This window comes from Haplochromis burtoni, unplaced genomic scaffold (assembly GCF_018398535.1).
Source record: "Haplochromis burtoni strain Fernald_Lab_line unplaced genomic scaffold, NCSU_Asbu1 Contig_172, whole genome shotgun sequence".
Lineage (NCBI taxonomy): Eukaryota > Metazoa > Chordata > Actinopteri > Cichliformes > Cichlidae > Haplochromis > Haplochromis burtoni.
The window spans coordinates 993,409-1,062,326 of NW_024582533.1; the positions used below are offsets into that span (position 1 = coordinate 993,409).

Here is a 68,918-nt window from a genome sequence, read left to right on the forward strand (position 1 = left end):
GACTCAAACATCTCCCACCGACGCAGCTGTCGCTGTGTTTTTCCTCTCAGGTTCATAAAAGGCTTCTATTCACGTTGCCTCCATCTTTACGATCTGAGGAGGCGTGCTTGACACTTTCAACACTTTCTTGGTGGAGGCAGTCATTCATACTCCCTCCCTTCTTCTTAATGCCTGCGTCTGCCTTGCTCTCAGTGCTCTCTTCCTCCCACCTGCTCCCTCGCTCTATACCTGTTTGTTTTCCCTTAAAGCATAATAATACCCACCGCCAGCAATTAGCGGAGATTAAAGCTGTGTGTGCGTGCTTCAGTGTGCTTGCACTTGCGGGGGTGTTTGTACCCTCTTCTGTTTCACTGTGTGTGTGTCTGCGTGTGAGAGAGCAAAGTGATAGTGAGGTCAGAGCTGAAGGAGATGAGGCGGTGTTACCTTTAGTGGGAGTGAGATATTTTGTAGACAACAAATACATGTAGCTAGAGGCAGCGTGGCTGGCTGAGGTCACCAAGCCAAGGGAGGAAGAGAATTCTGACACTGAAGGCCGCAGAGTGAAGATGGACTGCACAGCCACATTCAAATAACAAACCATATGGGATTTTTATGTGTGCTGCTTTAGTTTGCAGATGTCAGTCTCCTTGTTTTGTTAATCTGTATCTTTGAATTGCTCTAACCCCTCCACCAGTCAAGCATTGGAATATGCAGGCACTTCATACAAGCTATAAAGTCAATTTATTTGTGACTTTAAATTTGAATTAAAACAGGTGTCAAACCATGTTCTCACAGGTGAAAGCCCAGTTCTGTTAAAGACCAGTTTCATTAGTTTTCATATTACCTGACAGATGATCAGGTCTGAATGGCCCCAGAATCAGCTAAAGTCACAGGCTGATTTATTTATTTTTTTTAAAGTCTGAAAATAGACCAAGGGGGTGGTGCCGAGACCTGGTATCCTCTCAGACCACTTCAATATCAACATAGTATAAACTTCCACCGAGGCTGAAACTCCCTGCACAGCATTTATGAAATGAGTCACTGGATTTAGGAAGGACATCCAGATTAATCTCAGACATGTTGTTGTTTTTTTTTTGGAGATATTACCACAAAATCTCCCATTTTTCTTGTTTCAATTTGTTATGCTTTTTTGAAAACATGATGCAAAATGTTCATTCTTGTCCTATGGGTGAACCCAGGCAAGGATACCCGTAGAAGTTGATCACCTCTTACCTGGAACAGTGAGAAAAACATTATTTGCAGCGGAAAATTTCATTCATTCATCATAACAAATGATATAAAACTGTTGACGCGATACAGATCAGTTGGATTGCTTTTCTGTTATGTCTTATTAATCCGTTAAGTTTGTTTTATGTTTCTAAAATTCCCACAACATAGAAATTAACTGTTTGTGTGATTTAATTCCAGTGTAAAGTCTATAGCAGTGCCTTACGATGTGGAAGAAAAGAAGCTAGCTTCCATAATATATTAGGCCTGTGGATAATGCACTGTGATATAAAGCAATGTGCTCGTAAAAGCTATGTTTACTATCACATTTAATTGAATGAGTGACAATCCAATTACAAAGAAAACGTCATTGGGCACCATTAAAATGACATAGTGGTGTTTTGCTGCAACCTTCCGACACTGATTTTTCAGCTAGTGGAGCATCAGTAGAGCTCAGCGCTGATGCTGGACATGATTGGCTTTCCAGTCACTCCCAAATGTGCCAGATGGTGTTGATGTCAGGCTTGTGCAACACAGACAGTCCCTTAACTGTGGAGAGCACAGTAGTATTTACAACCTCGCTGCAGGAAGAAGCACCAGAAGACTTTTCTAACTGCCATTAAAACTGTCTTAAACATTGAACAGAATTGATTCTGCTTGTTTGAAAGTTTCCTTTTTTCCAGCTTGTACACTTTTACCTGAAAAAATGACAAGAGTCTCCTTTAAGCTCAAGTTGTGTGTTTGTATTTGTGTATGCGTGTGTCTGTGTGTGCATAGCCAATGGGCAACGTGGGAAGTTAGAAAGACGAGCCTGCTCGTTCTCCTCTTCATACTGCACATCAGCTGATGGTAAGCGAAGGGCTTTTTCCCGGGAGCAGGTCACTGTTCACAGTAAGCGAGTCGCACACATGTACCATCCTTTTTGTATTTCCCTTTGGCTCTGCCCCGCATTTCATTCCTCTGGATTTCCTTTTAAACTCCAACTTCAATCCACACCTGGGTCTGTTTGCACTAAATTCTTGGCTTCTATTTTTCCTCCACTTGGGATTCGACTTTGTTGTGTCACTCTGAAGTATTTCCATTTCAGTTCATCCTCTTGTGACTCGTGAAGAATGCATGTAAGTCTGGATGTCCCTGTTCTCTACCCTCCACAAATGCTGCTCTAACCATACATCAAAGTATTTGATATGTAAGTGCAATAGAACAGTTCTAGATCAGTAATAGATCAAATATGGTGCTAGTGAAGACTTCCAAAGACGAGCATGGTTAGGTTCATTGGCGACTGTAAACTGACTATATGTGAATGGGAGTCCTGCAACAGACCGATGACTTCTCCGGGGTATACCCTGCCTCTGGCCCTATGACAGCTCATGGCCAGAGGCTTTCTTTTGGAAACAGAATACAATTATGCTTTAACACTGCTTTTAGCTTCCTGTCTAATGTTACTGTTATTTTGAAGAAGGTATTGATAGAAGGTAATAGCTTTGTAGTTTAGTCGCTACTGAAACTGAATAGCTATAGCTAATTATTTGCGAATCCTCTGTCCATGTCATTTAAAACCTTCTACTGAGTGAATTTCTTCACGTGTACCAGCTGCCTCACCCAGAGCTAAAACAGCCTCAGAGATGCTGAGTGAGGAAGAAGCAGTGTTGGACTTGGACATCTTCAAAGAAAGGCTGGAAGGCTGCCTACAACTTTCAACCCAGCTCATTTCAGGTGGTTTTATGGAATGAAAAGGAAGCCAGATCATTCCACATATAGTTCAAGTGATCAAAAGGCAATCAGCTCAAATGTACATTTGCAGCAAGTTTTGCTTTCCTATAAAATCCAGCCTTACATGAGCCTGAAATGATTGATTTTCATGATACAGTTGTAATTAAATTTATCCTGCCACTGAAGAGTTAAAGTGGTTGAACCGAAAATAGCCGGGAGCCAGTCACAACTTCTACATCAGTGTAAATCAGCTCAACTTGAGGTCAGTGTGTCTAAAATTAAACGCAATTAGTTTAGCCCTGTGCTGTGCATTTCATGTCTCTTCACTTCCCATCACGTTTCTGTTCTTCTCCTCATCTGTCATGTTACATCTTTCCTTCTTATCCCCTTTACTTTTTTTCGGCTCGTCATTCCTCATCCGGTTGCTGTTGAACTAATAAAACTGGAGAGTTAGAAAAAAAGATAAACAATACCAGAATGTGTGGAGTAAATTTTAGTATGACTGGAAGCAGGTTGCTAATTTGTTGCCCCCAACCATCAGTTTTATTTAAGGCCTGTATGCAACAAAACAGTTTCAGTAGCTATGCTGCCTCACTGACCCCTGGTTTATGTGTAAAGCGCGCAGCGTCAGCCACCCCCAAAGATGGAATTTGGACAGGTTTGTTAAGCTTTTCATCAGATACTGCATAAAAAGGACAGATGGGGGAAAGAATGAACAAATGTTCGTACATTTGATCATCCATCTGTCCTTCACACACGATGTTGTGGACGCCGTTGATTTTGACAAAAGTGGGAGTAATGATGCATCCCACCACCGCACACTGGCATTTTCAAATTCCATTGATAATGTCACAGTTAATGGTTAAAGAGCATATCTCTGGAGATGTTGACAAAATGACACATAGTCATCATAAAAAACAAACAAACTACAACTGTACTTTGAGTCATGCCTGCTTTTTTTTACCGTGTTATTGTTTTCGAAATGTGTGACGAGAAAAAAAACTAAACCTATGTGGGCAGGATTTGATTAGATATGGGTAAGTGTGAGGCTTGAAATTCTAATATTTAAAGTTTGTTGAATATTTGGTAACACTTTATGTTGAAATTTGCATATTTATTACATTTAATGTGGAAAGCGATTTTCAGATTTTCAGCCATATCTCTGTGTTGTCGCTATCATAAAGAATTTGTGGGTATCCACTTCCTTATAAGCTTGGGTGCTAGTTTCACATTGATAATAAAGCACTTCTTAATAAACATACTTTGCACTAGCAGATAATCTACAAGTGTCCCCTAATAACATCCTAATTTTTTCTTTTTGAAAGTAAGTTCCCCATCCTGAAGGGAGGGGCAGGAGCACACCATTCATCTACTAGTAAGTCAATATTCTCTATTGTGAAGTTACCTTCTCTTCACACACAGTAAAACTACTGAACAAAAACTGCAATATTTATTGAAAGCTAAGAACCAAACCACACTGTTTATTTCTATTTTATCATCTCAGGAGCATTTATCGGTGTTTTGCAGAGATCAATATTTCCCCCTCACATTGAATTCAAATTGCCTAGCAAACACAAGAGGGGAAATTTGTAGAATTGTGGGTAACTGTCCACACCTCACTGTTAACGGTTTACTTTCTTTACACTAGGTTGTAAATTAGTGTTGATGCTATGCAGCCCCATTCTGCCACTGCTCTATTTGTAGCACTTACCTGGTAAAACACAGGTAAGCGTTTACTGTGAAACCTTTTCAGTCTATAAGATTTAAGTTTCTGCTTTCTTCTAGAGAATGAAATATGAAGATCAGTTTTACATCTACCCATTTGGTCCTAAGGAGTGGTTCAATTAATGGGCTAATAATGCCATAAAGACTGAAAGGCATTGTAAACAAATAGCCTATAAAGAAGATCCATTAACACAAAGTGCCTTAAACATGCATTATTTTAATCACTAAGAGGGAACAAAAAATGTATTGGAAAATTATCCGACCGCTAACTTGTAGGACCTTTGTGAACACTTTCCTGATGAACTTACTGATACTGTTCCATCAATCCCTCACCCCTGCTGTCTGCTTTAAAATATACCAAGATAGTGACGTACAAGCCTGAGGACTCGAAGACCACGAACCAGTGAGTGAGGTCACTTGTCCATTTTCTCTTCATGCAAATCATCCAGTAGAGAAATCTAAACACATGATGGGAAAAGATTGAGTGAATTACATTTATTGTTTTTAATTTGAAATTGAAGTTTAAGAAAAGGGGAAAAAAAGACAGATTGGTATTAAAACTACCAACAACTATACACACCGGCCTAACTTCACTATACCAAAAGCTATAGTGAAGCAATGTCTTCACAAAAAGGGAAATTCATACATTTCACAAAGGGAACCTGTTCTTTTATTGATTTGTAGCCTTTTTATATGCCACACAATATTAACTAGCTACGGTCATATATAATAATCAGAAGTACGGCCCGTCACTTTTTAAGGTTATTTAATAAAATAGACAGACATTGATTAGTGTGTAATTACATCTTCCAGCAAAGTGATGCATTCTCATAAACTTAATCCATTATAAATACATAGGAGTGGGCATTTGTGGAAGCTGCTGTGTTGACCCGCCATCTTGACTACAGTGGTTGAGATGGAAGTTGCCTAATAGTGTTTTATGTGGCTAGAGACGTTGTACGCCAAAAGCCAAAGAGAAGTTGTATTGTAGGGGCTGATTTCAAATTGTGTCTGCACTTTCAGACTCAAGATGTGAAGGATCATACACATGTTTTATCATCTGAGAAGAGGTCCTCTTCACCAAAAAAGCAAAGATGTGAAAAAAGACAAGGCAACTGACATCTTGGAAAAAAAGCATCATGCTCTTCCCCCTCACCTCAATCCTCATTTCCTGAACTAAAGATATTTATGCACATAATCTACATAAATATGCTTATTTATTCCCTATATTGTCAAAATTACTAGGTGTCAGCAGATTAGACATGCGATCCTCCTGTCTCCGGACAGCTGACGAGCCAGCTAAACAACAACAACAGCTGCTTATAAGCTAACATTATGCCGGCCAAGGTTAGGCTTGCGTGTCCTAAAAATCACACTCTCACACGCTAAGTGAAAACCAGAAACCAGCACACCGCAGACCACGGCCTCTCTGTGTGAGGATCTAAACGTATTCTACGCTAGATTCGACACAGCGAACACCATGAGACCGGACAGTGTGCGCACCGCGGATGACGTCAGTGCGCACACTGTGTCTGAGGAGGATGTGCGGAAGTGCTTCAGGAAGGTGAACGCCGCAAAGCTACTGGTCCGGACGGGATTCCCGGCCGCGTCCTCAAGTCATGCGCGGCTCAGCTGGCTGGAGTGTTCACGACACATCTTCAACCTTTCCCTCTCTCTGTCTGTAGTCCCAGCCTGCTTCAAAATGGCCACCATCGTCCCTGTACCCAAATCCTCCACCATCTCCTCATTGAACGACTGGCGACCTGTAGCCCTGACCCCCATCGTAAGCAAATGCTTCGAGAAGCTGGTCAGGGACTTCATCTGCTCTGCACTACCCGACTCACTGGACCCTCTACAGTTCGCATACCGCCACAACAGGTCCACTGATGATGCCATAGCCCTGACACTACACACTGCCCTGTCACACCTGGAGAAGAGAGACACGTATGTGAGAATGCTGTTTGTAGATTACAGCTCAGCATTCAATACCATCGTTCCCTCGAAGCTGGACAGGAAACTGCAGGATCTAGGACTGAGCAGCTCCCTCTGCAGCTGGATCCTTAGCTTCCTGTCTGACAGACGCCAAGTGGTCAGACTGGGCAGCATCACCTCATCCCCCATCACACTGAACACTGGTGCTCCACAGGGGTGTGTACTGAGCCCTCTCCTGTACTCACTCTACACCTACGACTGCACAGCCACTAACAACTCCAACATCATTGTGAAGTTTGCGGACGACACTACAGTGGTGGGTCTTATCACCAACGGTGATGAGACGGCTTACAGGGAGGAGGTCAGCGCCCTGACCCACTGGTGTCAAGACAACCATCTCACCCTCAACGTCGCAAAGACAAAGGAGTTGATAGTGGACTTCCGGAGGTGCAGAGAAGTACACACCCCCATCACCATCAACGGCGCTGCTGTGGAGAGAGTGAGCAGCTTCCGGTTCCTTGGTGTACATCTGGCTGAGGATCTTACGTGGTCAGTACACACAAACAAAACAGTGAAGAAGGCGCAGCAGCGCCTCTTCTTTCTCAGGAGACTGAAAAGATTCGGCATGAGCCCCCGCATCCTCAGGACCTTCTATCACTGTGCCATTGAGAGCATCCTCACTGGATGCATCACCACCTGGTATGGCAACAGCACCGCCTACAACTGCAAAGCTCTCCAGCGAGTAGTGCGGTGCTCTGAACGGATAATTGGAGGTGAGCTTCCCTCCCTCCAAGACATCTACAGGAAGCGGTGCCTGAGGAAAGCGGGGAGGATCATCAAGGACTCCAGTCACCCCAGCCATAAACTGTTCAGACTGCTTCCATCAGGAAGGAGGTTCTGCAGCATCCGGTCCCGTACCAGCAGACTGAGAGACAGCTTCTTCCACCAGGCCATCAGACTGCTGAACACGTCATAGACACCTCAGCTTCACTACTGGAACTTCAACATTATGCACTCCATACTGTACAGTAATGCCACTGTTTTGCACATATTCAACTCTGTATATTTTATATATTTTATTATTATTATTATTATTATTATTTTTTTTTTTACTATTTAATTTGTAAAAATGTGTATACACACACACACACACACACACACACGTAGGAAAATATTTAGTATACACATCCAGAAATGCATACACTATTATATATTGTACATATATTTATTAGTTTCAGGTTGGCCATTCTTGTATTTTGCTCGTTTGTGTTGTTGTGTTTGCACATCTCTGTTGCTTGTGGGGCTCGCACACAAGAATTTCACTCGCATGTGCTGTGCCAGTGTGCCTGCACATGTGATGTGACAATAAAAGTGATTTGATTTGATTTGATTTGATTTGATAAGTGTCACAGTCCAACGCTGTTAGATCGACTTCAAAATAAGTCTATTTAATGCTGGCTAACAGCAGCTAACCTTGGCTAACATCGGCTAACAGCAGCTATCAACCACTATCACCGGCTAACAGTAGCAAAACAGGAGCACTTCTCAACAGATTAGTCCAGGATATCCTCAACAACTCACCTCACTATTGCTGTCATCAGACAGAAGAGAGTTTCACTGACTTATCGAGTCATATCAGCCTCCTTTCATAAAGTTTTACAGCTTCCTCCAAAGTACATAGATGTGGACACCTGGCTATTGACAATGAGATGAACAGCAGCCGTTGTAGATAGGATTTTAACCTAGTTAAAGCTTAGTTACATGCAAATTGCAATCTACTGATATCTAGCAGTGGAATTTTACTCACTTTAACTTTAATGAAGCTTAAAAAATTGGGTCAAAGTAACTCAACAATTGATATGAGTGACTCAATTTAAATTATGTAATTTAAGTTAATTGACTCACATCCAGACAATTCCTGGCATATTTTGAGGTGGGATACACTGGAGAGCAGCTGAATCAATCCATGAAGCCATTAGTAATGCTAATGACATTTAGTGGTGCATTCCTGTTGATGCATTTGGTAAAGTATCTGGGCAATGCTGAAGTTTCTGCTTAAACACTTATGTAGAATCAAGTATTCAGAAAACATCCCCTAACATCAGTGCGCATGCAGCCAAGTCCTCTCTTTAAACATCAAGTGAGTGTCTTGTTTACTTGTGGGGATAAGTGGTTTGTTTACATTCGGGGCTCCACTCTGGTTAAATCTTTCTCTTCACCAAAGTCTGCACGTTGTTTTTCCTTCTTAACGACTAGTTTGTGTGTGTTGTCTATCCCTCTGGGAACAATCCTCCTTCGTCTGTCTGCTAGTGCCCGCCGAGGTGAGTTGTCTCGTTTGTGTCACAATGCAGTGGACTTGCTGATGTCACTCTGATTGTTTGTTACTTAAATCTCTTGAGAGACAGATCATCTAGTCTGAATCATCAGGCTTGTCAGTCTGAGGAAGGGCCCGGTGAGCTCCGAATTGCAAGTGATTTGGAAGAAGCAAGTCCTATTAGAAATATGAATAATACATTGGAGGCTATTAATAACTACAATTAGGTCTCAAAGTCATCATGTGTCTCTCTAAATTCCTGATTTGGAATGCTGTGCTCTCACAGTTGTTGGCATTTTTTCATCTTTTTCTTCATATTTGTAATTGTAGACATTTGCTGAGCCTTTTCCACCTCACGTACAATAGCATTTTGTCCAACAACCCCAGCTTGGCCGTCATGCTCCTCTTTATTTTCCTTTATTTCCTATGCCTGACTATCCTCCATCTGTCTTTATTTCACAGCAGCATCTTTTTGCTGTCAGATTTGTCAGAGCCATGCCTGCTATCGTAAACCTCTTTAATGTGGTTTCCACCAACACCACCATCTCCTTCGGTGTGGTGCTGCCAATGGTCAGCCTTGTCTCTCTTCTGATGGGGGTTGGTCATCTTCTGCTCTGGCTGGTGCTGTTGAGGAACCCTCGCAGTCGTTCCAAGCCAAGCTCCATCATGCTCCTCAATCTCAGCCTGGCAGATCTTGGCGCTCTGCTCACCCTGCCCTGTGCGCTCCTGACTGCCAGTTTCTATAACTGGCAGCTTGGCGGTGGGACCTGTGTCCTCCTGGGATTCACAACTTCAGTCACAGTGGGAGTGGAGATCTTCAGCCTGGCAGCATTGTCTGTGCTGAGGTATCATATCGTTGCACCATGGATGAGACCGCCTGCTAGTCTGACAAAAGTGTGAGTGTGAAGCGGCGGTGGGTTTGTAAAAATCATTTGAGGCAGTGTTTGTACAGTTGTTTGACTGTATAATGTTTACAATGATTCCTTTAACATATTGTTCACACCTGTAAAATATTACCTTTAAAAAGCTGCATAAATCTTTATTAAAGGTATTTAAATGTATTTCAGTACAATGGAGCAACTGACTGCTAAAGGATATCATATGTATCCCCTCTTGAGTTGGAGGAGACCAAAACAGAGCTTCAAGGAGAGCGACCAGATAAATAACTTTAAATTAATGCTACTTTTTCTCTGAAGACATCTTTTTCTTTTAATTACATATGGGAACTTAGCCGTGTACATCCTCCACTGGAAGTTAGGCAGGTGTGCTGTATATACAGTAGCAAACAAATATACTTATTCCTTGTTTCCTTGTTCCACAGGTCATGCGCTGTGGTAGCCATTTGGCTGGTCTCGTTGACCATGGCATTACCGAAGGTCACCTACATTGACTTCAGTGGTGGTTGCATGTGGTCCGTTGGCCAAAACAAGTGGCTCTACTTCCTGGTTCCTGCCTTTCTGGTTTACTATGTGGCCCCTCTCTTCTGCATCACCGTTAACTGCGGCCTTATCATCTCTCACCTCCATAGCTGCAGGGGCTCGCTGGCCGCCGACAGACGCAACAAGAAAGCTACTGCGCTGCTCATTGGTTCAACTCTGGTTTTTGCAGTTAGCTGGTTGCCATACTATGCACTTGAGTTTGTCAATGTGTTGTCGCCTCATGTTACTTCAGCTGCTTTTCCCATTAGCCGACTTGGGGCTAAACTATCTTCAACTTTGCTTCATCTGTCAGCCACCACACCTGGGCCAACGCAGGAAGCGCAGAGCGTGTCCCTGCTGTGGGAAGTGGCGTCACTGACGGCCATGTTTTTGGTGTGCCTGGTGCCTTGCTGGAACCCGCCACTGTACTTCCTGCTGTCCCGTCCTGCCGTACGTCAGCTCCGTGCCCTTTTGCCATCTTTTCTTCATGTTCAACGAGGAAAACCACCTGCACAACGCTGGCGTATTGCTCCTGCTCCTCCTCCCCCCACATTTGCCAATAGCTCAGCATTCTGCACACTCTCTCACTCATCAAACCCAGACACACGGGGTGACTTAATAAAGTTTACACAGCTGTGCTCACTCACATACCCTCGTGGGGCAATAGTCATATTAGATGTTATATCAACCGCTGTAAATCAAAATTCATGATTCATGCACTTTGTACAGAACATGCGTTTGTTTAGATCCTTTTGTGGTCAGTCTCATTCTGCTTGCTTTTGTAACACCTCTAAAAAGGCTCTTGGCAACAGTGTGTGTGAAGCTCTCAAATAGATGACAGTGTCTCATAAACAGAATGCATTAGGTGCCATAAAAACACAAGGTTTATATTTCTCAGCACAATACCAGTGTCACTCGGCAACTTCCTGTCTTAACAGTGGCAATTTTCCATAAACACAAAGCTGGAAATCTGAAATGATTTAAAAACAGGTTTTGAAGACATTTCTCTTCATATACCAGAGCTCACATCACAGTTTCCAAATCCAGGTCACTGACCTTAAAACAACCTCTTTAGAGCTCCCGCACAGGACCTGAACCTGTGATCTTAACAGCTTTTTTTGAAGGACGTCTGCTGACTGACATTAAACCAACCAAGCAAATGGAAATCAAACTACCAGTGGAACTTTTAAACAAACATCTCTGAACTTAAAGAAAAAAAATCTGATCATTATGTCATATAGTAGGTATATAGTATGAAAAGAGGTTTGCTATGTTTCAGGAACCTGCCATAGGATGTCATTACATTCCATCTAGTAGATTACATCCAGCAATGTAACCTCACAGCCCCTGTACTTCACATTGTGACTGAGTAAAAGCACAGGAGACACAGTCAGCTATGCCTGCTTCCCCGAAAAGCGCCCTGTACAGCTTAGTAGCAACATTGTCTAAATTCAATGTCATCTTGATAACCTTATGAAAAGAAGCCTCCTTGACTTATGGGAAGTATTACTAAAAAGATGACTTGTTTTGTTCTGAACTGTAATGCGTAGAAGTGCTTATTAAATCGGGATTTGACACAATAATTCACATCAGAAGATGACTGCATGGGAAAATGACTTCTTAACAAGTGGAGCCTATCTACATCCACGCTGATTTAATATCACAATGTAAAGGGCATGTCATGTATTTGCGCGGGTATGGGGGCTTTGTTTGACAAATTGGCAGAGGGCGGGTAATTGGATTTTTTTGTTGTTAGCCTATTCATTTCAAGATTTCTAGTAAGCAGCTGAGTTGCAATCACTTGCCCTGAAATATTGCATAATGGGTTTGTTTTTCAGCTGAAGTGAAGATTGCTTAAATTTTTATCACTAATATTTGCTTGATGCAGGGGTTCTTTCTTGCTGAGAGTTAGATGAGAAGATTCTCTCAAATGTGTCTGCTTAATGTAAAGCACCAGGAAGGTTAGCATACAGAGTAGGCGCTGCAAAAGGGTCAACTTTGCTCTGTCTAATACACGTTTAAACTCACACCTCTTTTAAATTAGCATTAAATGTATTGTCTGTGAAGGTTCTCAGTCATCCAGGTCATCGTAGTCAAAGGAGCTTGCAAAGAAAAGCGTCTGGACTTCTTTAAGTTGCTTGAAGACGTTTCACCTCTCATCCGAGAAGCTTCTTCAGTTCTAAGGTCAAATGGTGGAGAGCCCACACACACGGACCAGTACCTCCTTTTTGACTCCCATCACCCTCTGGAACACAAACTTGGAGTAATTAGGACCCTACACCACCGGGCAGAACATGTTCCCTCTCAACCTGAAGGAAAAAAGAAGGAACATACACATGTAAAGGAAGCACTCAAAACGTGCGGCTATCCTAAATGGGCGTTTTTAAAGTCAGCAAAGAGGCACAGAAAAGAAGACCAGACACCAGCGAGGGAGGATAAGAAGGACAGACGCAACAACATTGTCATCCCCTATGTAGCCGGTGTATCAGAGAAACTCAGGAGAGTTTTCTCCAAGCATGACATCCCGGTGTATTTCAGACCCAGCAACACACTCAGACAGAAACTGGTTCACCCGAAAGACAAAACGCCAAAACACAAACTTAACAACGTGGTGTATGCTGTACAGTGCAGCGAGGAATGCCCAGACCTCTACATCGGAGAGACCAAACAGCCACTTCACAAGCGCATGGCACAACACAGAAGAGCCACCTCCACAGGACAAGACTCAGCAGTCCATCTGCATCTTAAGGATAAAGGACACTCTTTCGAGGATGCCAATGTTCACATTTTGGACAGAGAGGACAGATGGTTTGAAAGAGGAGTGAAAGAAGCCATCTATGTCCACTGTGAGCGACCATCTTTGAACAGAGGCGGGGGTTTACGACACCAACTCTCTGCCATCTATAATCCAGTTTTGAGATCCCTTCCCAGACGCCTTAACGCCCACTCACATCCTGGGCCATCTGACCTCAGGAATTCGCATGACAAGGTGAGGCCAGGTTTCACAATGAACCCACCTGAAACTCTGGCTGATTGGGGCCCGCACCCAATTTCACACCTTGGCTCAGGTGATTAGAGGATCATCAGGGGGTCCTTTTGTCCCTCTGTGGGGGGAAACTCCCACTAGGTTTATATCTGGGACTCTCCACCATTTGACCTTAGAACTGAAGAAGCTTCTCGGATGAGAGGTGAAACGTCTTCAAGCAACTTAAAGAAGTCCAGACGCTTTTCTTTGCAAGCTCCTTTGACCATTAAATGTATTATCTATATTGGACATAACAACCTGAGGTCTGGTTTTTTAAGTTCTGTATTTCTGGTGATGGATAGAGACAGGCTAGCAGCTTCCCTGTTTCATATGTTTACATATGCTATGCTAAGCTAGCAGATGGCTAACTGAAGCTTTATATTTAGCAAACACATATATTTACTGAAAATATCAGCATGAAAGCACTTATTTACTGCAAGCATATATTGTTAATCTGTTATTGTTAATCTTTTGGGGCATTTGGGGATACGAGGAATTAGTCGCCTATTTGTACATCCAGCAACCACAAAGCCGCAATCCTTGTGTGGTGTTTCTAACCAGGGTCACTCCTGTCCCTAAATCTTTGAAAGGTGTAATATTCCCATTGAAATATTATTAACCACTTCAGCAAATGATCTGAAATGATCAGACAAACATGAAACTTATTGGAAGAATATGTTTGTTTGTTTTTCTCTCCTAAAATGAATCTTGAATCTTTTTGGTTTGTTTGCCATCTGTTTGTATGTGAGAGGACAGTTTTAAATCTTTGCATTATTGTCCACTTGTTCTGTTTCTGTATCATTAATCAATATAAAAAATTCTGCTCCTGGTCCCAGCCTTTCATGTATTTAATTTTTTAAATATAAATCCAGTGCCACTGGCGACTTGTGTAAATGGTAATGTTCTCTCTGTTTTAGGTCTTGTACTCTTCTCGCTAACTAGTTAAACATGTGGTTCCTCAGCAGCTAAATGTGCACATGAGCATAATGAATTCTTAAATAAAATCCAAAGTGATAGTCATTCATTTCCTTGGATGGGTAAAAGTAATACAGTTCCATCCGTTTTGTTATCTAGATCTGTGGCTAGATGCACAGGACCATGACGAATAAATGAATGAAATGAATACAGTGGTCTCTAACCTTGTGGGGGCCTTCTCATTGACAGCCACAAATCCTGCCTTAGTTACCTCTTGACCTCCTAACTCAGAGTGCACAGCTGGATATTCAAATGACAGACTGCAGTGTTTCCATTAGCAGGGAGCAGGCGGGGTTTTTTTGTCAATGCTATCTTGGTGGCTAATGAGAGCACTTATCTCTGTCATCTGTCTGTGCTGTGATCCTCTCATGCGGTGCAAGGCACTCACAAGCTCTGATGTCCTGATGAGACTTAATTAAGTCTCTAGATTAGAGAAAGCTTAAAATATAAGTCACGCTCAGCAGGCCCATTGAGAGAATCCTTCCCATTTCCATTCTCTGTATTGACTGAAGCCCCAGCATGTCTAGGGACCTGCTGTATTACTGAAAATGCTGCAAGTTCAGACACTGAGCAGAATGGGCTGCAAAGTGAAGCTGACAAAATATTAATATCCAAGGGATTCAGGAGACAGTTGATACAAAGGAAGGCCCTTTTATCTCACTTCTGCTTGGACATTTAGGCGAAGTATGATTGTGTTCAGGACTGGACACTTACCACTTAATAGCCTTAAAATTATGTTAGGTCATTCACTCTCACTGAGCACTGTTTAAATCCCACAGAGAGGATGTGTTTAATAAGACTAAAATGATACCCTGTACACACACACACACACACAACTGTCTGAATGATCTTTTCCGAAAACGTTGTGACACTGTAAAATAAGAATATTTCATAAAAACACGAGAAAAACAATCTAATAAACCCACATTTTATTCACAAAAGAACATAGAAAACATCACAAAAAGACATTCCACTGTTTCATGAAAAATATTAGCTCATTGTGAATCTGGAACAGGGAAAACAAAAGGCTGGAAAAGTAAGTGGCACTAAAAAGAAAAAGCTGCAGCAACATTTTGGGACTAACTAGATTAACTGGTAACATGACCGGGTATAAAAAGATCATCATGAAAATGCAGAGGTTCACCAGTCTGCAAGTATTGTATGTCTTTGTGGTAGAATTTTGGAATAGTGTTTCTTCTAATGACTGAATATCTCATCATCTACAGTACAAAATATCATCAAAAGGTTTTGAGAATCTGGGCACTAGACTGAAAATGAATAGTGGATGTCCCTGTTCTTTGGGCCCTCGGGTGGTACTGCATTAAATACAGGAATGATTCTCTCAAGGAAATCATTGCACAGGCTCAGGAACACTTTCAGACACCAATCTCTGTCAACATATTTCACCATGCATTCATAATGCAGGTCAAAGCTTTGTCATGCAAAAGAGAAACCATATGTGAACGTGATCCAGAAATGCTGTTGCCTTCTCTCGGTCAAAGCTCATTTAAAATGGACTGAGGCCGAGTTAAAAACTGCTCTGGGGTCAGACGATCTGAAATTATTTTGGGAAAACATGGACCCTGCTAAAGAGGTGAGGGACCATAGCACTCATTTCAAAAGCCTGTATCTCTGATGGTATGTAGGCACATCAGTGGCTTGCACATCTGGAATGACGATATACAGATTTTAGAGCCACAAATGTTCCCATTCAGACATTTTTTAAATTTTTTTTCAGGGAAGACCTTTCCCATTTCAGCAAGACAATGGCAAACTGCATACTGCATGTATTTGTAGTAGGAGAGTCTCTGTGCTAAACTGGTCTGCCTGCAGTCCAGACTTTTACAGAAACTGAACACATTTGGCCCATCATAAAATCAAAAATATGAAAACAAATATGACCCAGAACTACTGACAAGCTAGAATCGCGTGTCAGACAAGAATGGGAAAAATGTTCTTCAGCTGCTCTCCTCAGCTCCCAGATGTTTACTGACTGCTGTTTAAAGAAGAGGGGATGTCACACAGTGATAAACACGGGCCTGTCCCAATTCTTTTGCTGCTATCAAATTCAAAATGAGTAATTTTTCACTTAAAAACAGTTCATGTGTTTTCTATGTTCTATTATGTATAAAATATGGTTTGATGACATTTGCAAATCATTACTTTCTGTTTTTTCAGAGTTGTATTTGTAAGTACATGGAATATGTTTAATCTTTCATTACACAAAAAATCATTCTCACTTTAAATTATATTCAAAGTGAGATAATTTGATGATTTTTATGTGCTTACCTGTGCATTGCATCATAATGTTACCTTGAAGTCTGTCTATTTTAAATCCTTGGTTTTTGAAATGACTCACGTAGGACTTTTTCTAAAGCTGAGACATGAATTATGGAGCTTCAGTTTTGCTTGACAAATTTATGTTTGGAGCAGTGCAATAAGCATGCAGTTTTTGTCTTTAAAACTCATAAACTAATCAGCCAAAACATTAAAACCACCTGCCTAAAATTGTTTATGCATGTCTGGCTTGTGGCTCTCAAATGCTGATTATTCGGGTCATGTGAGGAGTGGGGTGGGACCTCCATACAGCAGGCATTGGGCATCACAGATGCTCAAATAGATTTGGGGCATGGGGAGTTCAGAGGCTGGCTCAGCATCACACCTACGTGTTCTTTATTGTGTTTTGAGCTTACTGAGCCTTTTTTTGTGATGTTTAGGTGGGTAGAAAGTGCCAGAATAACAACCACATGAACCCAGGACCAAGGTTTCCCTGTAGAACATTGCAGTGGAACAAGATGATCAGTCTTATTTACCTCACGCTGTTGATTAGCACTTTAAAAGTTATGTTAGTTGGAAGTTACAGATGCACATTTCCAGAGGGTACAGAGCAACTTAACCTTTTATTCTGTGTGTCTGGTGAATGTAAGTCTAATTTTCACTGCTTTTAGTTTTGCTTTAGTTCCTCACAGCATAACCAGTCAAGATAATCGGCCACCCTCACTGAGCCAAGCCGTGTCCGACCACTTGATAAAAGCAAATCATTTGGTAATGCCTTGAATATTAAGCGTGACTGATGTAATATGATGCAAGAACTTGAAAATACAGTTAACTTTGACATTTTAGTTGTTTAATGCTGCTGGGCTCAGAAGCTAGCCAGACCAGTCTCGAGGCCACTTTTAAGTGGTCTTGGTCTTGTCTTGGTCTCGATACCCTCTGGTCTTGGTCTTGTGTTGGTCTTGGTTTAGGCGATCTTGTCTACTAGCCACTGCATTTGTGTTTGTTTGACAACTAGCTTAACACATGTTTAACAGAGTTTTGCTCTGTCCTTTGGTCAATGTGATGTAGTAATTAATTTGCATATTAATTAGCATAGCTCTAAATCCTACAAGGTTTAGAAGATTGCATCTTGCTGAAGCAAGAGCTGAGTTTGAGGTGTTTAAATGATAATAATTAGATCACTGTTATTATTGTAATCACACAGTTTAGACATATTGATCAGTGCCTTTGCCTCTTTTTATCGGTAGGATTATGACAAAAGTACCAAGCCAAAACTGAAAAGGATGCTCCGATAACCGACGTTTGCAGTGTGTCCTTAAAAAAGTTAAGGAAACTGGACAGGTGGAAGACAAAAGAAGAAGTGGCAGGCCTAAAACACTACAGCAGGTGAACAGTATCTGAATGTCTCAAAGAAACAGGAAAAATCATGGGCTGCCAAATTACACAAAAACTAGTCTACAAATCAGTGGCAGCAGGTCTCATGGAGTGATGAATCTAATTGTGAAATTGTTGGTTTAAGTCAATATGGATGGAGGAGGTCACAAAAGATGTACAACACTGTAAAACAGTGGAAGCTCTGTGATGGTTTAAAGCTGCATTTCAGTCATGCACTTTCCATGCAGTGCCATCTGGAAAGTGTTTTATTTGCATGACAATGATCCCAAACACACTGCCAATGCAGTAAAAACATACATGGATAGAAAAATACACAATGAAACACTATCAGTCATGGATTGGCCTGCTCAGATCCCACATGTCAACATTATTGAAGCAGTGTTGGATCATGGTGACAGAGAACAAAAGGAGCCAACATCCAAAGAAGAGCTTTGAATGTCCTTCAAGAAGCCCAGAGAACTATTTCTGAAGACTAGTTATAGAAATTACAAGAAATCGGCCTGAGAGAGTTCAGGTTGTGTTGAAGAATAAATGTTGTCATACCAAATACTGACTTTCAAGCTCATTAGAAATAACAAAGTCTGTTTTTTTTTTTAATTTCCATTGCTTGAACATGTTTCAATAAATCTGAATTGCTCAACTTATTAATTAATGAGCATGGGCACTGCCCATGGACATTTATGGCATTAAGTTATGACATTGTAACTCTTTGAAAGCTTTGAGGGAAAAAAAGATCAAGAGAAAATGACATCTTAACATTACCGCCAAGTTGCCTTTCACTGGCTTTATCTGGCTTGTAAGTTTGATCTCTAATCTTTCTCTGTCTGCACGGAGGAAGAAGCAGAGTACATTTGCAAGGCTTGATTCCTTTTATATTAAAGACGGTAGATATGAGTCAGGTGCACTTTCAGAAGGAACCAAAATTGGATAAAAATCTCTGTATCTGCAATAGTAGAAGTCTGAGCCATAAAAGGATTTTCAGTGCGGACTGCAAGAACGAAGATACCGATTGATGACAGGTTTAAAAGAGTGGTATGAAAATGAAAAACCAGGAAAAACTGGGTTTGCATGGGTCAACAGAAGGCATTAAAATGTCTCATGTTTAATAGTAGTGGAGGGAAAATTCTGACATGGATACTAACAGCATACACTTTACCAACCTCTGCCACAAGATCTCCAACAAAAAAAGCAACAGTAACAAGCATCACTGTTAGTGCTGTAGTCATTGTTGCTTTATTTAAAAACAGACAAACCAAAAAAACCAGACTAACTGTTTTAGTCTGTGAAATAAAATTCTTATATAACTCCACAGTGAGAGAGCTGTTTCCCCAAACTTAAAGCTTGCCTTGCAGCTCGTTCCAGTCACTGTTAGCAGCAAAGTGCACTGAATTGTAAAATAGTCTGAACTCAGGGACAGAATGTGGCGAGAAGAAACGCAGCATTACGGGAAGCTGATTTTTAGTGTGAATGCTGATTAAGCACTCGCAGTATTGAGATGCTATTTTTATTCTGTATGTCTTTCACAGGTTATCTCCTCCAACACCTCCAAACCATTCAAGACCATTAGATTCCTCTTCTTTTAGATTTGTGTGCTTCTATTTTTTTTTTCATTTCTAACTTTTGTGTCTTTTTAAATAAACAACTTTATAAAAAAAAACTTATAATGTATTTCAATGGAGAGAATGTGCAAAGAGGATTCAACCTACTCCTCTTTCAACTCTATCTACTTCCACATACGTTGACCTACACACATCATTCAAACTTTAAAACAAAGCCAAGACATTGAACTATTTATCTTTCCACTGTCTTTTATAGTTTTTCTTCAGTTCCAGTTTAGGTTTAATGCTTTTTTCATGTGTTTCAGAGTTTATAATGGGTGTCTATGGGACGGAGTGTTGGCGGTTTCACTGAGAAGACCAACTGCCACAGTGGCAGAAACCAAAAGATTCATTTTTAAAATGTATCTCTCAATTGCTGCTCTGTCCACAGTTTTCGCTCTACAGCCATCATTTTACCCTCAAAACGTTGCCATCGTGGTCCACTTTCCAACTATGTATCTCTCAAAGCTAAGAGATGTAAACTTTTTGAACTGTGTGGATGCAAGTGAATGGAGTACCTTGTAACCGACACATAGAGATTCATTGTATTTTCAGTGAGGAGTCTCAACACAGAGCGTTCTCATTCCCAATGCGTAACATACAGACGATTTGCCACAGCCCCAGCCTTGTCACAGTAAAGCGAAAGGTACCTTTCTGCGTCCCTATGACACGCTCCGGATTGTTAATTGAAGCACTTTTTATTTACTTCGTGGCTTTCTATTGCAGCCTTAACCCTAACATTGTCATGTGCTGTGTGCAGGCAGGAATTGGGGCACACGAGGAAACACAGCCAAGAGAGAGGACGCGACACGTTACTGAGGGAGACGCGGACATAAATACACCCACATGGTTTAAAAAATATTTTGATAGGAGTTAAGATTTTGGATTTAGGGGTTAGGAACATCCAGCATTGACAGATTTTAAGGAGGTTCTTCAACTGCTGGAACATCAAGCACTGACAGACTTTCAAACAGGAATTCCTCACTGGAAAAAACATTTGACATTCGCAGACTTTCAGAAAGAGGTTCTTCACTTGGAAGAACATTAGACATGGACAGATTTTCAGCAGGTTCTTCACACTCATTGTGGTTCACAGGAGTTCAGGAGTGAGCGATGAAGTGATGCTATATTAGAGTCTGTCTCTGGACTGGTTGTTTGCTACTCTGTGACTTCAGCTGGGAGCGGTTCCCCGGTGGGTCGAGGATCATACTTTAGGTTCAGTATTATAGTTACGTTATTCTGGTCTGAACCTCAGACGAGAACTGGTCATAAGAATTGAGTCAGCTTTTTCACGTTCTGCTACAGAAAGCTATAAGACAGCCACACCTTCACCTCTATCTGACAACACACTGTTAATAATTTGTCTTCTCAGTGTTGCCACAATATTTTTGGTTGCTGAATACAAATAAGAGCAGAAAAGTCACTGTTGAAAATTTAATACTAAAGTTCCACATTATGAAAAGTTTTTTTTCTGTCCACCAAAGTAAATAGGATTCAATAGATTTTTGTAAAATTCAACTTACCACCAGAACCGACAAAAATATTCATAATTAACACACCTCCCATTGTGGGGGGACTGCTCACACACACACACACACACACACACACACACACACACACACACACACACACACACACACACAGCAGATGTTTTGCAAAGATTCAGATTTTCTTTTTAGAGTTTTGAGTTTAGACCTTTAAAATATGTAATTCCACTCTTAAAATGGAATTAAAGTAATTTAATTAAAGTCATTAAAGTGAAGTTAAAGAATGTTAGATTTCAATATTCATTCAGATTTTTGCTGACTCTAAATTTTCTTTGGTCAATACTAAATTTTTTTCTAATGTACATTATAAAGATATTTAACTACTTTCGTGTGAACTTCAGCTTTCAACAGTTCTGCACTTTCAGCTTACAGGTGAATGATTCAGTGTATTGCAGTTAAATTTAACAAGTATTTAACAAATATTCCCAAATATTTAAGCAATTACAGGATTTCAGCTAAAAAAAATAAAAATAATAATTCATGTATCAGCATCCATCCATGCCTTTTCTTCTGCCGGGTCGCGGGGGCAGCAGCCCAAGCAGAGAAGCCCAGACCTCCCTCTCCCCAGCCACCTCCTCCAGCTTATCCGGGGGAACACCAAGGCATTCCCAGGCCAGCTGAGAGATATAATCTCTCCAGTGTGTCCTGGGTCTGCCCCGGTGGGACATGCCCGGAAAACCTCACCCAGGAGGCGCCCAGGGGGCATCTGACCACCTCAACTGGCTCCTTTCAATGTGGAGGAGCAGCGGCTCTATTCTGAGCCCCTCCCGAATGGTTTAACTTCTCACCCTATCTCTAAGAGAGAGGCCAGCCACCCATTTCCGCCACTTGTATCCGCGATCTTGTTCTTTTGGTCACTACCCACAGCTCTTGACCATAGGTGAGGGTAGGGGCGTAGATCAACCGGTAAATTGAGAGCTTCGCTTTTACAACATAAAAGCACCATAGCTTAAATAATTGTCTAAAATTGTAGACGGTAACTGATTTTTGTGGATGCTTCTACCTCTGGCTGTGAGTACTTCTACAAACACTCAAACCTGCAGCTTATGTGAAATTATACCAGAAATCAAAAGAGCACTCCAAGCATTGAACAGAGACCTTCAGACAACATAGGAAATGTTGAAACTGAGAATTTTATTACACTTTAAAAAATACACTTTGATTTTGAATTTAATGACCACAAAGCTTACTCTAAAAAAGAAGAAAAAAATAAGAACTTGGTGTAATATATCACAACTATTTTACTATTTATGTATTCAGCTAACTGTTTATATTAATCAGTAACATAACTGGGAATAAAAAAAGAGCATCCAAGAGAGTCATTCAGTAAGACAGGGGTATGCAACATTATGAGTGTACATTTGAATAGAATAGAATTAGAATAGAATAGAATAGAATAGAATTCAACTTTATTGTCATTGCACATGCACAGGTACAGGGCAACGAAATGCATTTGTTCAACAATCTCAGATATGTGTTCTTTTTCTAATAAAAAAAATGCAAAGAATTTAGTAATTTCATCATCTATGATAAATAATATTTCTGTATGCAAGGGACAGAGCTAAAAAGCATGCACATTATAGGGACAACAGTACTGGGCAATCTACACCTGCAGGAGCTGTGTTCATATTATTAGGGCCTTTGGGCACATTGAAAACGGACACACCTCAGTAGTGGACATGGTTTCTTTGGCTCTGGCTTCTTCTGAAAAGCACAATCTGAAACACACTTCATTGCTGCATTCACACACACAGTTCAAAACTCTACCATGGAAAGAAAAAAAATCGCATGCCTGCAATTTACTCAGAGCCCAAACTCATTTAAGATGGACTGAGGCGAAATCATTCACATCATTCACACTACATCCTGTGGGTAAAGAACACAGGAAGACCGCGACCATCTGCTTTTTTCTTTTAAATCAAGGTGTAGTGTAAATACAGCATTCATGATAGTATGGGGCTCACGTGGAATGGATAATATTCACATCTTTAAGAATCAATAATGCTGACGTATGTATGTAGTTTTTAGAATCATATGCACTATATGGACAAAAGTACTGCGCCACCTACACATTACACCCACAGGAGCTGCTCAGCCGTGGAAACCCATGCTGTGAAGCTGCTGGCACATCGCTTTTGTGCTGATGTTAAAGGCAGAGGAGGTTTAGAGCAGCAGCCGAGCATTTGGTTTTATGCACTTTATGCCTCAGCACGTAGTGTATTAAAAAGTTACAGACTTACGGAGACCCTGCTGTGTATCTTAATGTGGTCTGCAACATCTTTGCTGAGTCGCTGCGCTTCCTAAACATTTCCACTTTATGTAAGAGGGAAGAACTTTGCAATGAAGACATCCTGTTATAGTACCACACTCAAACTCAGTGAGCTCTTTAAAGCAACTCATTCCTTCACAAATGTTTATAAAGTGTGTGATTTTAGACACCTGTGATCATGAGACTGAGACTGTATGTTTTCATCCAGACTACCTCAATTTCAGGGCTGGCTTAATATTTATTAACTGGATTGGTGGATCGGTACACTCTACACATTTAAACATTTTCCAATTGGGATTTATTTCTCTCTCTACTCAAACAAGTCAGTTCTTTAAAGTGCTGTCCGTGATATAATTCTTGTTAATGAAGGCCTCATGCCAAAGCCCGTTGGTCAAGTGACAATATCTGTTCTTTCTGCTAAAAGTGTTGCAGGAAATGCAACCTCTTTAGACCCTTGTGCTTATCCGTGTGCCTTGGAAGCAGGTGAAGTTTTCCCAGAAACCTTCATTTTATTGTTTATTTCAGCAACAGAATAATGTGACAGGAAATAGTTTTAAGGGCTGCTTTTGTGTCATCTTTCATAAGTTTGCCATACGTCTCAAAAATGGTTGTTTTACCTCACAATAATGTCTTCACCTGGCATGGGAGAGGACTGAGTTGTGTAACAGAAACATCATGTATTGAATTAGTCTTCTACTGGTCTTGTTTGCAGTGTGAATCAATGCAACCAAAGCTGCATGGCTGACCACAAGTCTGTACTGCTGTATTAAGAATGTAGGGAGATCTCTCACCGATCGCTGCTGTCTCTAAGACCTTGACTGCAGACTTTCGGCTACGATTATGGCCGACGTGTGTTTGTTTTTGAGTGTAACCCAATGTACTGGACATGAACCGCTAGTGCATATGTGTGTGTGCGTGTGTGTCTGTGACCAGTGAGCTGGTTGAGCTTGTATTGAAGGTACTTTGTAGTAGACACACCCAAGGCTAAAAATTTAAGCTTAATACAACTGGACATATATAGCCACAGCACTATAGATCGATCACAGCAGCCAGTAAAAGACAAACAATATTCATACATCCAGTCAGTGTTTCACCAGTAAAAGTGGGAAGAGCAGCTACAGCTGTCGTCACAGCGACCAGTTAGATACTGTCAGACATCAGCCATTTAAAGTGAGTTATGAGCACTAAATGTGCCATTTCTCCTTTCCATATCCACAGTCTTTTCCTTAAGTGGCACCACAACTGGAATGGCCTCGCACACCATCTGTTCCGAAGGAATTGGTTTATAAAACATATTGTCGGAGGATGCAAAAGTGTTGCTAGGTAATGCAAAAGTAGTGTTCATGTTTTTCACCTCGAGTAGCTCCATAAAATCAAAACAGATCTCAAAGCAGACAGCAGCCCAGCTTTTGTGGAATTGGGCTTGTTACACTCTACTTATGCTGGAATTGAAATCCCCTCCTGAAATGAGCTCTGATTTTTTTTATGTATGAAGGCCATCTACTACTATTTATTTCTCTGTGATGCTGCCGGTGTTGTTCCAAAAAAGTGATTTCAGAAGTTCCTATGTGTTTTTAATGTCTAGTATCTTCACTTGTATTTTCAAATAGATTGCAGTGAACAGGATTTACAAAGAGCTTATATATAAACAAAGAAATTACCTGTTTTACAAGTCTCTTTGTGACTTTACATTATTGTAACCACATAAAAATATTTTAAGGAACTACAATGAGTATCATTGTAGTTCCTTAAAATATTTTTTATAGAAATCTTATGTTATATTTGTTATAACTTTTCATGCCCAGGTTTCTCTTGAAAATTACTTTTTTTAAGCTGATTGGAATTTCTACCTTGTGATAATATTCCTTTGGGTATAAAATTACTTGATATCATTAATGAGAGATATGTTTGAAATATTTTTGCCAGATCATAGGCCAACAAGTCATTTATACAGCTTAATTACCACAACTGAGTTTTCGGTAAATACTGGAAATCATTTTTTGGCACTTGTTGTGTGAAAAAGAAAAAGAAAAGAAAAAAAGATTGTCTGTATTTAAACGGTTTTAAATTACGTGTTGACCTATAATCTGTGAAACACACATCAAACATATCTCCCGTGAATGATATTAAGCTGTTTTTGGCCAAAAAGAGAGCAAAGTGACTTTTATATACCCATTATTTATGAACACAAAACTCTGATTGATTAAAAATGTTTTTTTCAAGAGAGGTGGGGCCAGCAGTAAAATTGCAACAAATATAACATAATAGTTACATAAAGATATTTTAAGTGGTCAAAAAGAGCTGGATTGATTATAATGTAGCAGCAGGTACGTAAAGATACTTGCAAAACAGGTCATTTGCTTGTTTTATATATCCTTTTATAACTCCTCCTTAAATCTCGATGATCCCAGACTATTTATCAATATTGGCAAAAATATAGCAAAAATATTATACATTAAAAAAATTGAAACACCGGAAATCACTTTTTGGCAACACCCTCATTCCTCTGTACAAGCGTTCAGCGGCAGCGCCTTTTTTTCCTATCCACGAGATGTCTCTCTGCCTCCCCCTGGCGGCCGCTCCGCCTCATAAACACAGAAACTGCTAACAGTTGTCAAAACTGAATGATATTTTTTCCACGGGAGCAGCTCAAACCCTGGTGTCTGACACACACACAGTTATTGAAAAGAACTTAACAAGCCTTTTGAAAGCATTAGAAAGATATTTGCGCTGGAGGAAAGAGGGAGGGGCACCCCGTACTCATCACTCCCTTCACCTCCAACCCAAGATCACTCTGCAGTCACTCAAGGGCGCACTCCCACACACACACACACACACACACACACACACACACACACACACACACACACACACACACACACACAGACTGAGAGAGAGAGAGATACATGCAGGTATTAACTGGAGGTGGAGAGAGGAGCGCACAAACTGCTGTCCGCTGGAACTCTTCTCAGAGGACATGAGGGGATGCGTTTCGGTGCCGGTGGCTGTCCGTCCTCATCTCCTTCACATAGAAAGTCGCCTCCTATGCCGAGCGGAGACGCAGGTATAGAGTCTTCTTCCACCTGGCAGCCTGCTTCTTCCCATCCCGGCGCTCCACGCGCCGCACCTCTCATTTCTAGCGAGCGGAAGGAGGAAGGCAGGGTGGAGGGGGAGGGGGGAGGTTTTACTCGGCGGAGAAGGGGATAATAACATCACGTTAAATGAGTCGCGCGTGCCTTTTGTGTGCCGTGCGTTAAAGCCGTGGTTAATGTGATGCCGGGTCTGCAAGCAGCACAGATGACTTGAGCCTCGTTCTGCAAAGAGAAGACTCACCGATAACCATGGCTGACCAGGTAAGGGGACGCAGATGTTCCACTACAGCCTCGTGCGCTCTGCACAATAGCCAGCCACACACTCCAGGTACGCTGCTACAACACCGCCTACGTTTTTTTTCTGCAGCACACTTTGGTTTCTCACAGCTACACTTTCTATGTGCAGGAATCCTTTTTTTTTTTCACTTTTATTAGATAATTGTTTTATTATTATTATTATTATTTAGGCTCTTAATTTCTTTCACTATCACGCGAACTTTGACTGCTCATTGGTGACTTAAAGACTGAATATTAATGAACCAGATTTTCTCACCCGGTCTAAACCCCACTTGCTGTTAGGTGTTTCGGCGTTTGCTGTGACGGGATATCTGTGTGTTCTGTAAACCGTCGGCAAGTGTTACACTTCTTAAACGCCTTCGATCCATCCATATAGTGGAGCACTTAATCCCACAGGTTACTCCATAGCTGAGCACAATTATGGATCAGCTGTACAGTAAACACGGCTCGTAAGACTCGAAAGTAAAAAAGACTAACTGGGCTGGAAAGAAACAGCAGTGTCTGTGTGATTGGGCTGCAAGGAAGAGAGAATAAAAACATAGTCTGTAGTATTAATTTTGTATTATGCACTGCTGTTTGCCCCAGTTTCTAGACAGCCTGGCGAGAGAGAGATTAACCCCTGACACGCTGGCGCGATCCGTGGTCACGGTCTCTGCGTAGGAAAGCTCCTCTGAGCGCTGCAGACAATGGACTTCCTTACAATGTCTACAATTTAGGATTAGATCCTTTGGCTGCTACCTGAGCGACAGGCTCTGAGTGATGTGTCTGTGTGTGCACGAGAGAGCTACATACTCAAGTGTCACAATCAGCCACACCTTAACTGCATTTTGTTGTAAAAACACTATACAATATTAACAACACTGCAATTACCCTATAGTGCACTTCAAAGGACTGCACTGTTACACTCTGTGCTCTATTTTACACCAGGAAAAGCGTCATGTTTAGCAGTCAGAGGATCCTATCTTGAGGCTGGCTGTCCAAACTGTTACATTTCATCCAAGACAGAGGTCTGAATCAGTGTCAGGTCTACAGCCTCCTTACTAGCAAAAACATAATTTTACATTATACCAGTCATACCACCACCAGTCAACGAGCTGTGCAACAGCTTTCTTTCATTTTCTTGTCAGCATTGCTTTGTGACAACAGCAGACAGACTGAATACACATTTTTGAAATTACACTTTCTTTCTTAAAATATCTCAGTTTCATCAGTAGTAGGTGGACTTCTTAAAAAAAAGACATCTCCATGCAACACTATACAAAAACACTACAAATGGTATGTACAGAGTAACTAACAATGCAGTACTGTCACAATAGTCCTGTGAATGTCACAATAGTGATGGTATCACATTCACAGGACAACAGTTCTCTGATACATCGTGATATCTGTGGAACCAAATAGAAACTGGGTTTCTTCCATTAACTTTCATTATTCATTTAAAAAACCATTAAATATTAAGTTTGGTGTGTGTGCTGTATGCTATAGTGTACTATTGTATACTAAACTACACTACAGTATAGAGTATTACTATTACTTCTCTTACTATAGTATTCTATGCTATACTATGTGCTACATTATACTATACTATATTAAAATAAACTATAGTATACTTACTATACTATTCTATACTATATGCTACAATATACCTAACCTTTCTGCTATACCTTTTTAGTTTGCTACATTATAGCAACCTACCCAAATCTAATTCAACACGCAAGTTTATGACTTGTAGCTCGTGTCCTGTGACGTGCTCAGCTCAGTAACACAACAGTAGCTGTAAACTGCATTGTAATGTATTCGAGTGTGCTCCTATTATTGTGTCAGTCCCCTTTAATTAAGTGCCAGTACTGTACTTGGCTGTGCCACAGACAGACACAGAGCCACCAATGCTTGGTGCTGCTGTGGAGCTAGATTAATTGCTATATTAATATTAATGCAGGTCTTCTGTGGTTGACCTGCTGTGGCTGCAAAACACACACTCCCACACACACACATGCACTATTGTGCTCGTGCAGAAACACTCACAGCTTTCTCAGCAAAGCCATTGTTCTATACAAAACCACTGGAAGCCTCCAATTATAGATTTCCATTTTTAAAAGACTAAGAATAAAGATGCAGACTTTATGTTTTTGACCTGTTTGCATGTGAATTCCCGCTGTGCACACACTCACCGTGCAGCATATAGCCACCTGAGTGCACTTATTACGCACAGCTGCAGTCTCTTTTTGTCTATCCTTGCCAAATGTTTCCGTGTTACATGCACGCTTCTTGTTGTTCTCTGGTCTCCACCTCATTCTCTGCATCCTTATCAACCTGCTGTCACTTTTCTGTCAGCAGCTCCTACTGCCCTCATATCACCACTCCCCACCTCAACATCTCCCTCCTCCTCTCTTAATTTTCCCTTTGACATGCTCGGTGTCTTCATCAGCATCTTTCTCTCACACTGCCATTCATCTGTCTCACCTCTGCTGTTATCACCTCCCTCCTTCTCCTTTTATTTTTTACACACATACGCACACAGTGGAAGTACCCTCCCCCTCCCACATTCTCCTGCGATAACATGGACAAGAATAGGCAGCGTTACAGGTAGATCAGCTGTCTGCTTTGAACTTTAAAAATCTGGGAATGCACTCGTGCCAGCAACACCTCCCGCAATGCTCAGTGACAGTCTTTCTTATTTTGTCTCTATTTCACTCTAGTACAGTATGTTTCTAACGACGGCACCCCCGCTTCGGCGAGGGAGCACACCCCTGCCTGTCAAGCACCAGCTGCGAAGGGAAGAGGCCGTATCCGAGGACTGTGATTGGATCCCGGGCTTGGAGGAGCCTACCACGTTGCCTATCAGTGACACAGCGGTGCCTCGGGATGAGTCCTTCAGCCAATCGGCTGCTGCCCAGTCATCTTACCACAGCCATGGCGGGGCACTGAGGATAGTGCTACTGGGACAGAATGGCGTGGGCAAGTCGTCGCTGGCCTTATCTCTGGCCGGGCAGTCAGACAGATCCCTCTCTATAGACTCTGAGACACAAGCATGTGGTAATGACCTGGACAGAGATTGATGGAATGTCTTCATACATGCATGTTCACCTATATTCATAGTTTGTTTCCACTTAGTTTTTAACTAGGTTTAACCAAGGTTTAACTTTAGAAAACAGTAAGGCACGCTCATCCAACCACAAAATTCACCCAACCACTCTTTGAGCACTTTTGTTTTGCCATATCATGACTACCTAAATCATGTAGTGTCCAAATGTCTAAAAAAGACTGGTGTACATCAGTAGCGCTTATGCATGAAGGCTATACCTTTTTAGTTTACATTAAGTATAAAACCAAAGAGTAAAACTATGTTTAGGTTTACAATTCTGATCCTGAATTTCTCACCTCCAAGAGAGGTTTACAGGTTTCCCTTTTTTCCTGTTCTTTTTGCTCAGCTCAGCAAATGCTTTTATATTTAGCATGCAGACATTGTGCAGATTGGTAGGTGGGACCAAGGGATTCTGCACTAATCCGTACCAGCTGTTTCCACCTATTTTGTTTTTTAGTTTAAGCTAGGATAACCAGCTACTAGCTGTAGCTTTAAATATAATAAAGAGACATGTAAAAGGTCTCAGTGACCTCAGCCAGGCAAATGGGATATTCTGGTTTATTGGTCTTCGTGTCATTGGGTATATTTCTACTTAAGGTATACACGTCTACCATTAAAGCTCATTAAAACTGTCCCAACCCTCCTTCCCCCTCTATCAGTCAGCAGGTCTGTCTGTGGCAAAGATCAGTTTAACACCGGGGATAATCAGCTCTTGTCTCGGCCAATCGATAAGTCATTGTCATTAAGAGACGAACGCTCTCCATCATGCATAAAGCTGACGTATCCTTGACATCATCATGTGGTATTCATTGCTGCCAACATTGTACATTTGGATTTATGCATCATACAGGGAGAGAAACAAAAACCCCTCTCAGACAAGGAGCCTTTACATGTTTCCCCAATGCCACTCTTATCATGCCGGGGAATTTAAGTGGTGCACTAAACTGTTCAATTATTCACACATTAAAATTGCAAAGTGTGGAAAGAAAAAAAAAAAAGACACAACACCTATTTAATTAGCACTTTTTTAGTAGTTTTGAACAGATGCTCAGAACCATAGCATCTGTGAGTGGAGTAACACCTTACCAGCCAATACGCAAAGTAATTACTTTCCAAAGACAGCATTGATTTACACTGGGAGATTTGTTGTCCCTAAGAGCAGAAATCTCATTGATCCCGGTGAGTTTTCCACAGTTATTGTGTATTTTAAAGAAGAAGTGTTTGTGCTAATGGTGTAATGATAGGAAGCTTCAGTTTGTTACGCCAAAATTAATTTACGATATTTAATGGGTACGTACAGTAGCTCCATCTGGCTGCTTTTGTGTATCAAAAAGAATCATCGGATTTTCAAAGTGCTTTGATTTTGCAGCTGTTGCCGGTAACAATTAAAACACATACAATTAGAAAGAGGGGATTCGTGAGTTTCATGTGGTTGCTGGAAGGTAGCGTACCAACGGCAGTCGCCGCAGTGATTCCAGACGTGCCTGTATTTTAAATGTATCATAAGATTCAATGTCCATTACTCAAAAAAATTGCCTTTTGAGATTAGATGATGGAAAATTAAGCATGCGATTCGAAAATAGTGACACGTGATGTGTTATTTCTCTATATCAGGGGTGTCGAACTCCAGGCCTCAAGGGCCGGTGTCCTGCTAGTTTTAGATCTCACCCTGGGTCAACACACCTGAATCAAATGATTAGTTCATTACCAGGCATCTGGAGAACTTCAAGACATGTTGAGGAGGTAATTTAGCCTTTAAATCAGCTGTTTTGGATCAAGGACACATCTAAAACCTGCAGGACACCGGCCCTCAAGGCCTGGAGTTCGACACTTGTGCTCTATATGGACTCAATCTTCACTGTCTCATATACGCTGCTGCTGTGAATATTCAAAAATGTCTATTAATCTGCAACTGAAAACATTTCATTCCCCAAATAATAAATCTCGTTTCAAGTAGCATTTGGTAAAAATTGACCTTGACTTATAGGAAATGGGGAAAATCTACCTTTTTGACGAGCTGTTTGAAAAGATTTCCTTCTTCGGTAAGAGTAAAGAGGCTTGGACCGAGAGTCGCCGATAAGGCAGAGCAGTTAGACTGGGCTTTAACATATAGGCTTAAAACATTTGTTTCATGGGATTCCTTGACAGTTAAGAAAATGTGGAATATCACCATCATCATTTAAACTGGAGCAAAATAGCATTAAAACATCTGCATTATACCGCCTTCATAAACACATCATTTAGCTCCAAAGCCCGGTCTTTAAATGCTTTGCTGTAATCTTCACAGATAATGATGTAAGAACTCTCGAGTAGGTCAAGGACAGTTTTTAAGACTTAAACTGGTTCATCAGTGTCTTGAGGCAGAATATGCAGACAATCTACTTAAGTGGTGAATATTGTGATTCATTCTTTTTATCGCCACAATTCCTGTTATGATTTTCTTTTACAACCTGTCAGACCCCCCCTATTTATTCTTAACATGAGCTGCATTGTCCTTTCTTATGTGTGACGAGGGCGTTTTGTTTGCAGGTGAGGGCTACGAGTATACGGTGACAGTGGACGACGAGGACAGCAAAGTCATCATTTTTGACAACTGGAAACAGGTGAGTGACTGATAGCTTCGTCCTCTCTCTGTCTTCTTTTTTACACATTTAAACCAGTTCTGTGTCCCTTCTTACTCAATGCCCTCTTTCTCTTCCCACTCTTTATAATCTTTGCCTGTACTGAAGAACAGGGAAAGCCATTTGTCTGATTTCACGTGTAAAGAGGTGTAAAGAGAGTGCATTCCTACTTTTGCTTTTACACCTACTTGTGCGTTTGCGTGTGTGTCCTCCACTGTAGAGGGAATCCTGGAGAAGCGTTCGCTGTACTTGATCTCTTTGAAGTTCTCTCTCTCAAAAGTGGGAATCACTCAGTAGTTAACAACATATGTTTCGATTCAAATCTGCTGAAAAAAGACAACTTCTTCGCAGGCTAAAATTGCTCCTGCTACGCATCATCGGTCTTTACAGTTGAACAGTGCGCGCAAGTTAATGTGACCTGGTGGTGGTGATTGTCGTAGCAGGAGAAACTTGAGCACCAGCAGCCAGCTTGTCAAAAAAAAAAGATCCTTTTGACACAGAGCGTATTATGCAAAACCAAAAGGCGTGCAGTTATTAATGGCTGTTAATAATGTGATGGAACAGTAGAGCCCTCTAATTAGTATGTGGGGTAGATCATCCTATTCCAGATGTCCACTGGGCTTTCTCTTTTCTTAAGGTTGAATTAGTCACATTTAACTCAGGAGCATCCACAGCAGGGGTGCTCACTTCTTCACTTTTCCTGGTCCCCCTTTCTCACCTCCAGTGTTGTTGCCTTGCAGTCGTTGTGTTTAAATACCCTCGTCTGTTCTTTCGATGGCTTTTTTTCGTGCTTGCTCGCCTCATTCTGCTGGTTAAATCTTGCTGAGAGTTAATTATATTTGTTATTATGTGCGTGTTTATACAAGGCAGGGCATTAAGGCTGAAGCAACAGAAGCAGTACAGCGGGGAGCTTGGAAAGACTCCAGGGCCGTCTGCACTTGGTGGGGCGAGGGGCAGCAACCCTGTTCAGCATCGCGTTTATGCTAGTATTTTGTTTTGTTTTGTTTTGCAGTAATGCCACTAGATACAATATATATGCACACAGTGTCTAAAGGCAGAGTGTCCCACATACAAACAATCAGGTGCAGAAACAGATGTCATCCAGATGTCTAACGCGTGGCCGGGCATTGAACTAGCACAACATTAACCGCCGGGCACTCTCCATCCCAAGAGGCCAGGCTTCTGGTCTTGTAGTGAGCCGCAAGTGTTCTCCATGGGGCAACCCATCCTATACCCAAGTTACCATAGCAACATGCACAGACACACACACACATACGCACTCAAATGTGGCTGAATTAATCACTCACTCGCTCACGCATGAAATGATGCTGGAATAGTCAGCATCCAACCCTGCTGGCTTTGGGGCTTCATCCGTTCTCTGGCCTGGCCCCATCCTCTTCCTTTCCCAGCAATGCAAACTGCCAAAAAAATGTGAAAAGGTGGCATTTACACCCATAGATTGCTCCTTCAAGTACTTCTCGGTTCGACTCACAACTGATTGGTACATGGACGTCAAGTCGGAGCTACAATTTTCCCCGAACTGCAGGGAGCGTTGCACAACAAATCACAGGTAGAGCGCACCGTAAGGGCAAAAGAACCTGTAAATATGTACATACTGTACCCGCGTGCGTGAATGCACACTCTGCATCGGCCTGGTCAAATGTGTAAAACAACACCAGCAAACACAGCCACAGAAGGCTGAGAGTCTGCTTGGCCAGACACTGGGACGTTGTGAGTGTTGATGACGTTATAGGGATAGGATGGTTTAAATAAGTCACGATGTGCCAGAAATAGAAACACTGGCACACTTGGCGTTGACCTAGCCAGCCTATGTTGTCCTCCACTCTAAGCCTGAGATTGGTCATTGATTTAAGCTTTAAACAGCCAGTAGGGTCTCTGTGTCAAAGACCAAGTGGACACCTTTTCCCTATGTGAGTCCTGAAGTTTCCATTGTTATTTGATAGCTTAAAATCTTTATATTTATTGTAGCAACCAAAACGTGCAGCCTCAGGCCTGGAAGAATGTAGGGCAATGATGCACAGTATGCGTGTTTATCAGCATGGAGTGAGGAGAATTTGCTGCTGCACCTAAGGGTAGGATCGTTTATTATGTTAAAGCAAGTCAGGATGCAATTTGGAAGAAGATAATTGCTGCTTGACCACATTTCTTATCTCAATTAGGAAGGAAGAAAAACACAGTTCAACCAGCCAATTCTTGGAGCAGAGACAGACTTCAGTGTTGAATTCTGTCCAGAGAAGCAACTCCCTGGACATTTTTCCCTTTCCTGTTTTGCTGTTGTTTAGTCTTAAGAGAGTCATTCTGCACTATTTACGGTTCCCCATTTCTTGCCCAAATCCATATAAGCTATTATTCTGTTAGCAGTCGGACGTACCGCCCACGGTACATTGGATGGTTTAGGGGACTAATTGTAAATTTGTAGGACTGCTAAGGGGTTAAACCTAAGCAGTTCTGTTTGTTTTAGTCTCCGGTGGGACACTCATCTTGTGCAGATAAGTGTGTAAACAAAAATAAAGGTTGAAGTCACAGTTTTGTGTACTATATTTAAGAGATCAATGTCAACTAGAGAAATTGATTTACTGTATATAAGATTTATACTGTTGGTCACAAGTAGATGAACACGACATCAACAAAAAGCATGCTGTTTAGCATTAGCGCTCCGCTAACCCTGCTGCTAACTCTGCTAGCTGCTTCAGCTATCCATTAGCCCGTTTGTTGTTTCTAGTCACTGTACCTAGTAAACACCAGCATAATTTGACATCAGTAGCTATCTAGCATGGTAGCTAATGTAGGGTGACCACATTTTGATTTCCAAAAAAAGAGGACACTTAGCTCAATCATGAAGAACTTGCTTAAAGAAACATATTTAACATATTTAAACGATGCCTTCTCTGTGCGGTTAATTAATTGTGAAAAAAATATGTCATATAGGCTTTTACAAGTCAACAAGTGCAAAAAAATAACTTAAAAACCTCTGGAATTAAATAATGGTACAGAAATAATGCTTAATCTGCATAAAAAAAATTACCAGTATGAGGGCTGGACTGGGACAAAAAATTGACCAGGGTATTTTGACTGGAGACCGGCCCACCAGGTATTATAGGAAAAACCATAAAGCCAAAAAAACTTTGGTTGTAAGATTCAGATAATTATTTTTTTTAAAATTGAGACATTTTAAATGAGAATAAGAAAGAAAAGTATTTCTTTGTGCCCCCTTTTCCCTGTTAATGCCCTACCTGGCCCCCTGGCAAAACTTTGCTAGACCCGCCCCTGCACAGTTACCAGCTGTCAGCTACATAGAAAAGGATCCTGGTGTTATTTGTCTCTCAGAAACAGTTCATAACTTCCCTTCAACTCATATATGCCACCTTAAAGGTAACCCTGTTTCTCCATCACCTGTTTAGCTCTGATGATTCAGTAAGGACATTTCCTGGTTTCATCTTCACGTTTCCCTCTCACCACATATCCAAACCGATATTATATCACTATCAGTAACATCATAGCACCCGCCCACCTGTATAGAAACTCCGTCATGCTAGCTAGTACGCAGTATGCGTTATTGTAACTGACTGTAAAAAGTTAGCACAATGAAAATAAACTCCACCTAAACTTGGTTTATATCTGACCCAGATAGACTGCAGGTCATAACTTCACCTGAAGTTCAGTTCACCTGACGCTCGGACCGGTGGCCACCTCGGGTCTCTCCTCCTCCTGCCTCCCCTTTCCCTCATCCACCTGCTAGCCTCTGTGGAAGCTCCGCCATAGACACCACCAAATAACTGAGTTATTTTTACACACCGGCCAGCATCTGGCCAATCCACCACCTTTGATTGTTTATACCGTTACAAAACAACAACAACAAAACCATCGGCTGTAAAAACGAAAAATCTCCATCGGCCCACCAGGCAAATGCCCGATGGCCAGTCCAGCTATGGTCAGTACGATGGAAATTTCTTTTGCAGTTCGTCTGAAAAGATGCACTTGCGCTTTGGGATCGTTTGAACATCATTAGGCGCGTTGCTGCGCGCTGTCAGTCCCGTCCTTGAGTGCAGAACAAGCGCTCACAAAGCAGCAGTTCGGGGATGACGTCACACACATGGGTCCTCGAAAATCCCCCCGGACAGAACGTGAAAAGTGCACATGTCCGGGGAAAAGAGGACGGTTGGTCACCCTAAGCTAATGGTAAAAATTTGCTGACCTGGCTTGTTTCAGATGGATTGACTTATTACCCTCAGCTTCTTTGTTATGTCAGTGTCTATCAGTATTGGCAAAGAATAAAGAAAAGAATAAAAAAAGATGGGAGAAATAGCCTTCAACCATGTTATGAGTGTTAACACTGCATAGCTTGTACATACGTCGGGCGACGTTCTTTTTTAAAATGATAAAATAAGAGTAATAATGGCAAAGAACAATCTAATGTTAGCAAGGTTTTTCTAAGCCCAAAAGTCAGATCAAACCTTATAATTCTATGGTCATGGAACAATTCTAATATTATTAATACTTTATTGTGTTTTGGAAAGAAATCCTCTTTTATCCTCAATGTACATAGAGGTCATGGGTCAAGAACAGAGCAGCATCTGGGCAGGGATTCAGGGATTTACTAATAGACAGTTCTGCAGGGAGCTGGTTCCACACACTGACATATTTCAGCTTGAAACTAGGTCATGCAGGGACACCCATTACTACTTTATCCTTTTGTGTATGTTCTGCTTGTGCACTTGTGTGTGTCTGAGGTGGCGTGCAATAGTCTCCATGGTGCACTAACGGTCTTTATGGTGTACTAAGTCTATGCTGTGATGCCAGCTTTATTCAGCAAGCTGTGATCATTCATGGTTGGATTATGGAATGGGTATGTGTGTGCAGGCGTGTGTCTGACTTACTCAGTGCAGGCCAGATGGACTCAGATATATGTTTCCTTAGGGTTGTCTTTGTGCAGCAGTAAGTAAGTAAAAGAGAAAGAGCGAACCCACTAACTCAGCATTCCATCTGCACTAAGCTTCATCATCCTATTATCAGATTTTGACTACCACAGAGCAAGGTGCTCCTCTGTCCTCTCTTCTTGCATTTGCTCCGCCTTCCTCCTTTGTCCTTTTCCTTGTCATTTTCTGTTCCTCCATTTATCACCTTCGCATCTTTATTGATCTTCCTGCTCTTTCATTTTGCTCTGACAGCCAGTCAGTCAGACAAATACAGCACAGGCCAAAGAGGCAGGCGTGTGGAAAGTGCATGTGATTACTTTTCATAAAGATGAATGGAGGCTATATACGCCTATATATATATATATATATATGTCTGTGTATGTTTGTGAAAATTGTGTGGGGATGTGCTTGACCCTTTTGTTTCCATGTAAAGGCCCTAAAGTAGCTTTGCTTATGTATTTTGTGCTGCAAAGCAAACAGCTTGCAGTCATTCAGGATGTGTGTTTGAAGCAGTGAGAGGATGCTCACACGTCCTCTCAAAAAAGGGCCAAATGCTCTGATTCAGCCTATTTTTTTAAAACCACAACTGGAGGGGATAATAGTCTGAGTGCTCACAGAGCCACAACATGTTATGCAAATCATGCCTGATAAGTGATTCATTGTCCTCACTGTTAATGGATACTGATGTAGTGCGTGGCACTAGCCAGCATGTGAGTGGTTTTTAGAGTGCATGCTAATCTATGTGTGTGTGCATGTGTGGAAAAAGTTGTTTTTATAAAAAAGCTAAAAAAAAAAACACAACAATGCATGAAAATCGGTAATCTTTCCAGTTTAATGACAGAGTCGTGTAAAGAAAATAGTCCTTTAAAACGCACATTTGATCGTCTTTGAAACATACAGATAAAAGTGTTGTGCTTGAACAGTAAAAGCCTTCTGTGCTGAAAAGTAAATTTATGACCACTCGTCCACCCCAAATTATTTCAGCTGCAAAGTCAACTCATTTTAAATCCCCCACAACATCACAATGAGGATTCAGATCTGAACTTTAATTAGTCCTTTCAGTAGCCCTCTATTTAATATTTGGATTTACTACTTTTGTCCTGTCACAAAGTCAGCTTGTGATTAAACTTCTACTTTTGGACCAATGGTCACGATTATCTTCAGGCACTTTTTGATATGATGCAGAGTTCATAATTGAATCAAGGATTACAAGCTGCCCTGTCTCTCAGGCTGTATCTCCTTAAAAGCTATTCTTGGTCTGCACAAATTATATCTGCTGTTCCTCTGTACAAACAATTTCTTAGAAAAACACATCTGTAAATCAGACATTCTGCTCTGGGGCAGAATTTACCGAGGTGGTAAGTCCTGGGCAGGCTGTCTGTCTGACATCAGCAGCATTTGCAGAAGATCTTTGCTATGATGAGCAAAACACTCTAGGCTCTGCCCCCCCCCAAGCAATTTGTCTATGAAGCACCATTGAACCCTTCTATTTGACTGTTTCTAACTAATTTACTCGATTATATTCCCTTCATTACAATTTTTCGGACTCTTTTGGTAAAATCACTCTCCATCATTTTATCTGTTCTCAGAACTAATCCATATACACAACCTGACACACACAAAAAAAATCCCAACCCACAGTGTTCAGGACATGTGGTTCCTGGGGAAAACTAGCTTTTCTTCTTTATAATACAGTGAATGCATTACAGTGTACTTTGAATTACCTGCTAAGTTGAAGCCGACGAATGATTCGTTCAGCTTCAGAGTCACGTCTCGGTGCTGGGTCAGGCCCGAGGACAGGCTTTGATCCGATCTTTGATCCTTCGTCTGCAAACTCGCTTCATTTCAATGCTGCTACGTTGGAGGAGAGGGTCGCTGGTCCAAAGTGGAAAAGAAATGCTTTGGTCTACTTTCACGAGGTTTACCTGACTCATACTGTTGAATTAATCATTGCTTGCACTAACAAGACATCTTATAAGACAAAAGCAGACACATTTTAAATATTTACTCTTGGAGGAGATTTGGAGGTTTATTTTATTTCTTTTTAACGTAAGATAAACATCACCCAGGTGATTGTTGCAGAAATGACACAGTCTTCAACAACTCAGTGTTCCCACATTTTCAATCTTCACTTATTTTCATGAAATAACGAGAACATGATCTATCACATGAAATTTGTTTTAAGTTACTGTTCTTAATGTTGCAGTTTTCATCATCCTCCTTGTTCACCACCTATATGAGTCTTTAAAAAGTGCTGATTTTGATTCAGAGAATAGTGCAGAAACTTTGTTACACACTTTAAGCTTCTCAAATAGTTTCCACCAGTTCAAAATCAAGTGTTTGAAGTTTCAATGAGATGTACTCGCAGCTCCATCAATATTATCTTTGCCAGGAACAGGAAATGTGGAGACGTTAAGTCTTAGAAAGCCTTTTCTTTGTCATTTAGAACAGATTCTAACTAAAGCTTTATGTTTATGCTGTTTTTATGGCCCCTAAAAGTCAGCACTAAAACTAAGCATCATGAAACTGAGGCTATCAATAACAGAGAAAGTAATGCACAGTCATAAATGATGGGTAACAGCATGAGGCATAAGGAGGAGTCGTTTGAGGATTTAGCCCAAAGCTACATTCACCCACAGAAAAAAAGGCCATTCTTTATTCATAATTTCAATATAGAGCCAGTATCACAACTGTAGCTTTGGAAACAAATATTGTTCCTTTATTTTAATCGGGGACTTATGACTGTGTAATCATCTGAGTCTGAGAAGCTCAGCCCCAGTGCAGGGAAAATTCAGACATATCTATTTATACATAATTATTCCTACCCATATGGAAAAGATATATATAAATCTTATAAAGTTTGTATCTGTCTTGTGTGAAACTTGTATGAAAAGCATACAAGAGTGAAAACAGATATAAGATGAAAAATAATATAAATGAAACTTGTATGTTTTGGATACTTACTAAAACAATATATGAAAGTAATGAGAAAGTGGCCACTTTCATGAGTAAATCATATAAGTTTTTACTATTTCTTTTCCATATGGGTAGATAGTCAAACTTATGGATCAGATCCAGGGATATGTGAATATTGAATGTGTTATTCCAAAACAAATCTACTACTCTGACTTCTTTCAACTCTACTGAGAAGTCCTCCAGACTTTTGAAACTTAGCACTAAAAGGTTTCCCTCAAAAAAACGAAGTGGTCCCAGGACTGACGAACACTTCTTTTGTGTTTCTGAGCACAAAAGAAGTGTTTAGCTATGCCTCCTGTGTTGCGCCTGTCTGAATATCGCTGCCTTTTGTCTGTCTTGCTTTCATTTCAATTCCTGGTTTATTTTAAAGGTTAGTTCTTTTTGTGGATATTTGGGTTTTTAATTCCTTCTTTTATTCCCTTCCCTGCCCTTGTTATTTTCTTGTTTGACTTCACCCTGGTGTTTACAGAGTTTGCATTCATCCTGCTGGCTCTCTGCATTTGGTTTCCTCTTCTTCAGTTGCATTGGTTTGTTGGATTTTCACATTTTGGCAAAATGTTGTTCAATTCAGCCAGACGAGTCCCTGTTTTTAATCTTGATAATTCCATTAAATTCCCCTGAATGCTCTATTAGTACTGTGTGAATGTTGTGGATGATTGTATGTGCACGCGTGCCTGGCTTTTGTATTTGTGTGTGCATGGGAGGAGTTGGTATTGACAGATGGCCTGCTCTCCGTGAACAGAGAGAAGCTGCTTAATCAAGAGAGGGAGAGAGTTGGCGCTGTCCCGAGTTGCTCTGCCTCCGTTTGATAGAGAGGTGTATTTACTTGGTCACAGCCTTCTTCCTGGATCGGTTCATTGCCCATCTAATCGATGTCTACTCTATTTTTGTACGGCTTTTCTCGCAAAGATTTGTCCCTGATTCTTTCTCTGTCTTGTTTTCATTCTTCCTCCTGATCTCCCCCCAATTCATCAGTGACAGGTGGCCGGTGGCTCCCGTCCCCCTCCTTCCTTTTCCTCTGCTTGTCTTTTGCTGTGTGCTGTCAAACAGATAGCCTGCCAAGGTGCTCCCCATGAATTTCCTGCTCTGGGGTCTGATCGGGCAGTTCTTGGCCGCTTCAGATTGTTTGAATTTTTCAGCCGTCTGAAACTCTCTGGAGGGCTGGGATGTTTACCTTGGGAGCTGTAGATGTAGGGCACGGGCATGGGCACGCTCACACAAGCAGACTGTATGCGGTCCCAATTCAGCAGACAGATTGGATCATCTGGTCGAAATAAGTTATTTTTTATTGATCCAGTCTTTTGTGGTTGTGTCCTATTTTCAGCTGAACTATGAATAGATTATGTCTGCTGATGGAATGCTATAGATTTAAGGTTTTGGATTAAACCAACCATCAAATATAATTCCTTTATTTTACAGTAAAGTCAAGAGAAAAGCTCCAAGCTAAAGAATGTTATATAAACTTAAATCTCTGCTATTGCGCCACAAAATGGGAACAGAAATGCACTGCACTTGTATTCCTTTATAGCTAAAGACTGCATGCATAGTCTGTGTTTCCCAAAGACTGGATATAAAACTTTGTACTTTCCACTTTATGGTTCTATTTTCATAATGGTTCCTGTATTATCGACATGTAGCCTCGAGAACGAGGCCTGACATTACACTGTGTGGTTTGGTTTCAGGTTTCTGTCTTTGGGAGAAAAATGGTTTGTATTGATTCAGTTTGTTCAACATAAGATGAAATGTCTTTCGTTTTAACCGTTTTGACCCCACTGACCCATTCACAAATCTATATTTCCATGTGCACGCTATTGTGGAGAAGCTTTGCTGAACCCACAAAACCTCAGTGTCATGTTGTCATTGTTGTGAAGGGAGCAGTTAGCTATGGATGCAAATATGTTCCTATGCACTAATAGCAGTTGCCCGATGGCAATAGCTATTAGTGCAAAAAGACCTTTGGTCCTATCAAAGTCTATGGGGAAACCGCTTTATCTCTTAACTTCTGTAAACATTTAACTGCTGAGTTCTTGAGGTCAGTCAGTTGATTTGGGTCATACTGAATAAAAAAAGCCAAGTCTCGGTTACACCATGTTTCAAAATTGAGCGTTATCCTGGGTATGAAACACGCAACTGCATGACTTGTCAATCACAAGTTGTTTGCCAAAGACTGTGTAGTATCACAGTCAGACCCACCCCTCCACATCATATGCATTTTTTAGCAGTCATGGAGGTTATACTGTCTCTGGGACTGACTTTATATTGAAGCCAGTCTCAAGTGGTTCTTCAAGTAACTGCAGCTTTTTCAGTTTGGCTTTATTTTTCCAAACCAGGAAAAGTTTCAGCTTGTACATCTTGTCACTTGGCAGATCTTTTTAGTTTTATAGTTGGTCTCCTGCAGTGAATACTTTCTCTTTAACAACAAACAGCAGAAAAACTAACTAGGTTCTAGCTTTAATGATTGCCGTGGGTGCTGTTAGTGTACAGCGGTTTATCATAACATAGCTCTGATGAAAGTACTATAAGTCAATGGGCCACCAAATCTGGATCCAGATTATTTATTAACGCAGCTATTTGGTAACACCTCTTTGGGTTTTTCACCAAAGGAAGATACCCTTCACATTCCTTGTGCTCATTTATTACCTCTTGGCCATATGCAACTCAGAAGGTAGAGCAGGTCATCTAGTAACAGGAAGGTTGGTGGTTTGATTCTTGGCTGCTGCAGTCTGCATGCCAAATGCCATCGGGAAAGATACTAACTCCAAGTTTCTCCGATGCGTTCACTGGAGTGTTAGACAGAAAGCATAGAAAAAAGCGTTGGTCTACCTAAGGCATGTTTTATAAAGGGCTTTGATTGCTCAAGTAGAAAAGCGCTATATAAGAACCAGTCCATTTATCATGGCTTTAATGAAAGTCTAATCTCCCTGACCACAAGGTCAAACTTAAATGTAAAAGCACGTTTTAGCCAGAGACAGTTCAGTTTCCTTAACCTTGACTGTCTAATATCACTCACCCAACAATAGCTGTGTGACTGCTGCAACAGCAGAGAAGACATTATTTTGAAAGCATGCTAGACTGGGTCAGCAAGTGATCAGCTGGGAGGGACTGAGCCACGATTGCTTGCTGGACATGATTTTTTTCAGTTAGCTTGCCATGACCGATTTTGCACCCACGGACCACCTTCAGTCCAATGTAAACGCAGCCAGCTGAATCGAGAGGAAACGCAATAGAGGGCGAACATGGTCCCAGGCAGTTACAAGCTGCTGTTTCTGCAAGAGCCACTCGGGCTAATTGAGCCTCTGTGACAGGAAGCCCCGACGGGATGTTGGTGCTCACTTTTAAGAGGGTCAGGCAATTCAAAGTGAAGCGTGACAGGCACATAGTCAAGTTGAGCAAAGAACCCCTCTGAGTCCTCTCGTGGGACAGTGATAAAAATTTGAGTACTTGGAAATAGCATTGATGCCATTCCCATGGCTTTGAACAAACACACCAGCAGGCACTGGAGAGGCTATTTTAAAAAGCAGTTGAATAACAAATGATCAATTTGTTGGCGGAATGCAACACGATCTTCTGTAATGGTTAGTAGACACCTGACATTCCACACCTGCTCTGCTGTCACCTGATCTCTCTTTTTACGTGTGTACACCGGTCTGTTCCACCAAGGTGTTTGTATAATACATGTGTGTGTTTGCAATTCACAGGACCTCTCCACACTGCAGTGCGATGTGTGTATCCTGGTCTTCTCAGTGACAGACAGGCGAAGTTTTCACCGCACCGCCCAGCTCCGCCTCCTTCTCAGGGAGTCCCAGCCACAAACCCCAATCATCCTTGTGGGCAACAAGAGTGACCTAGTGCGGTCCCGTGAAATCAGCTCCGAGGGTAGGTAGAAGGATGGATGCTGGTGTGTAGTATAACCTGTATATAAAAAAAGAAAAAAATGCATTTACACCAGTGCATTCACGATGACTCATTTATTATATTAGCAAAATCCAGGTGTATGGAGGGCCACAAGTGCCAACATGAATTAAATGAATACACAATTAAATAATTTATTAAATGTTTTAAATTATTTGAAAGCCCATGAATTAATTATTTATATATCTAATTAATTAATTAATTCCCATTTTTAATCATTAATGACACATTTAATAATTTATTTTATTCATTTTGGCACCTTTGGACCACCGTAGTTATGTGCTGCACTTTTTATTCATTTTGTATTTAGTGATTAATCTAACTAAATCCCATCTTGGATACAAACAGAGAACCTAACATTGCATTCGCAGGGGAATGATGATTTAAAAATGCACGAAAAACAAATTAATCAGACATTTTCCTGCAGTAGCTTCTCTCACAAAAGAAGTGTGTTCCAGAGGTTTACTGTTTTTATTGCGAGACTAAATCTGATTAAAGTTTAAAGCGTCAGTGGTGAGCGCAATTCCTTTGAAAATGTACAAAGTCCTAACATCAGCGCTGCAAAAATCACAGAAGCCTTCTTTGTCATTGCTGTTTTCCAGTTTTTAAACCTTTAATCTCTGCAGTTGACATATCTGAGCGTGACGCAGCTGCCTAACTTTCCCATGGACTCTGCCTCATTTGTAATGTTTATCATGTACGGGCTTATTGGAAATGATGTTTCTGGGTGAATGACGCAAGAAAAGAAACAAATGAAAAATTGTAATGCACTCTCTTTGTCCACTTTCCTTTATTCCTCCCCAAATGTAACATCCTAAACACACAATAGGATCTGGTCAGTACCGATGCTTTCGGTGCTGGTTATAATAGATAAGAATGCCTAAAAGCCCAAAATGAAAATGTTTAGTTAATAGGCACACATTTTCCCCAGAGAATAGTGTGTGCTTTGTACAATTACTCATCAGTCCCTTCTGTTTACCCTCTTCTCTGCCTTGGCTCATCTGTCTCTCTCTGCACGCTGTTTTACCATAAATCTTCCTCAAGGCTGACATCATCTCCATTAGTAGCCGTCTTTGGGGATCTATCTTTGATCAGCAAAATCAATTTCTTCACTGTTTACAATATCCAGGGATTAATGTGGTAGACAAAGTTCCCATGAGGAGATCTGTTGCTACAAACTGATGAGATGTTAATATGGAGCAACTATGAAAGCTGTTTACCCCAGTTGGCTTTTTAAAAAACAAAAATGTTGTATTATTCTACCGAACTCAATCAAAGTGGGCGTGATTAGGCTTTTTGAGAGTGATGAACAGAATGACTGTATAGTATAAAAATCAAATAAGAAAAGTTGACCAAACACAAGATTTCCTTGGTGGTTGATTACTCACCTCTATATACACAGGTAGCCAAATCAAGTCAAGAAACCATAATTTCATGTTATTTATTGAGTTAAAAAAGCAGCATAAATCCCACAGATCTTAGAGTTAACTTTTCTTTGCTAAACAACCCTGCTGGGCAGCGAGCTTTGCACGCTTTTGCATATTTTTGGCGTTCGGCACTGAAGTTAAATAAATTCAGTGAGGGAGAAACAAGCAATTCTACACTGAATTCATTTGGTGACAATCCACTGAACACAGATCAGACCACGGGCAGGTTATAATTTGGCTGGACTTTTATGGGTGAATTTTTATGAAGCTCTGCCAGGCAAACCCATTACCCGGATTTCATTAATGTTTCAAACAGGAGCTGGGTGAAGAGTGGTGGTAGCTGAAAAAAAAGAGAGAGAAAGAGTGACAGCCCAGTTTGACCTTGATCTAAATTTGTAATTGTGTCATATATGGCTGTGATCTTAAGCCTTCACTGTCATCTCTGCAGTTTCAATTTATATTCATTTATATATTTAATATAAATCCCTCGGCGCTGCTTGATGTTTTGTTTTTTGTTTGTTTTCCAGAAGGCATATCTCTGATTGGATAATCTCCCTTTTACAGGGCACAGCTGCTCTTACAATCTTTACGTATGTTTGTCCTCATCATATATTCACAACTGGCTGCATTTACATCCACATATTAAACGTGCTAACAAGCAGACTCCCTCATCTCGCTCTATCTTCTCGCTGCTTGATGTCAGCGAGGCGGTTTCAAAGAGAGGGCTTTGATAAGAGGAACGGGAAGGAGAGGAGTGACGCAGGGAAGGGCAAATGTACGAGAATGCTGTGCGTATGAAAGAGAGCCTCAATTTGGGGTGATGTGTGAAATGCATAGTGGAGCGGCGCGTGCGCTGGGGAAGTGCAGCTTATTTTGCCCTTCAAAAGAACCACTCTGAGTTCTTACACAATCAGATTGGGCATATTTCAGCAGAGGTTATACTGTTTGTGCTACATCCATGTGCCAGTTTTGCCACACATCAATATTGTGAGTGTGCATCTCTAAAATTTTTGTTATTAGGTAGCATTCATTTAAAAATTACTAACGGCCTGCCAGTGTTATTGAATTCTGCTCTTTTGTGACTATTCAGTCACAAAAGTTTTTAAAAGACCCCCACAAGCCGCTGCTGCTGCCTGTGACAGGCGTAAAAGCTAAATTGTCTCATTTGTAATCTGGACGAACTGTCATTGATCGGAGATCAGCTTCACTAGCAGATAAAATGAAAGCTTAAATTGTGAGTCTGAATCAAAGTCTGGACAGAGTGCATGTTAGCCCTTACTCGACTCAGCTTTTAATGCTAAAGCAATTTTGATGTGAACATCCAGTGACTTACTGTAATGTGGAATGATTGCTCGTCCTACCAAACTGTCCTAAAAAAGCCAACTCATCTCTGCAGCTCTACCATGCATTTACTTTTAACTCTTTGGATTGGTTTTATTACTGTAAATGTACATAGATCATTTAAGTGGAACCCAGTGAATAAATAAAACCTTTTCAAACCACTTATAATAAAGCTAGGCTAGATAACGTGTACTCATATCACATAACAACAGAGTCAAAGTAAATATGTGGACCCTGATATTATTTTAAGGACCTGTTGGGGACAAAAGAAAAAGTAAAGTAGGGCCATGAACATGTTTTAAATGAGATGCAAATGATATGCTGATGTGCTAGATAGATAACTTCATGATCTATAGATGGACAGACTCTTTCAAAACTTGAATATGTTTTTGTCAGAAAAGTTTCATGCTTTTTTTCCGAGTTCGGAAGTTTAACAAATACCCAGCAAACAGAAGCACCATGGCCACATCCACTTGGGGCCCATGCATGATGAGTGTGGGTCTGCTTGTGCTTATGCAGGCTCACAGTTCACCAACATCTGCACACAGGCATGTTTACTAGGTTTGTTTAAGGGATGTTGACACTGGTAAAATAAGATGAAAGGAATATTTGTGATTAAATATGGCACTGTACAATTAAAGACTTCCAAATCTCTCATCCTCATGAGGGAATCTTCAAGTTTGGCACAAATTCTCTTGAGATTACAGTTTGTTATAGTATCCACACTAAATGTATGGTTACTTATTTCTTCGATGCCTAAAACTCAAGAATTCATACACTAACCTATCTATTATAGCCAAAAGGTTAACAGTCAACATCGCAGAGTTGAGCAAAATACATGGTCATGTCATGGTCATGGTTTACAGCTGGAAAAAGACAGAGTGCCCATTTTATGTTGAGAAGTAGTTGCTGCAAAAAGTGATGATCTTGGAGTTTGTTTATGTGTCAGGGTCAGGTAAAAGTAAAGACAAAGCTGTTGAGTTACTAGTCCAGAGCATATATATGTGCCATATTGCACAATGATATAAGTATTATTAAACCTAGATTAATAGGCTGAGTATTGTGTACACATATTGGACTGTACTTGCTCACACAAAGAACCTAACGATCGGCACTATATCAGCACTGTGTTGTGTTTGTGCTTTGGTGTGAGAAGCAACAAGAATGTACCTACCTGTTGCTATAAGGTTTTATTGATGGGTTTGTTTTGGAGCATTTCTGACCCCTAGTGGCCAAAATATGATATTTGCTGCTTTAATATTAAAAAAACCATAAAGAAAGGGTTTGGGCAGGCAATAATAACAAAGCTTTGAGGATTGTTAATTGGAAAACTGAATTTGATAAATCAATGTTAGATTTTTATCTGCAGTAATGTCAGACAATAATATGTCAACTACTGTGTGCTTTTAATGAAATTTGGTCAGAAACATGCATTTGGTGTATTTGCATTGTGATATATTTGAAATAACTACACTTATCCTTGGTTATAGATGTCTCTGTATACATCAATAAAATGCACTGAATGAACAAAAGAGGAATCTAAATCAAATCAATATTTGGTGTGACCACACTGACTTCTTCTAGGTACACTTGCACACAGTGTTTGAAGGAACTTAGCTTGCAGGTTGTTCCAAACATCTGGGAGAACTAACCACAGATCTTCTGTAGATGTAGGCTTCCTCACATCCTTCTGTCTCTTCATATAATCCCAGACACACTCGATGATGTTCGGGGCCATACCATCACTTCCAGTACTTCCAGTACTTCTTTACGCTAAAGATATTTCTTAATGACCTAGTGGCGGTATGTTTGGGGTCGTTGTCCTGCTGCAGAAAACATTTGGGGTCAATAAACAATCATTAATTTTTCTGAAAGCATTCTTTGTTTAAAGCATTTTTCTTACCTGCCTAAAACGTTTGCACAGTACTGTACATAGTTATACATTAGATTAATTTGTGGATTTAGGATTATCATAAATTTCTATAAAGGATATGGTTTTTGGCATGGTTTAAGTTTCAAGACACAGTAGGCTGTGCATTTCTTGTTTTCCTCAAGCTTTGTATAGTCAACCAAAATTAGTGGAAACACGGTTTAGGGGAAATTCTTGTTTGTTTTGGGGGGTTTTGCTTTTTTTGCTATGCAACTTAAATCAAGGCAGCAAGTGCAAAATGTGCACGCTGGCGCATGCTCGTTGCTGTCAACTCGTGTTGGCTCTCGGCTTCAGCGTACACTTGATGATGTGAGTAGAAAGAGGCGGTAGAGAGGGTAGGAATGAATAATGAGAGATGCCTATACTCAGCAGATTCTTTTGTCATAGAAAAACAACAACAACAAAAAAAAGGGGGGATTGTGGTCAGCGATATGCAAATGCTGCATCCATGTTCCCGGGGCGCATGACAACAATGTTCTCATGTTGTCTCTGGACAGGCCACGTGTACATTTTTTTGTTTTTTTTCTGACATGTGAACTTGACAGAGGCAGCTCTCCGACCTGCTTGCCTAGCCAACATCCTTCTAAAAGTACCTGAGGCCTTTCTGAGAGAGCTAAAGTCATAAAGTCTATTTATGGCATGTACAGTGACACTTTTATGCTGCTATGTCTCACCTACCCCCTCTTGCTACATCTCTCCCTGCCTCTCTATCCTCACCACCCAGTGATACACACACTGTCACTCTGGGAACATATTTATCACTTGCTCAATATGGTGTTGGTGTGGCCTTGCTCCTCAGGCCTTTGATTAATATGCACTCTGGCTCCGTTTGCTTAGTTGGCGTTCTTTCTGTCTTTCCCCTCCTGTCTCAGTCTGTCTCCTTCCCCTTCTCCTGCATGTTCACATCATCTGCCGTCTCGCATGTCATTCCCTGTCGGGATCTCCTTCTTGCTTTATGAGTCACATTTCCTCCTTTTCATCACTGTTGTCTTTCTTCACCAGTCTTTTCTTTTCTAATGGTCAGGATATAGGTAGAGAGCCCCATCCCTTGTCTCATCTCCTCACCATGTTTTCTCATCTTGGTTGCTTTCCTCTTTGCTCTCCCTTCTTTTTTCCCCCTCTTTCATCTCCTTTCTGTTCTCCTGTCCTCATTTTATTTCCTATTCGTTCCCTCCTACCTCCCCTGCTCTTGATATCTTTCTTGTCCTTGTCTCATCTCGTTGTCTCAGCTCCTCTCCATATTCTTCCTCCCACCTCTCTCCTTCTTACCTTCTGTCTTCATTTATTCTCATCATCTTTCTTGCTTTTCTATTCATCTCCTCTTATTTCCCTCCTTTCCTTTCCTTTTCTCTTCTTCTGCTGCTTTTCTCCTCCACTCGTTTCCTTTGTTTTGTTGCTTATTTTCCTGTCACCTCTTCACTTTTACTTTTGTCTGATCTCCTCCTGCTTTCGATCTGCTCCTTTGCTTCTCTTTTCTCGTTTAATGCTCTTACCTCATCTTTTTATTCTCTCTTCTCCTTCATCCTCTCATGTTGTACCCCTCTCAGCCCTCTCCCCCTTCAATTCAATTTTGCAAGCTCCCTTTTAACAGGTTATTCAATCAGCTGTTGTAGGTATTAGTAAAAGTCCTGGTAATCTGGTCTGGGATTTGCTGTATTTCCTCTCTCTCTTACCTCACCCACTATTAGGTGACACTGCAGACGTTCAACAGCTGCTGTGTGCTTGGATTATTAGACCCAGATCAAATCTGGAGCTGTTTTTCCCTAGTGCAATACCCGTGTAACACTGGTGTGCATATGTTTATGCTGTGCAAAAGCAGCCACACCAAAACCAGACTGACAAGTTGCATTGGAATGGCCTTAATTTGAAATATAATGTCATAATATAATGTAAGCATTATAGGATCAGTGTTTTGAACTCATTTTCAGGTACAAGTCCACATCCAAGAAATCAGACCAAACTCACCATCCAACTGAAAGCCCTGAAAAGTTTTGGAAGAAAACTTTAAGTCACCATGCAGGGCTCTAGACTAACTTTTTGCCATGGGCGTACCGGTACGCCTAACTTTAAAAAGTTAGGCGCACCGGCACAAAAATTAGGCGCACACAAATTTTATAATAATTTATATATTATAATGTGTTTTTCTGGATACACTGTGCTTTTTCAGCATTCAAAGATTGATGACACCGTGTCAGAGCACTGGCTATGAATTTCAGAAGGATCAGGCCTTAACTTAACAGAAAAGTTAGCAATAGTTCTTTTCCTATTACAGCTACATCCACTTCTGTCGTGCCTAGGCTGCTCACTAGGGCTGGGTATCATCACTGATTTCTATAATCCATTCGATTCCGGTTTTCAAAGTCCCGATTCGATTCAACTTAGCCTCAGACAGTCAGAAATATTATAATTCTGATCATTTATCAGTACTGACTTCATCAGAATTGTGAACATCACAGCAGATGCCTTTGTGTGAAAGTAACTGAGAATAAAACACAGAAAAACATGAAGGAGATTTTCCTGGTCTGGCTTTTTATAGCAGATAACCTTAAAAATATTCTACAATGTTCTGCATATAAAGTTTAAATTTCTTCAGTATTGAACAACAGAAAAAATAGGCTTTCTTGTCCGAGGTCATTTAAGTGAAAAAAAGAAAAGAAAAAGACAGCAGCCACAGCGCTGTAAACAACGGTAGACTGGTGGGTAATAAGCGAATGAATAATACAGAAAACAGAGATTGGAGACGGGAAACTGTTCTTGAAGTACAGAGAGAGAGAGAGAGAGCTAGCTGTGCATGAAGTGTGATTTTAATAGTCGTGGAAGCAAAACAGCAAAATTCATGACGACATTGATCAAATGTGAAGCGCAGTTTGCTGCTTCTTTTGCTGCTGGCTCTGTTGGTTGGAGAGACAAAACCTGCAGCTCAGAATCAGCGCAAAAAGACGTAAACACAGCGCGGACCGGACGCATCAGAATCGCTAAGCTCCGACAGCGTGTCCGTCTACGGGCCGTCGGGTGAGAAAGCCGAGAAAGACAAAGTTGATTCTGATGCGTCGGGTCTGTGTTTACGTCTTTGTGTGGAGTCCGTGTACCTGCTCTCATTTGCTGTTTGGTTGTTGTTGAAATGGTTTTGTGAGCTTTAATCTGAGAATCTGGCGTTTCTGGCAAAACACAGTTATATTTAAAAGTCGATTCAGGATTTAATGAATTGATATCGCTTTATTCAAGCTACTCACCTCCCACTTCCACCTGCACTTTCAACTGGACCACGGCCAATCAGAGAGGTCCCGCCCCTGACTATCTCTGATTGGTTTAGTCCACGATAGGGGCAAAATGTGTGTCTGTTGTTGACCACAGGGAAGGTTGCAGATTTTTTTTTTTCTACCCAAACAGTTGGTCGCACAGGTGCAACCAAATTTTTTTTTTTTAGTTGCACCACTGAAAATTTTGGTCGCATTTGCGACCAAATTGGTCGCACTCTAGAGCCCTGCCATGAGATGATCATATGTGACCACATAGAAGAATTCTGTTATTTTACAGCCTGGTTTTTGTTCTTCTTCTAGGAAACTTTATTAAATCTTTTGTCACCTACTTCTTTGCTTCACCCACTGATCGACCATTTAATTAAAAGTCCCACAAGAAGTAAGGTTAACCCTATAATGCCCTTTGTATCATATTTGATACATGAGTTTCTGAGCCCTCTATCTCATCAACATGATCGATACTTGCTATAATTTCAAAATTTAATGGCCAAAACTCTCTTTTTTTTGGTCTAAAATGAACATTGTTGTTAGCAAAAAGTTGCCAAAAATGCCCAATTGATCAAATGTGATACAAAAATATATAATAAATATATAATAAAAATATATCATACACAACATAATATAGCAAAAAGGGTTTTGCGGAATTTGTTATAAGGGTTAATAAACATCTCAGTTCCAAAAAAAATCAGAATTTTCTGGCTTTTTTTTTTTTTTTGATGGGTTGGGTCTTACAGGGTTAAGATGATCAGATTTTGTTTTGATGTTCTGTCTTTGATACACAGTTAGGGGAGTCATTTTTTGATCAGCTCCTGAATTTGTTAAGTTTTACTCACAAAGGAATGAAAAACAGTCTCTAATTTTACTGTAGTTTTTAATGGAGAGAGACAGAATACCAATGAGATGCAAATGATATGCTGATGTGGACACACAAGATTGTAGACCTTCATACAAGTCTCCTGCACACACTACAAGACCATCAGCAAGAAGCTTGGTTAGAAAGTGACAACTGTTCGTGCAATTATTTGAAAATGAAGAAATACAAAAATGACCATCAGTCACTCTTGGTCTGAAGCTCCATGTAAGATTTAGCCACGTGGGGTCAGGATGGTCATAAGAAAGGTAGTTGATCAGCCAGAAAATACACAGGAGGAACTTGTTGATGATCTGAAGGCAGATGGGATCACAGTCACAAAAAACACCACTGGCAACACACTACACCATTATTGGATTGTAATTTTGCAGCGCCTGCAAGGTCCTCCTGTTCAAGAAAGCACATGTACAGGACTGTCTTAAGTTTTCTAGTGAACATGTAAGTGATTCAGATAAAGTGCTACGTTGCAGATGAAAGTACAATCAAGCCCTTTGGCACTGATGCAGCCTGCTATGTTTGGAGGAAGAGAAATGCTGAGGAGGACTTAAAGAACACCACCCCCTGCCCTACAGCACAAGTACCCCCACAGTCAAGCATGGAGGTGGAAACATTATGCTTTGGGTGTGTTTTTCCTGCTAACGGTACAGGATGACTTCACCGCATTGAGGGGCCAAGGGACAGGGCAGTGTCCATAAAATGTTCCCTCAGCTGGAACACTGATGACGGGTCGTGGATCGATCTTCTAGTATGATGAAGACCCAAATATTTATTTTACTAAATGATATGAAACTCAGTTTATACCTTTTATGTAAGTTTTTTTCTGGATTTTTGGTTGATATTCTGTCTCCCTCCCCCATTAAAATGAAATTACCATAAAAATTAGACACTGCTCATTTCTTTGTATGAGAGCAAGTGTAAAAATTCAGCAGGGGATAAAATAATTAGCTCCCCCACTGTACTGCTAGAATGGTGGCTCATTTTAATCATTGCCAAAGTTTCAAATAATGACATTAGCATATTTTTAAGTAAAAAAGAGAGCATATCTAGTCATCTCAAGTACACAGCTATTTTAGGAAAAGGTCCCATAAACCTACACTATAGTGCCAAACATATTTGCTTGTCTGCTTTCACATGCATATCAGCTTGAGGGAGATGCTATGCTTAATGCATAGGGTTTAATATGATGTCACCCTATGATGTATGATGTCATGTTTATGGACATTTTTGACCATTCTTCCAGAAGCACATTTCTAAAGTCAAACATGGATGTTGGACGAGAAGGCCTGGTTTGCAGACTCTGCTCTAATTCATCCTAAAGGTGTTCTATGAGGTTGAGGTCAAGACTCAACCTGCAGGCCAGTCAACTTCTTCATACCAAACCTGCTCATGTTTTTATGACCCTTACTTTATTTATGAACTGATTTGCACTCATGTTGGAACAGAAAGGAGCCACTTACAAAGTTGGGAGCATGAAATGTCACACTAAGAGTTCCTTTCACTGAAACTAAGAGCACAACTCCAGAAAAACAACCCCTTGCCATAATCTCCCTGTGCTTCAAGCTTTACACTCGGCACAATCAGTCAGACAAGTACTGTTCTTCTGGCAACCGCCAAACCCAGACTCATTCATGGGCCATGCAGACAGAGAAGCGTGATTCGTCACTCGAGAGAACACGCCTCCACTGGTCCAGTGGCCGCATGCTTTACACGCAGTGGTGCTTGGTGATGTAAGGCTTGGATGTGGCCACTGAAACCCATTCTATCAAGCTCTCTATGCACTGTTGTTGAGCTAATGTGAAAGCAGCATGAAGTTTGCAGGTCTGTAGCATCTGCTCTGCAATTTTACGTGGCCTATGACTTTGTGGCTGAGCTGCTGTTGTTCCCAATCTCTTTCACTGCGTTACACCACTAACAGCTGGCTATGGAATAGTGAGGAAATTTCATGACTGGACTTGTTACACAGGTCACATCCTGTCATGGTACTATGCTGGAATTCACAGAACTCCTGAAAACAACCCATTCTTTCCCAAATGTTTCTGATTTTATATACCTGTGGCCATAGAAATGATCAAAACACCTGAATTCAATTATTTGGATGGCTGAGTGAATACTTTTGGCAATACAGTGTACTACTCAGAGCATCAGTTTGTGAGTGGAACCCAGTCGGAACGTAAAGAGGTGACCTTTAGATATGGCCTGTCTTTGTCTGCACCTCGTTAAACCAGCACGTTACAGGCGAAGAGGAGAGAAGCAGTTTACAATAAAACAAAAGAGAACTATTTTGAACTGTGAACCAAACAGAGCCATTGTAATAGAGTCTGAGATTTAAGAAATACCTGGGGATATTACCTAAAGATGGAACACACATCGTGCATTAAACATAAACTAAGGATAAGTGAAAAAAATGGAATGCACATTTATGTAATTATGCAATTATTGGTCTAAAAAAAAGCTATAAATCTTTTATTGTTCAGAAATATTCCAATTAGAGTTCATTGTAACGTGCATTTAATAGAAGAATCAGAACTACTCAGGAGAGCCTCAGTCACTCTGGCACACTTAATATAAAATTACATAATTGAAAGGTTCAGCTTATCTGAATTTGCTTTACTTTTTGTGCTGTTTTCCATCCATTGTGAGTAGACAATTGAGTTTTTATCAGCACTTCATCTGAGTATTATTGTGCTCTTGACATCATTTTGTCTAAACTAATACTCTAAAATGTCCTCACAAAACCCAAACATAATTGTTCTACAGCTGTGACCTCTTCCCGCTGCCGTCATTTTAAGTTCCTGCGGTGTATTTCTAAAAACAGTTATTGTGAGTGCCAATAATACACTTAAAAGACCTTTCCAGCACGTGGCTGCTTGTGAGCTCTCAGATTTTAGCTCTGTGCAGAGCAGGAGTAAAAGCTAAAGCACAGTTGAGGGAGAGCAGTGGTTGTGCCATTTGAGTTAACAAAGAAAGCCATTTGTTGTAGAATGATCTGTATCTGTCAGCTTTCCTTATCACTGTGGCTTGTTTGGCCAGGGACAGATGGGCGCTTTTAGCTGATATCCTGAGCCTTGTCAACAACATGCTTAGTCACCTCTCCTTATTCACGAGAGTCACACTGAGATAGAAAGCATTTCCCTGCTGCCAAGAGATTTGAGCTTATACAGCCCAAGCCACATTTAACCCCATCTTGGCTCAACTGTCTCTGTGTCCTTGTGGACTCACCTGTGAATGCTGATTTTACAAATGCACAATAATCAGGGCCTTGTGGTAGAATTAAGATTCCTTAGTTTTGTGGTGCTGTAAGAGGCAGATAAAATTACAAATAAGAAATGCGCATTTCTTGATAAAAAACAACATTTGTAAATGATAGAGACTGCAAGTTTCTTATTGTACTAATTTATTTTAGCTGTATCACAGTGCAACTTCATTGTCATGAAGTTGCATCTGTTCGTATATGATGACTTCATACTTCATAGTATTTTTGTAGAATTTGGGAAAAGCAACATAACCCTAACCCCAGGTTGGCTTACTTTTCTTCCGAGTCTTTTAACAGTAACACACAACCTCCATAGGTGGTTGGAGGCTGCTCACGCAGAAGTAAACTACGGTGGCCCTGAGAGTTCAAACGCACTGCAACTTTAGAAAAATCAGCAAGTAGAAGAATGGCAAAAACTCACAAAATACAGTGGAAGTGTTTTTGGGGAGTGAGTAACAACAGAACAGCTTTTGGAAGTGACAGAAAGGGAAACATGCGAATGATATCACTGAGACACGTTTAAAAGAAGCCAACGATGTGTCTGTGTGAGGGGGGAAAATATGCAGGTAATGTGTGTTTTAAATGCATTATTCTTATAACACTGCAGAGCCATGCTTTCTAGTAGCCATTCTGTCACATTATTGTTGCCTCAAAGAAGCTTCAACTTTGTTTTTTTCTATTTCCATTGTGTTTTCTATGCTTTTGAAACATTTCTTCTTTGTGTTTTCTTAAGTTGCAGTGCTTTTGAACTCTGTGGGCCACCCTGGTAAGCCACATCAGGACACGTGACAGGAAATAATTTGATTTCTAGTCTCAATGTTCATGAATGAGAAATATAATGTTGTTTTTAAACGCATAAAATAGCGCAGTCTAAAACCCACCACAATTCCCCTTCCTCTTTTATTTCTCTGTTACTGCCATAGCTTTCAGGCACAGTTTCAGAAGCACATTACATGGGGGAGAGTCCAATCCTCCCATCTCACACAGCCGGTCACGATTTTCTGTGAAAGGACTTCCAAACACTTAGAAAGCTAATAGAGATTTCAAAACTGCAGTGAGTGAGCTCTCAAGTACTACCTCGTGGTGATACACATCACACGGCAGCTGGGCTGTTTTCACAATCCAGTGTCCGTAAATTTCAAACTGCTGCCTCTAAATGCCATCTACAGCTGACATTATGTAGATCCTTAGTTATAAAATGCTTCCCAAATGTCTCTGTTTCCAACCAGAGGCCCAGTCCAGCGCCATGATGTTTGACTGCCTCTACTTGGAGCTCTCTGCCTCCTTAGAACACGGCACCAATGAGCTGCTGGAGGCGGCAGTGCGGACCGCGAGGGGAGACTGCGTGGGCCCCGGATGGACGGACGGTGACCCCGGTGCTGGCCGCAGGGAGAGCCTGACGAGCCGGGCCAAGCGCTTCCTGGCTGGTCTCGTGCCCCGATCGTACGGCCGAGACAGGGACCGGGATCGAGGCCGCTACAGGGAGATGAGCCGCCACAGGGGCAGCAAAATCCTTCGGCAGAAGTCCCGCTCCTGTCATGACCTCAGTGCACTGTGACACACACCCACACACATAAATGCAGGCAAATAGACACACTCAACATGAACACAGACATACACCAAATTGAAAGACATGGAGGTGGGTGGGGGGCTAAAAGACTGAGGAGTAAAAGGAGATCGAGTTGGAGGGACAACATGAAAAGGACTGGAGCAGGCTCACGGGAATGGGAAAATTAGAGAGGTGTAAGGAGAGAAATTTAGCCGCCGAAGAGGAAGGTCAGGGGAGGAGAAAGTGGGAGAAAACAATGAACAGATAGCCCGAAACTCATTTTGGGAGAACAAAAAATCAACGATAAGGAGGTGAGCTCCATTTGTTGCTCTGGCTTGGGTGAGTCAGGGAGCACTCGCTACCTGATGAGAGCCGGCGAGGGAAGATTAGCATGAGAGTTGGATCAAACTGGCGATTTGACGCTTAATGTCACGAAATGAGAAACAGACTGGGGTCACAAATAAACACACACCCAAGTAGCACGCACTGATAACGTAGAGACTGATAGCAATCTAATGTATACCTGTTATAGACCCTGTTTTATAGCATGCAGAGTAGACGATTTAAGACATGATCCTGTAGGTTTTACAGTTACACGATTCTGTACCTCAGTGGCCAATAGCTAATGCACAATCTAGCTAGTGTCTCTAGCAACGCCATCTCAAAGGCAAGACTATTTATAAAAGTGCTCCATCTCCACGCATCTTTGGCCACTTTCCACACTGCATCCACTGTTCTGTCCCCATATTGATTTAAAGTAGTGTTTGATGATACTGCCTGTGGCACATGTTCATTTGAGACTTTTATACACGGTTTAAAACGTCAGCACCCAAGCCATAACTTTGCTGAACGCACCACGAGTGATCAGCACAAAGAACCCTTTACTGGAGGATGTGAAGCAAAGGAGAAAAGGTCAAGACGGCTGTAAGGACTAAGCCGTTGGCAGGGATAACCAGACTGAACTCTTCTTCAATCGAAGCTGAGTCACAGAACACTGAGATACTCTCGAAGCGCAGGGGGACAAAACAAGAAAACCTAATCTACCTGTGGCTGTTTGATGTATTCCTTCTCTTCCCTTTTTTACCCACCGGCATCATTATTATGATGAATGATGATGATTCTTATAATCATTATTATTATTGTTATTATTATTATTATGTGTGTTTCGACTGAATTCTGTGGGGGCTGGCCACACAGGTGACCCAGAAAAGAACGTTCTGGAAACGTTGTTCTGATATCTCATCAAGCGTGGGGGCGTCACTGACACTTCCTCACTTGTTTGTCATCGTCTACTGAGCACTCTCGTCTTTACCACTGAGAATAAATAAAGATTTCTTTGACATCCAGTCCGAGTGTCTCGTCAGTTTTTTAAGACGCCACTAGAAAACGAGCGCCTCATTACAGCTGTCAGTCACACTGAGGGATGGTGTAATAAACCATCAGATGACTCGCAGGTATTCTGGACAGACTGGGAGATGGATTCTCAGGACACTGGCTCCATTTAGGGCTAGCAGCAAAAAAGATGCTGCCTCATCATTGTGCGCCTGTAACAAAATCTTAGGTTAAAAATAGATCGGAGGAAGGAATATGAACCAAGGCTTAGCAATATGAACTGCCTGAACTCCACCATATATACAGAACACTTGTAATTTGTGTGAAGTGATAAATTACCTGCTTAATGATGAGAGTGCAAAAAACAAATCCTTCTATAGCACTCACTCCTAGCCTTTTCAGTCTTACAAACCTGTGCAGTATCTTGCAGATCAACTGAAGTACCCCTTTGTTCCCACAGCCCTCTGCTCTGAATATGCTCATTTAAAGTGATGTTATATTGATTTTATTAATATGAAAGTGAATATCGTTACAATTTTTGTAGTTTTGTAGTTGAGTTAGTAGATAAACAAAAGCACACCATTTGCCTTTAGTTTAACCATTGTTTTTAGCACTATATAGGCTATCTGTAGCTTTGAGCTAATTACTTTAAGTCTTGCTAAATGTAACTCATGCAAACTGTGGATAAAACATCAGCGCTTAAGGTCAAAGACCTCAATCAAGTCAGCTGAAGCCAGATGTGTGACTCAATAAATACATTAGCTTACTGCTAATACAAAGGAGTTAAGTTTTGTTGTTTTGTGGAACTTTTCTTCAAGTGTGCAGATATTTGGACATTTTAACCATTTTAGCCATTATTCCAAGCTACATATCTATTCCTTATTTTTAACTGTGTCTCTGTAACTAAGGATTTTAAACAGGTTTGGCTAATACAGCTATGTCCATAACTAATAGCTAGCTATTTCAACACTTTTTAACAGTTACTTTTGCCTAACAATGTTAATCCTAGCCATTACCTTATTGTTTTATTAGGATATCCTTTTACTATCTATCTATCTATCTATCTATCTATCTATCTATATATATATATATATATATATATAATAATATATATATATATATATATATATATATATATATACATATATACACATATTATGGCCAGTTTCCAAGGCCTCAGGTGTAGACAGCCCTGTACTTCTTAGCACTTTTATCGCACCTTTTCTGCAACTCTGATAGTTGCAAATGATAGTTTCATTTAACTTACCTCTACATGCTTGCGCAGGTTTGATGTGGAATTTTTAAAAGCTGCTAACTCGGTCTCTCTGGGCAAACACAGCTTACACTGCATAATAAAGCTGTTGCCTTTCTTGCACTTGAAGCCGAAATGGTCCCTTAAATACGGCCAGGGGTTCACATCGGTTTCTTCGAGTTCAGGGTCAGCAGAATTCGACGGGGTTTCTTTTTTCGCTGGATCCGTACCACCGATGTCAGACTCCATCTTTATCGTGACCCAACGCCAATTTGTTCTACTACCCATCATTCCCTGCAGTATTTCCGAAGCGCAATGTTGGGTTTTTTTTGTTTGTTCTTTTAATTTACTCAGTAACGGGTGTGATTGAAAATGTAGCGAAGTACAATACTTTTTAAAAAATATACTTAAGTAAAAGTAAAATTACCGACTTGAAAAATGACTTTAAAAAGTACAAATACACAAAAAAACTACTCAATTACAGTAACGCAAGTAAATGTAATTCGTTACTTTCCACCTTTGGTAACCGGCTACGGGGGTCCAGGTTTCAAGCTTGGCCATGATCCTATTTTTCAGGTCAGTTCCTCTCGCACTCAACGATCCTTCTCCTATCGCACTTGGGGCTATGGTACCCAATCTCGGGTGGGGGTGATGATATCTCCCCCCTGACCTGGCGTCCTGGCTCCCCCTTGCCGTAGCATTTATGTTGTACCTCGTCAATCTCTAGCTGTGAGAGCAGTCCCTTCTTTGAATGTTGGAACACTGAGCTACTAGTTGTTTCGCCATCATTGTGGATGTTGGGTATCGGAAGATGGCCCAACTGACCGAGTGCTCAGTGAATACCTCAGGCAGCAGAAACCCAAGAAAGAGGAGGGAGACGAGGAACTCATGGGGACACCTGCCGGTATGTACCACCGGCAGATAGAGGAGGTGGCTGATATCCAGAAATCCTACCAGTGGCTGGACAAAGCTGGACTGAAAGACAGCACAGAGGCACTGAAGAAATTCAACCTGCCAACACGGACGATGATGCAGTTCTACACTGCAATCATCGAGTCCATCCTCACCTCCTCCATCACCGTGTGGTACGCTGGAGCCACTATCAGGGACAAACAGAGACTGCAGCGTGTTGTGCGCTCTGCTGAGAAGGTGATTGGCTGCAGACTCCCATCTCTGCAGGACCTGTACACCTCCAGGACACTGCGGCGTGCAGCTCGGATCTCAGCTGACCCTTCTCACCCTGGACACAGTCTGTTTGACCTGCTCCCCTCAGGCAGGAGGCTCCGGTCCATTCGCACCAGAACCTCTCGCCATAAGAACAGTTTCTTCCCCTCTGCTGTTGGACACATGAACAATAACCTATGACTGTTCCCACCACTAACACATGACCCTACGCTGTGTCACTGCATCATTCTCATGTTTGGCACTGATCACCACCTGCACTCATGTATATATCTTTCTACGTAGCACTCTAATTCTTATTCTCATGTATATATCTCATGTATATCTCATGCACATATCTTTCTTTCTACATAGCACTTTAATTCTTATTGTTTGCACTGAAGCACCGCAGCAATTTCCTAATGTTGTAAACCTCAACATCTGGCAATAAACCCCATTCTGATTCTGATTCTGATTCTGATTCTAATCATGGCAGCACAAGAACAAGCTCTGAGTACAAGATCCATAGAGGCTGGGGTCTATCACACCAGGCAAGACCCCAGGTGCAGGCTGTGTAAAGATGCCCCTGAGACAATCCAGCACATACAGCAGGGTGCAAGATGCTAGCAGGCAGGGCATACATGGAAGCCATAACCAAGTGGCCGGCATAGTTACAGAAACATCTGTGCCGAATATGCCTGGAAGTCTCCAAGGTCAAAATGGGAGATGCCCCCAAGGGTGGTGGAGAATGACCGAGCTAAGATCCTGTGGGACTTCCAGATACAGACGGACAAAATGGTGGTGGCTAACCAACCGGACATAGTGGTGGTAGACAAACAGAAGAAGACGGCCGTAGTGATCGATGTAGCGGTTCCGAATGACAGCAATATCAGGAAGAAGGAACACGAGAAGCTGGAGAAATACCAAGGGCTCAGAGAAGAGCTCGAGAGGATGTGGAGGGTGAAGGTAACGGTGGTCCCCGTGGTAATCGGAGCACTAGGTGCGGTGACTCCCAAGCTAGGCGAGTGGCTCCAGCAGATCCCGGGAAAACATCGGAGATCTCTGTCCAGAAGAGCGCAGTCCTGGGAACAGCTAAGATACTGCGCAGGACCCTCAAGCTCCCAGGCCTCTGGTAGAGGACCCGAGCTTGAAGGATAAACCGCCCGCAGGGGCGTGCTGGGTTTTTTTTTGTTTTGTTTTAATATATATTCATATTGAATCACGGAGTGAATCTCCCATTCCACAATATTTCAAAGGTGCTCCTTTAGACTGCTGGAAGCAGAAACATTGATCCATTGCTATTAAGAGACCCAAGTGTGCCAAGAAAATTATTCACACAATGTTACATCACCATCAGCCTGAATCGTTTTGGTGTAATGTTGCATTGCATTATTATCTTGAACTGTTAATACAATGCAAGATGGATCCATGACTTCATGTTATTTACCAATATCTTACCCTCCCAAATCATCGCAACATAAATTCAGACTCCTCATTTTCCAGTGTTCTATATTTCCAGTGTTCTATATCTAGTCGTGTTAAGAATGTGTGAATTGTTGCCTTTGTAGCTAACAAGAATGGCACCCTCCCTGTGTGGTCTTCTGCTGCTGCTGTTGCCCAGGTGTTTCAAGGTTGGGTATGTTGTGTACTCAGAGATCTGTATACCTTGGCTATAACGAGAGGTTATTTGATGTTGCGTTCCTATCAACTTGAAGCAGCAATACCTTCTGCTTTAACATCAACAAGGCATTTTCACAAACAGAACGGACACTTATTGGATATTTAACCCTTTTCCAGACTGTTCTCTGTAAACCTAGGAGATAGTTGTGTGTTCAGTTCAGCAGTTTCTGAAATACTGAGACCAGCCTGTTCAAAGTAACGTAAAACACATTTCTTTCACATTCTCATGCTCCATCTGGTCATCTTAACAATGCCTACATGCCTGAATGCACTGAGTTGCTGCTTTAAGATTGGCTGTTTACATATGTGTGTTAATAAGCAGCTGAACAGGTGTCCAGAGCAAAGCGGCCGAGGAGCGTATGAAGATGTTCTGCAAAGAACTTGTAAATACTATTTGAACCTTATAGGCTTCAGTAGCTCCATACTTTTTGGACTTTTTAACTTCAACTTTGCTCACTTGCTAACTCAATCTCACACTCAGCTCCAACTATTTATTTTTTTGACTTTGTAATTTTAGTTCTTGGTTGGGAACTGCAGCTCTGTGGTTCATCCAACTTGCATGATTTTTCTCCTCACTGACTGAACACCTAATAGTATCTCACCATGCAGAAAGTTTGGATTTATTTGGCCAGATTTTCAGATGTCTGCTTTAAGCCCAGTAAAACGGAAGTAAATGGAATTTCATCTGTACCACTCGCACTGCTAAGAACATTTAATTTCACAGAGCGTAATTCCAGAGGGCAGCGTATGACGATGGGAAAATGAAGTTAAATAGACCGTTTTCACAGCAGACATTTCATCTTCTCTAACGCCAGTTTATAAAAAATGGCTGGTAATTGCCGCATTGCAATGAAATGATTGTTGGAACTGAAGCATTGTTAATGTTTCCAGTTCTGCCTGGGACTTTTTCTTGTACAACAATAAAAGAACCACGAGTGCCCTGAGGAAGATTTATTTAGCGAGCAATATGCCACATAAAGTATGAAGAAAGGCGGAAAACAACAACAAAATAAAAAACAGGATAAGTCTTATTTTATTACTGGTTTAACCAGTTTTGTGTCAGGAAAAGTTTCAGAGCCTTTTACGTCATGCACAAATTTTTCATGCAGTCTGGGATGAAAACAAAAACAGTGTTGTGATCTTCGGGGTATTAGTTTCTCCCTCAAAACAAAAACACAGCTAAAAATAACTATGCCCTGCCTGTTTTACTGAAGTAATGTAGTTCCAAAAATAAAATCAGCATGGATATCACTACAATCATATAGTGCCCCTTTAGGACTAAGTTGCTTCACCAGTACTAGAAGCTTTTTTGACAGAACAACCTAAAGAAAAAAAAAGATGCCATGAAGAATCTGAACATTACCCGCTTTCTGCTCCACCCTAGATTTAGCAGGTGTAGAGAAAAGCCTCATGCCAAAATGCAAGAGCGCCACAGCCTACAACCAATCACACACGATCACATCGGACGGCTGATGTGTTTTCTTACACTGGTACAATAACTATCTGGAGTGGATACATGGGAGGACACTTGAGAGGAAGGCAAACTGGCAAAGACACAGAGAGGGGTTGAGGAGAGAGATACTCAGAGGCAGAGACGGGATTGGAGAAAGGCTTTGAGGAGTAATGGTTGCTTGGAGACCGTTGTCAGGGAGACGATGAGTCCTAGAGTCCTTTGGCATCTCAAATGTCCTATATTTATGTTGATTTTCAGAAACAGGGGAGATTTTTTTGTGCATGTTCGCTTTTACTTTTCTGTTTCTTTTTTTTTTTTTTTTGAATAAGCAAATAGATGGTGATAAGCACGCGCACACGCTGGATGGCCCTTCAAAATAACTGTGCAACGTGTCTCTCAGAAGAGAAGACTCAGAACGGATTTTATGGCATTTTAAACAGGTCAGATAGCTGTCAGATATTTGACAGCCATACAGAATCTCTCAACGAAAAAGAAAAGGAAAATATGATAGAATTTGTTTCACTGACAGTATATCAGTCTCTTAAATCGTGACAGATATCCTCCCTCTCTCTGTATTTCTGTCGCTGACTCATTCTGTGGGCATTTACTGTGATTTTCGGGAAAAAGAATACTTCTCGGGAGCAGGGAAGACAGGGAGCTTAAAAGACGAAACACCACCTACTGTGTGCCAGAGAAAGGCTGTCAAACTTACTCCTCATTTTGCACCACAGATAGACTATTTTCAGTAAGTGCTGTGCATAACTAATAAGGAGCATATTTCCCTGATATGTTGGTATGGGCATGTAAGCAAGGGGGTAATGATGGTAACTGGGACCGGGAGTTGTGGAGGCTGCAGAGATGCCCGCAACACTGGTATGGCAGGGCACTAAGTGGCATTAGAGGGAAGCTATGGGGAATTCATGTGATTTATTTTCAAGGAGCAACGGCTCATTGTAGCTCAAAGGTCATTGTTTTTCTGCTTTGTCTCATGAGTGCATAGAGCCGATTATACATTCGCAGAGCTATGATAACCAAAATGCAACAAAAGGAGTGAGGATGAGCCAGACGATAGCCTGACTATCTCCCGCTGATGTAATGAAAATTGTTTTGGTTAAAGCTGCGGTGAACAATAAGTCCAGGGGATTGTAATAACAACCTCATTATGCGCTGAATTCCCCACACAGTGCTCCCCACATTTTCAGTAATGTGAATTAATAGCAGGTCAAAACGTGTAAGCAAAGCCGTGTGTTGCAAAATATGGCAACCCTAAAACAGATTCACTCTGTAGAACTAGAGAAAGTTTATTTATTTATTGATCACTGCTATAAATCAATCACTTTAACCTTCTAGGACCTGGCGTCCACATATGTGGACATCACATTTTGGGCTGTTTAGACCAGAATACTCAATTTTGCTCTACAAGGGCCTGATATCCACTTTCGAGGACATTATACTGCTACTGTTCTATCGAAATTTTAAATGAATATCCTCATATGTGGCTCTCAAAAAATCTGGTAATCCTTTGTTTTTACATTTATTGGGTCCCAATATGCCCAAATATCAAAGAGAAATAAAAATGCATGCAGTGGAATAGTCCAGGTCTTAGGAGGTTAAAGGAGCTGAGTAGATCTGTTCTCAATGTTGTCTTTACTTTCATGGGCATTTGGAACTAGTGATGGGATTTCCGGCTCTTTTTAGAGAACCGGCTCTTTCGGTTCGGCTCACTAAAAAGAGCCGGCTCTTTCGGCTCCGAACCGGCTCTTCAGGTTGTTTTGTTGCTTTAATTAACTTATTATTAACAATAATATAAAATTATGCACAAAAGGAATTACTAATGTACAAAAAAAAAGTGGTTTTATTTATATATGTTTATATAATAAGCCTCTATATCATTACTCCAGCCAGTATTGGCTGGCAGTCGTGATGCTTGAGTCAGGGAGGGGCCACCCTCCTCCCTATAAAAGGGTGTGACGCAGCGTCACCCATCATTCAATTTCCTCTTCTCGCTTCTTAGAAACCTCATCTCTCCTGACTGTGAACGTGAGTGCTAGCTTAACTGTCCACGCGAGCAAGCTAACACCTTGGTCACCAGGCGCTAGCACGGCTTGCGTTTTGAGTCACCTGCTCTTCACCACAGAGCCAGGTCGGAGAGTGTGTTAGCTGCCACCACGCATCTAGCACAACAGTTAGCTGACCAAGCTAACTGTCTTTGCTACACACGGTCACCAAGCCAAGTAGCACAAGCGCTAGCCACCACACTAGCTAGGTCAAACTAGCTCACCATTGCTACCCGACCGAGAGAAGAAAAAAAAATCAGCGTTAGCCGTCCAGCCATTCCAAGCTAGCTACACCAAGCTTCCTTAATATGGCAGACTGCAAACCGCTGCCCAGAATTTGCCCCTGCGGTTGCAAAATCTCAGGTTCAGATACACATGACGCGTGTGTGATGTGCCTCGGGCTGCAACACGCCCAAGCGGCTATTTCGACACCGGGTATGCGAACACTGCGCTCGCTTCACCCTAAAAAGCATTCGCCCAATGTTGTCTCCAATCGGCCCACCAATGGAGCACACTGAGTCCGCCACACCAGGCACCAGCTGGGTCGACGAGATGGATATCGTCCTCCCGCTGGTGGATGATGCCGAGGTCAGCTGCGAAGCTATGTTGTCTGATTCCCTCGAGGCTAATGACGAGCTACTCAGCGAATCCTCTGAGGGAGCGTCGGAACATCTCGTCTCGGACGAGGATGACGACGTTTTCTTTGCCCCATCTGGTCAGAATTCTGCGGCACAAGGAGCCGATTGTGATAACCCCAGTACACAGTCCCGCGGTATGGAGCTATTTGATGTTGCAAAACGGGCAGCTGAAAAGCTGGCAATCCCATGGCCCGCGGTGACAACGGAGACCTCGACCTCATGGTACGAGGGGTAAAATGCTCCCCAAAGCAAAGCGCACTACTAAGCAGGTACTGCCACTTTTCCCCGAATGCGTGGACGAGGTCACATGCTGCTGGGCAAAGCCATTTTTGTCACCCAACCCCGTGCAGGGAGCGGCGGCGTTTGACTGCGCTGGAATGAAGGAGAAGGGCATCTACCAAATTCCCACAGTGGAGAATCTGGTGGCTTCTCATCTCCACCCAAACCAGAAACTTTCCATGTCATCTGGTCCGTCCCTGCCCTCCAAGGCCGAACGCTTGCAGTCCTCCCTGGCTGACAAGGCGTATAAATCGGTTGCCACCACCGCGAGGGCATTGAACGCCTCATTGCTCCTGCTAGCCTACTCGGCGAAGCTCCAGGACCAGGCTGCTGCGAACCCGGATGCTAGCGAGTTGTGGGAAGAGCTGGGCGTAGTTACGGACCAGTGTCTCCACCTCACTAGAGCAGCAGTACAAGCGGCGGGCAGAGCCCTCAGCATCATCGTCCTACAGGAGAGGGCAAGATGGCTGAACTTGTCGGGGCTTTCGGACAGAGAAAAACGTGACACTCTGGACGAAAGCATCGACCCCGCTGGCCTTTTCAGGACCGCTGTTGCCACCATGCAAAGACGGTGCGAGAAAAAAAGAAAGAGGGAGAGGCCCTGCAGCTGTGTCTCCCTAGGAAGACCCAGGCTGCGCCCCCGCCTCCACCCAGTCGCCGCACGTTCGCTCAGGTCTCCAGCCGGCATGCCGACGTTTAAAATCCTTCACCGCCCAGCCCCGCAGGTCGCGGCCCAGGGTCCCCTAGGATTGCAGAACCCTAAGACCCACTGGCCCAGGAAACATGTCCCGCCTGCTGCCGCTCAGGGTTCCCCATCACCAGCCAAGCAGTCGGACCGCAAGAAGAAGTGGACTGCCTAACATCCCCCACGGGGAGATCGGAGCCAGACCAGCCCGGGCTCCAAGTTCACTCCAGTTCGGAGAAGTGTGTTCTGCCTCCACCTTTCAGAGCCTGGGATTCGAGTTGGATCCCACAGAGCGCATTTCAACAAAGAGACGACGAGACACTGTTCAGCTGAATCAAGCATGTCAGTCTCACAAAACACACTGTTTATTAAAAACTCACCCGTTGCATCCAGGCATGTTGCCAAGGGCACGGGAAAAATGTGTGAAAAACACAGA

General features: G+C 41.6%; 1 protein-coding gene across 2 annotated transcripts; it reads left to right on the forward strand.

The window, feature by feature from the left end:
- Positions 1-25,870: 25,870 nt before the first annotated feature.
- Positions 25,871-60,339, forward strand: rem2 (RAS (RAD and GEM)-like GTP binding 2). 2 transcript variants are annotated; one of them, XM_042225465.1, is made up of 5 exons: positions 25,871-26,747; positions 29,488-29,819; positions 32,398-32,471; positions 44,101-44,278; positions 57,626-60,339. In XM_042225465.1, the coding sequence occupies exons 2-5, from the start codon at positions 29,489-29,491 to the stop codon at positions 57,952-57,954; spliced, it is 912 nt and encodes a 303-aa protein (XP_042081399.1). In that variant the 5' UTR covers positions 25,871-26,747; position 29,488; the 3' UTR covers positions 57,955-60,339. The 2 variants fall into 2 exon arrangements, with proteins under 2 accessions (XP_042081399.1, XP_005933703.1); XM_005933641.2 differs by having other exon boundaries at positions 25,874-26,747; positions 29,483-29,819; positions 57,626-60,338.
- Positions 60,340-68,918: the final 8,579 nt, after the last annotated feature.

Bases quoted from the DNA above. Each gene is read 5' to 3' on its own strand.
- rem2 (XM_005933641.2), top strand. The intron at 32,472-44,100 runs GTGAGTGACTGA...TGCAATTCACAG, and splicing joins TTTTTGACAACTGGAAACAG to GACCTCTCCACACTGCAGTG. The intron at 44,279-57,625 runs GTAGGTAGAAGG...GTTTCCAACCAG, and splicing joins CCGTGAAATCAGCTCCGAGG to AGGCCCAGTCCAGCGCCATG.